The following is a 72,089-nucleotide window of genomic DNA, read 5'->3' on the forward strand; positions in this document are numbered from 1 at the left end:
ACCTTGCTCAATGCATGTTTAAGTTTCATGCCATGAGATTCTCCCATCACCCTCGGAGGCAGATGTTTCCAGATTCATTGCATAGTTGAGATTCCATGGCAAGATGCCCATCCCACTAACAGAGAGGCTGCAACCCACACCCAGCATCTTGACTCTTCAGCCTTGGGTTGCACCACAGCTTTACAGCTTCCTCACTACACAGAGCAGGTATACTTATCCATCCCCATCTCTTAAAGATAGCTGCTCAAAGACCACTCATAGTCACCCCAGAGGTCTTAGATTTATTTCTTGTTTCTGTGGTTAAAAAAAAAAGAAAAAACCACTCAGGCAGATATAACCTTAAAAAGGGTTTATTGTAACTCACAGTTTGTCTTGGTTTCATTTTTGTTGCTGTGATAACAACCATGACCAAAATCAAAGTGGAAGGGTTGGTTTGGTCCACACCTCCTGATTATAGTCCATCCTTGGGTGAAGTCAGGACAGGAGCTCAAGCACAAACAGAGTCAGGACCCATAGAGGAAAGCTGCTTACTGGCTTGTTCTACACGGCTTGCTCACCTGTCTTTGTTATGCAACCCAGGATGATGTACCCAGAGTAGGCTCTCCACACCAGTCATTAATCAAGAAAAATGTCCCGCAGGTTTGCCTACAGGCCAATCTAATGGAAGCATTTTCTCAGCTGAAGCTTCCTCTCCTCAGATGACTTTGGCTTGTGTCAGGTTGATAAAAAGCAAATAAAAAAGCCAACATATAGTTCAAGATGCAGTGCTTTGTGGAAGGGAAGCTGAGGCAACGGGAGCATTAAGCTGCTAGTCACATTGCACCCCGAGTCTAGAAGCAGAGAGAGATGCATCCTCAGCTCCATTTCTCTACCTCATACAGTTCAGAATATCTTGCCCAGGGAATGGTTTCATTCACAGTAAACGTAGCACTTCGTACATTAATTAACTCAACCAAAATAATATCTCAGAGGCACATCTCCCCAGGTGACTCTGGATTAATTGTTAAATTGAGAGCTAAGGCTAGCCATCATGTGGAGGGAAATTTCCTTTTCATATTTAAGATGTAGCTTGAATATTCTTTTCAGTCTGAGGAGGCAGGTGCATACTTGGAAAAAAGCACGGGAGTATCATTTTATACCTAGCTAAACTGACACTATGAATATACAGATATGCAAGAACTCAGGAAATTGGTTAATGTAAGAGTTTTAGCCAACTCAAGGATGAAAGACAAGAATCAGCTTCAAACACTGAATCCATAGAACTGTAAGGTTAAAACATATTGTGAAGGAAACTTTCCAGTGAAGGGAGAAAGTGGACTGTGCAGGGCAGAAAGAGAGAATGGCCACAGCAAAACCCGTCAGGGAGGAAAGCTATTTCTGTGCTACCAGTAGAGTAACTCCTACTTTGGGTCATGCAATCCTGTTGCCAGCATGAGAACAAAGGTGTGCGTGCAGAGTTGTGTGTCACACAGGTGGTTGTAAGGGTATATAAGCTCATGTGACCTCTCTTCTAGTCAGTGTCATTCCTCAGTTGAAGTCCTGGTTGGGAGGAAGGTGCTAGACTGTCAGAAAGAAGAAGAAGAGGAGGAGGAGGAGGAGGAGGAGGAGGAGGAGGAGGAGGAGGAGGAAGAAGAAGAAGAAGAAGAAGAAGAAGAAGAAGAAGAAGAAGAAGAAGAAGAAGAAGAAGAGATGAAGCGGCCTTTTGGCTAGCAGATTCAAACCTATTGTTGGTTTTCCCATCAAGTTAATTATTTCCAAAATTAGCTCTTTGGTTTCTAAGTTCCCCTTGGCACATTTTTAGTTATGTGTACTCATCCCGTGTAGACACTCTTGTTTGATTATTTTTTAGAAGTCCATGTTTTCTTTAATGTTATTCACAGCTATATTCGTATTCTGCCTTGGCTAATTCTGCTGCCATGAGATTTTAGGTCTAAACTCTGTTTTGTTTTTCTACTGATGCCTGCCCCCACCCCACCCCCTGCATAGTGACCAACCTGTATAAACCCATCTCTTCAGCTCTTAGAGAAATGTAGGGTTTCTGCAGCCTAGGCTGGGAAGGGTTTTCTTGTTTTCAAGGGTCCTAACTACAGCAGTTCTAGGTTCATCTTTCCTGAATCTGGTGGCTCAGTGTCTATGCTTCAGGGCTGTCCCTGTGTGTGTGTGTGTGTGTGTGTGTGTGTGTGTGTGTGTCTTTCTGATTTTGTTTGTAGTTCATCATTGTTGCCTTTCTGTGATGTCTGAATAAACTCTTCTGGCTGTTATCAATTCTGGGATCTCAGCTCAAAGTCTTACCTATCTATCTAACCATCTATCTATCTATCTATCTATCTATCTATCTATCATCTATCTATTATGTGTCTGTGTGTGTCCATGTGTCTGTGTAAAGTAGAAAGAAGATGGTGTCAGCCCTTGGCATTCCAGTATTGGTCCCATGTTAGTGCTCTGATCCAAACTCTGGTCTCCATGACAGAGTGACAAGAGTTCCTAACCACCCCACCATCTTTCCATCCCCTTTACTCTTCTCCCAGGTTCCTATCTCTTTGCTTTGCATATTCTGATTCTGACAATGGGGAGGGAAACAGCTTAGTTTTCTCTGTGTAGCTTTTGGCACCTTAGCATCCTTGACCAAAGCTCCTGGTACTTTACCTTTTGATGTCAACAAAGAAAGCAGGTTCCTGTCCAGAGACCACTGTCCATCAGTTAGTAAGTAATGCATTTCTGCTACTCTCATCTCTGTGCAGACTGAGGTCAAGGATCTTCCTCAGGCCCTCCCCTAGCACCTGTCACCTTTCTGTGTCCCTGCCTCATTCACCACAGTTTCTTTTCTTGAAACTTGCCTGTCTAGTCTCTGTCCTGACCAATCCCTTGCTCCTTAGTGGGTCAGCTTCTGGCAGCCTGGCAGCTGCTCTCTGCTTCCCTGGCATAGCTCTTGAGATGTCCACTTAGTCCAGGATCCCACTGAAGACTATTAAAAGGTTTGGATATCTTTGGGACAACTGAGCTCAGAGTGACTAAGAGAGTTTCCAGTCCCCCTTCAGTCCCCCCTACCTAATCTGCCTTTTGACATTCTCAGAAGGAGCCACAGCTGATTACAGAGGCTGTTCCTTGGAACTGCAAGCAGGCCAGGATGGAGAAGGCCTGGAGATGTGGGTAGGGTGTTGGCCAGTGGTCGAGGCAGGATTCCTCAGAGGGTTCATGGAGATGCTGCTCCAAGAAGGGATGGAAATGTGGGGGAGAGAAAAGAATGCTAGTTTAGGAATGAACTGTGGTTTCTGGGGGGCAAGGTCAGACAGAGCCACCCTCTGCTTTTCTGGAAGTCACCAAGGAACTTGTCCAAAGAGAAGAGACTGTGCGTGTCAGCATCGTCTCGTCTGGAACTGAATGGCGTGGACTTCAGACTCCTTTTTGGCATCTTGGGAATAAACAGTGTTACTCCATCATGGCTGGCCCCTTTCCTGTCACTGTACGTTTCTGCTTTCTTATGAAGGCTGGGGGCTCAGGTGGGTCCCCAGAAGGCTAGATGGCCAAAGACACAGTGCTGGTTAATTTTGTGTCAAATTGACATAAACTAGAGTTATCTGAAAGGGAGGAACTTTAGTTGAGAAAATGTCTTCATAAGATCAGGGTGTAAGACATTTTCTTAATTAGTGATTAATGGAAGAGGGCCTATTATAGATGGTCATATCCCTGAGCTGATAGTCCTGGGATGTATAAGAAAGGAGGCTGAGAAAGCCATGGGGAGCTAGCCAGTAAACAGCACACCTCCATGGCCTATGCTTCAGCTTCTGCCTCCAGGTTCGTTCCAGCCCTGTTTGTGTTCCTGTCTTGACTTCCTTTGGTGATGAACAGTGATGTGGAAGTGTAAGTCAAAAAACCTTTTCCTCCTCAACTTGCTTTTGGTCATGGGGTTTCATTACATTGTTAGAAAATCTAAGACAATGCTTCCTTGTGCTTCCCTGCCACCATCTTTTCTGTGCAGCAGGAGGATGACATAAACTGTGCTTCATAGCTTCTAGAATTCGCTGATCTGGTATCTTCTGGAAGGATATCAGCCTTTGCCTTTGTCTGAGGCCTATTGCATCCTGTAATGGTCATAGCAATCTCATCTTTGGGGTCAGGTGTTGTCTTGAGAATTGGGCCTATCCCTCTAAGCAGCTACAGGATTCCAGGGTGACTGAAAGAGTCATCTCTTTTAGACCAGTCTAATGGACAATGGGTGAATATGATCCCAGGGTCCCAGGAAGATGTTAAGGAGGAGATCATTTTGAGATGTGTTTTCTTGAACCAACAGCAGTTAGCTCAGTGTACAGTGGCAGTAGGCAAACAGGGCATTAAAATTGATTAAATGCCTTTTGGCATCTAAACACTCCATGGAAGTCACTCTTCAAGACCTCCAACTATACCAGTCCAGCTCAGGGCCACCCGTGTGCCTGTGGGTTTGTAGCTAGACATTGGGGTCTGGTTCAGTAGCAGGAGCAGCAGTGAAGACAATGACTATTGCTCTCTAAGAGTCAGCGGGGGGGAGGGGCTATGCCCTTCTAAGCTCCATGCTTGACAGCTTTCAAATCTGTTCTGCAGGCTCAGTGCAGGCAACTGTAGCTCCAGTGACATCAAGATTGTAATGTCTGTGCCATGCCCAGGAAACGGAACTTCCTAATCCCTACTGTGCAGCTTTCTTTCCAACTCTTCTTTTGAGACTTTCCTTGCCCCTTAGAAGAGGCAGCATAAATGTCTCTTTAGGGCTGAGCTTTCAGCTGTGACTGATCTTAGTTGTGGGTGTCCTGTATCGGGCTGAGGAGGTTTCGTCTAACTTCAATTTGTGAGAGCAGTTTTAAGAAATGAGATGTCAGGTCTTGCCTGAGGAGTCCCCAGCATGTGTGGAGATGACCCTCTGTTTCCCCCCCCCCTTTTTTTTCTGTCAATACGTCTAATTGCATTCTTTGGTCCTCAAATGTAAACTCAACCTTGTGCTCCTTTAAAAAAGAAACGCACTTGTCCAGGGCACAAGGAGAGCTTGTCTGGTCCATGTTGGGCATGTCTGAGGGGCAGGGTGTAGAACTGTCTTGGCTATGTTAACTGGTGTGGGAAGACCCAGCCCACTATGGGTGGACCATTCCCTGGGCTTGGGTCCTAGGCTGTGTGTAAGACTGGAAAGAATGAGCCAACCAGTAGTATGGACTCATTTAGTCTCTCTTTACACTTGTGGTGTGACTAGCTGCCTCAAGTTCCTGCCTTCATTCCTTGCTTTTACAGACTGGAACCTGAACTTGCAGACTAAGACAAACCATTTCTCCCTCAAGAAGCTTGTTGTTGGGCTGTTTTTTTTATCTCATCAGCACAAACAAAATCAGGACAGCAGGGCCTGGCTTCAGCCTCCACGCTGGCTTTAAGGGTCAGACTGCCGCTATACTCCCTCTTCAGATGTCTAGAAAAACTTGGGCGGGGGAGGGAGGGGTACTGGTTTTGTTTCTTTCACAAGGATTGATGGAATTGTCCAGTTAAGTATTTAGGCTTGGGATTGTTTCCGTGAGATGTTTTTTAAAGTACAAATTCAATTTCAATAGACATAAAGTTAGGCTGCTCTTATAATCTGTCCATTTTTCTGTTCAAAGGTTTATCTTTATTTTTTGTGTGTGTTTCTCTGGACATGTGTATGTTCCCCCACCTGTGTGCATTACCCGAAGAGGCCAGAAGAGGGCATCAGATTCCCCTGAAACTAGAGTTACAGGTGTTAGCCACCATGTGGATGCTGGGAATTAAACCTGGATTCTCAATCTGTTTATCCTTGCATGCATGTGATGTTTTGCATCTGTCATTGTCCCCATGTTATAAAGTTGCTCCTGATTGTCTCTAACCCTCTTGACACCAATGCCCCTCTCTATCTTTGAGTCGGGTGAGTTACTCCTTCTCTTCTTTCCCAGATCGCTCCAGCAAGGAGTTTACATTTTATTCATCTTTTTAAACATCTCTGCTCTGTTTTCAATGACCATTCCTACCATCCCTTCCTCTCTCTGATTTATTAGTAACTATCTGAGTTCCCACCTTTTTGATGAGGTTAGTATTGACATTTTCCCTCCTTCTCTCTTTCTAGAGAGGAAGTGAGTGAGGGTCTGGTTTTTGATTAAGTAGTTGTGCTCTATATTTCATTCAGGTACAGTTTTTGCTGGCATTTTATTTTCATTTATTGCAAAGTCCATTCTAATATTGGATTTCCCCACCTTTCCTTTTGGCCCATAAGTTATATTAAAAGTTTGTTATTTGGTTTCCAGATATTTGAGGAATTTTCAGATATCTTTAAGTATTCTTTTATTTTTTCTTTATTTCTTTTTAACTTTCATTTTGCTTCTAGATGGGATCTCACAGTGTAACCTTGGCTGGCTCGGAACTCTAGAGCTCATTTTATAAGCCAGTTGACCTTAAACTCAAAGAGATCTATTTAGCCCTATCTCCTGGATTTGGTGATTAAAAACATGTGTCACCATGCCTGCTATCACATTCATTTTCAATTTAGTATTACAGTGCTTGAAACAAATCCTTTGTGTCATTTGAGTCCAGGTAAATTGTATCTGATGTATTGCCCATAGAATAAGCCTTTTATTCATGATGTTTTCATGAAGCTGCAAACAGAAATGTTATGCAGGTTAGCTCTAACTATCAACTTGACACTATCTAGAATCACGTGGAAAGGGAGTTTCAATGAGAAATAACCTAGATCAGGTTGGCCTATGGGCATGTCTGTGGAGGGGTTATCTTGATGGTTGATTGGTGTAGAAAGATTCAGCCCATTGTGGGTAGCACCATTCCCTAGACAGGGTGTGCTGGTTTGAGTAGGAATGGCCCCCATAGAGTTGTGTGTTTGAATGTTTGGCTCATAAAAAGTGACATGATTAGGAGGTGTGACCTTGTTGGAGGAAATATGTCACTGTGCAGGTGGTCTTTGAGGTCTCCTAGGATCATGCTACAGCTAGTGTAGCACACAGTCTCCTTCTGCTGCCTGTGGATCAAGATGTAGAACTCTTGTCTCCTCCAGCACCATGTCTGCCTTCACATCACCATGCTTATTTCTTAAGCAACCAAGCTTAATTGTAAAACTATAACTATCTAGTCTTCAATCCCATCAAAGACTTGAGAAGTGATTAAGTTAATTACTTGAGTAAACAAGAAGCATAGGTTAGCAGCTTCCAAAAAATAAAAAATGACAGAGACAGTTCACTGCCTGGATAGGCAGCCAAAAACTCTGTGGCTGGAACATCGTCTTCAGCCTTCTGGCCCAGTATTTCTGACAGACGTGTTTGTGAAGTAGGAACTATTGAGGACCTGCTTACCCTGTCTTGGCAGAGCACAGCAGACGACTCAGCCTGCATCCAAGCTTGCATCTTTTAGGCAGAATTCTGTCTATGGTAGAAATAAGGACATTTCTTTGACTAGTGGTTCACTTGCCACATTCCAAGCCATCTCCATGTGTTGATTTCATCAGGATATTTTATCACAGGACCAAAATGAAACTGGAAGGATATTTTGCTGTAGGTAGCAGATTTAGAAATCTCAATTCAGGCCAAGCTAATGGTATCTTTACCAATTTTGCTCCCATATCTTCCATTGTTTTAAGAGAGCTGAAGTCTCATCTCCAATCATGGGCTAATCTACTTGTTTCCAGTCTATGCCAGATATGTCACACTTCTTTTATTAGTGGTGTGAGCAATTCTGGTCCACCTATCTCTTCTTGACAAGATGAGTGGTTTACCATTGCTAAATGACTCTTTGCTCTGAATCTACATTGTCTGCTGATGTAGCTTCTTTAGCTTTCCTCTTGTTGCAGCCAGCTCCACATACTGTTTCAGTCCCTTCATTCCTACTGTTTCCAGGTTTTATCATTTTATTGTGTTTTTGAGATGAGGTCTTATTTTTGTAGCCTAGGCTGCCCTTGAATTATCTGTCCTCTTACTTCAGCCTCCTGGTACTAGAATTTCATTTCATAAAGGCTACCATGGCTGTGTCTATGTCTTCATTTCCTCCAACATAATATTTTTTATTAATTATTTGAGAATTTAATACAGGGCACCCTGATAACACTAGCTTCCCATTCCTCCCAGGTCCTCCCTTTAATGCTTGTGCCTTTCCAAGAAAAATACACCAACTCCAATTTGTATTGCCCATATACTCATTGGAGCATGTCAAACTCCCAATGACTGGTCCCTTAAAGAAAACGGAGTCTTTCCCACCCCCACTCCCCAGAAGCCATGAAGTGTGAAGAGCTATATTTCAGCATCTTTATCACAATTTTTATTGACTCTCTTCAGTAGCTTCCTGTCTGGACTGTTCCTTTTGTGGAAGGACACAGAAGCCTTCAGTGTCTCTCATTCTCAGCTATGAGTCTGCAGTCATCAATACTACTGCAAAAGAAGCTTCCTTGCCCCTAGCAAGTGGTGGCAGCACAGGTCATGGACTTCCACATGGTTTCCATCAGCAGATGTACCAAGGACATCCATGCAGGATCAGGAGGCAGCATGGAACATAGACTACAACAGGACTTGTGACCATGGACATCAGCATGGCTTCCAGATGCAGCCCTGATCACACACATCATCATGGTCTCCTGAGACAGTATGGGCCATGGACATCAACACTGTCTGTGGTGGCAGCACAGACCGTGGATGCCAACATGGCCTCTGCTGGCAAGCATGAACAATAGAGGTCTTTTGAGGAGGATTAATCCAGAGAATGAACCATTTTTTCATCTCATATATCTTGTTGTTGCTCAGGGACAGGATGATCATGCAGTTGGGCAGCATGTTAGGGGCTGGGCCTGTGCAAGCTCTAAGCTGATGTACACTACCCTGACCTCTGCACTGGCTGCTCTGCCCTTGGCACAACCATCCTGTTTTCAGCCCACTGGCAGTGCCACTGCTCCATGTTCTCCTTCCCTGAGCAAGGTAAGCATCAGCAGTGGTAATTCCACGCAGCAAAGGGGCGAGGATGTCCTGGTAGTGGCTTGACCCTCCCAGTGGCCCAAGAACTGGCCCTATTCAGCAACAACATGCACCTTTGTCCAACATAGCCATGCTCCCATATCTGTCACTGCTGTGGAGCCCATGTCCTCATTTTTAAAAAAGGATTTATTGTCTCCATGTAAGTGAGTATATACCATTTAACTCTTTTTGCTTCTGGGTGAACTCACTCATTATGATAATTTCTAGTTCAATCCATTTGTCCACAAATTTTGGAAATTCCTTGTTTTTAATAGCTGAGTAGTATTCCATAGTGTAAATGTACCACAGTTTCTTTATTCATTCTTCTACTGAGGGACATGTAGGCTGTTTCCATGTTCTGGCTATTATGAATAAAGCAGCTATGAACATGGTTGAGCATATGTAGTTGTTGTGTGGTAGTGCATCTTCTGGGTATATTCCAAGGAGTGGAATAGCTGAATCTTGAGGAAGCCCTATTCCCATTTTTCTGAGAAAGCGCCAGATAGATTTCCAAAGTGGTTGTACTAGTTTGCATTCCTACCAGCAATGAAGGAGTGTCCATCTTTCACCATTTAGCCATTCTGATGGGTGTAAGATGGAATCTCAGTGTCGTTTTGATTTGCATTTCTCTGATGACTAAGGAGGTCGAGAATTTCTTTAAGTGTTTCTCAGCCATTTGATATTTCTCTGTTGAGAATTCTCTGTTTAGTTCTGAGCCCCATTTCTCTATTGCGTTATTTGGTTTGGTGGTGTTTAATTTCTTGAGTTCTTTATATATTTTGGATATTAGACCTTTGTCAGATGAAGGGTTGGTGAAGATCTTTTCCCAGTCTGTAGGCTGTCGCTTTGTTCTGTTGATAGTGTCACCTGCCTTACAGAAGCTTCTCAGCCTCATGAGGTCCCATTTATTAATTGTTGACGTTAAGGCCTGGGCTGTTGGTGTTCTGTGCAGGAAGTTGTCTCCTGTGCCTATGTGTTCCAGACTCTTCTCCACTTTTTCCTCTAACTGGATTAATGTCTCTGGTTTTAGGTTGAGGTCTTTAATCCACTTGGACTTGAGTTTTGTGCATGGTGACAAATAGGGGCCTAATTGCATTTTTCTACATGTAGACATCCAGTTAGACCAGCACCATTTGTTGAAGATGCTGTCGTTTTTCCATTGAATGGATTTGGCTTCTTTGTCAAAAATCAAGTGACCAAATGTGTGTGGATTCGTCTCTGGGTCTTCAGTTCGATTCCATTGATCCACTAGCCTATTGCTGTGCTAGTACCATGCTGTTTTAATTACTGTTGCTCTATAGTACAGCTTGAGATCAGGTATGGAGATTCCTCTAGAGGATCTTTTATTGTATAGGATTGTTTTTGCTATTCTGGGCTTTTTGTTTCTCCATATGAAGTTGAGAATTGTTTTTTCGATATCTTCAAAATATTTTGTAGGTATTCTGATAGGGATTGCATTGAATCTGTAAATTGCTTTTGGTAAGATGGCCATTTTAAACATACATCCCCATGAAACACTTTACCTACCAGGAAAGTGGGTCAGAGGGGAGGACATCCTATTGAGACTTTAGGTGTGAGAAACCTGGGAGAATGAGGAAATAGAAGGATCCAGAGGGTCCTGGAAAACTACAGGTGGGTCTGGGCCCTGGGGTCCACCTCGAACTATGGCACCAGCCAAGGAAAATATAGGCAGTAAACTTCGAAACCCTACCCAGACTAAGGATGGACAGGACATTCTCCACCGTTAAGTGGAGAAGGAGACCTGATTTTCACACAAACTCTGGTGCCCCATATTTGACCATGTCCCTTGGGTGGGGACGCCTGGTGGCACTCAGAGGAAGGATAATAGGTCACCAAGAAGAGACTCGATACCCTATGAGCATATACAGGGGGAGGAGGTCCTCCTTATTCACAGACATAGGGGAGGGGAGTAGGGGGGAAGCGGGAGGGAGGGAGGAACGGGAGGATACAAGGGATGAACTAACAACTGAGATATAATATGAATAAATTAATAATAATAAAAAAGGATTTATTTGTGTTTATTTTATGTGTGTGAGTATTTTTCCTGCATGTATTCATATACATCATGTGAGTGCCCGGTGCCCAAGGAAAGCAGAAAAGAGTGCCAGATCCCATGAAACTGGAGTTACAGAAACATGTGGGTCACTATTTGGGTATTCTGTATTTAACCACTGAGCCATCTCTCTAGCCCTTGTCTATGTCTTGTTTAGACAGCACATAGCTTGCTCTCGTTATATCACTTCATGTGATGGGCTCTGTTCTTAATTTAAGGTATTTGAAACATTTACACTTAATAGGAATATTGATATAACTATATTTAAATCTACCACTTTGTATGCGCCTTAAAAAATTCCTATATTCTTTGTTCCTCTTCTCCTGATGTCTTTTGGATAACTTAGACAGTTTCTGTTGTTTTACTTTATGGTATTGGTTGTCTTTTCAAAACCAAAGGATTATTTAGAGTTTTTGATGCGTGTCTTGAATTTACCAAATGATTTTACTCAACATTTCTTACAGTGTGTGATAGGCTCACCAATCTGTATTTCCATTTCTCTCTTCCAAGCTTTTTATTTCTATCCTGTTTTGTTGTTGTTTTAGTTCTTTGAGATTCTCATGTGATGTGTTTTTTATCATATTCACCCTCCTCCTTCTTCTATTCCCAGATCCACCCCCTTCCCTATCCACCCTACGCTTCATCTCTTTGATTTAGTTCTTCATGACCAGTTTGTCTTACCCACATATTCTTGGCTGTGGTCTTCCACTAGAGTGTGGTTGACTTACCAGGGCCTCCCCCTCTCCCAGCAGCTAGCAACTGCCAATAACCCCACGGTTAGGAGTGGGATTGTATTCCCAACCCCCTTTCTCCGTTCTGGGACTTGGTCTGGTGCATGCTGTTGTAACTGCTGTGAGTTTGTATGTGCAACTTCCTGCTAGGTCTAGAAGATAAAGTTAAAGTTTCCTTGTACTCATCCACTGTCTCTAGCTCTTAAGCTCTTCCTGCCTTCTCTTCAGCCATTATCTCTGAGCTTTGGATGTAATGTATGTATTCCATCGAGGACTGAGAATTTTGAAGTTCTACCTATGATATTTTAAATACTTAGTTTTTTTCATTGACAATTTCATGCATGCATATAATGCATACTGATTGCTTTTACCTCCATTCTTTAAAAAAAATATCTTTCTTCTACCTCTGTTTAATCCCTCTTCTTCTCCCTTCCAACCTCCTCTCACACATGTCTTTTCTTTTGTTATGTGACCCACTGAGTGTAAGCAGGCTTAGTTCTGTCCTTCTGGGCACAACATGGTCATGGCAGGACTGAATTCACAGCAGTTGTGCTTGCTTGTTCTGGGTCTACACAAGAACGGCTTTGTCAACAATTTGCCCATGCATCAACACACATTACATTGCTATTATACTTGCTTGACATGATCAAGTCTTAAAGATGTATGGATGTCAGAGGACAGCCCATGGGAGAGGCTTCTCATTTGTACCATGTGGGTCCCAGGAATTGGACAAAGGTTGTTAGCCTTGGCAGTGAGCATCTTTATTACTGAGCCATTTCATCAATCCTTAAAGATTTTTTTTGCATAAGGTAACAGTACCCGTTATATTTACCATTTGTTCTCCTCATCATTTTTTTTCATGCACAACCAACTTTTGTCTGCTATTTACCTTCTGCTCAAATAAATAACTTTATCTATCACTTTTTCCCTCTGAAGGTTCTGCTGCTGATACATCTTTCCAGCTCTTTCTTATCTGGAAAGTCTCATTTTTAACCTTTATTTTAGAATATGATTTTCTCTGTAACAGTAATCCTGGAGTGGTAGTGTTGCACTTTCAGACACTGCAGTACTGTCTTCGGTGTGTGTCATTTCTGGTGAGAAGTCGGTGCTCATCTTACATTTCTTCCTCTATCTCTAATGTGTCTCTCCTTTCTCCTTGGTGTCTGCCTTTAGTTAAATGTCTTCTTAACCATCATGTTGGAGAAATTTTGTCATGATATACCTTGGTTTGCCTTCTACATATTTCTGCTGTTTTGGAACTTCTTGTACCTGTGGTTTTTATTTTTCACCAAATTCAGAAACATTTCAACTGTGATTTCTTCAAATATTCCTATCTTCATTTATTTCTTATTCAGGGACTTTAAAGTCATGTCAAGAGACCATGTCTGTAGAGGAAGTTTTGGGTTCTTTAAAGACTCGGTTATGTTATGTAGGCAGATTTTTGTTTTAATCCCAAGTGTGGGATAAAATGTTTTCATTTTATCCACTGCAGATAATTGTCCTGTGAGGGATGTGGTCTTGGGCAGCTTCAGATAGTTTCATTCTGAGGACTCCTAGGGGTATAAATATCAGACCCTGGAGAGAGGAAGGATGCCTTGATGAGATAGAAATAGAAAGAAGAAGGCTGCTGGTTCTGCTGGATTGCTGGATATCCTGATGACTAAGATAGATATTTTCCCAAAGAACCCGGCAGCCCTAATCAGCTGGAACTAAGTCTAAAGAGTTCTAAATTCCCTCTCCTTCCTAACCTTCTTTCTCTCTTATCTAGGCCCAGGGGGTTGGAAGGAAGGTAGAGGGATTAAGGAACCCCAAAATAAAATAGTTTAAAAACTAGCACCTCCACATTTCAGTGTGTTCCTCTGCTCACTAGTGACTTCCTCAGCCTCCTTCCATATTTCATTCACTCTGTTATTTGTTGCTTTATCTATGGGTGGCCTTTTTGTAATGCTGTAATATGTAGTATGATGCTAAGCCTATACCTTAAAAAAATCTACTGCGCTGTCTGGAGAGACACCTTAGTGGTTAAGAGTGAACATTTTGGTCTTGCAGTAAATACAAATTCATTTTCCAGTACCATGTCCTCCAGCTCACATGCTGTAACTCCAGGGACTCTAAAATGCATGTGCACAGACCCTTCTACACACACACACACACACACACACACACACACACACACACACACACACATGCACACACTTCAAAAGTAAGATATATCTTTAAAAAGGTCTCTACCAATTAATGTCCTAGTCTCATTTCAACATCCTTGTATTTTCTACCTTGACATACACAGTGTACTCATTTCAATATCTCTGCCTATTAAACATTTTTTCCTGGTTATGGGCCATTTTTTCCTCTGCTTTGAATATTTTCCTAAGGCTTTAAAAAAAACTAGATGCCAGACTTGTACATTTTAATTTTGATATTTCATGTTCCTGTGCATATTTATGGCCTTTGATCCCAGAAGTCTCCTGTTAGCTACGAACAATTTGATCTTTCTGAGGCTTGTTTTTAACCTGGACCATGTGGGTTCATACATACACACATACACAAAAGAAATTCTACATATGCATTTTTTAAAATCATGACAAGATTTAAATGCTGCTAACCTATCCATTTAACTTTTTTTGGTGTGTGAACATATGTATGCCAGGTTATATGTGTGCAGGTGCCCATGTCATGCACAGAGACCAGAGGAGGATGTTGAGTGTCCTTATCTAGTGCTTTCCACCTGCTCCTTTGAGGAAGAGCCACTTTTTGACGTGGGGTATGAGTTTTCTTGGCTAGACTGGCAGCAGAGAGCTCCATCTCCCCGCCTCCACCCTACTCAGTGCTGGGGTTACAGACGTGAGCAGGACCGTGCCCAGCTCTTACAAAGGTGCTGGAAACTAGACTTCAGTACTCATGCTTGTGAAAGAAGCACTCTAGCTCACTAAGCCTTTTCTCCAGCCCCCGCAGCAGTTTTAAGGGTCCAGCTCAGTTACATTTTTCACATTTACGTTCTTGGGCAACCATCACTGCCATCCTCTTGATAACTCTTTTCATTTTCCCAGATCTGGATTAACAAAAGCCTTCCCTCTCCAGGTCCTCCAGCCTCCCCTAAGTACCACTGTTCTGCATGAGTTGGATGTTTATAGTTTGAGTAATCACCACACTCTTTTCTGTGGTGGCTGCACCCTTTTATGTTCCCATCCAGCAGTGAGTACGTATTCTAGCTTCTCTGTCCTTGGCCATGGTTTATTTATTGGTTTTTGATAACAGTCATCCTCACACTCAATAGTTAAACTTTCTTTTATATTTAATGGTGAAACTTCCTCTGTAAAGCTTAAAGGTATGGCTTCCCAGTCTAGCAGGGTAGGCAGGGGGTGGTCAGGACACTTTGCCATGGTCAGGTGACAAGATCTGAATTCAACACTTAGAACATTACTTCCGGCTCATTGAACTGACACCTCTGACCATCTCTAGACCCAAAACCCATTGCAGTGCCCAAGAGGCCCCAAGTGTTCCACACAGGTGCTTGCTTGGGAGGTATGTTGTGAGGTATGTGAAGACAGACAGCTTCAAGGTCTATATGGTTCAGAGTGGCCACAGTAACAGAACTAGGAAGGCCAGGGTGGTAATAAGTCTGGAACGTCTCCATGGGCCAGACTCCCCAGCACTCTGAGCATGAAGCGCAGGAATTTAATTTTGATACCATAAGTTATGGGAAATACAGCAAGAACTTCGTGCTCTAAAGTCCATTGTATCAATAAGGAGTACCAGAACTTATAGAAATCTATCTATCTATCTATCTATCTATCTATCTATCTATCTATCATCTTCATCATCATCATCATCTATGTATCTATATCTGTCTATTATCATCTATCATCATCTATGAATTTATATCTAGCAATCTATCTATTGTCTATCTATCTATTGTCATCTATGTATCAATATTTATCTATCATTTCTATCTATCTCTATATTTCATCTCTATCTCTATCTGTTACCTATTTATCGTATGTATGTATGTATGTATGTATGTATGTATGTATGTATGTATGGGGATCACTTATAGGATATAGTGAAGCTAATCCAACAATGGCTGGCTGTGAACAGAAAGACCAGAAATTCAGTAGTTGCTCTGTCAACAAGGCTATATGTCTCAACTCATCTTCAGTATATTCTAAAATCCCAAAGAAGTAGGTTCCAATGTCAGTGAAAGAATGGATGTTCTAGCAAGATGAAGGCAGGCAGGTTATGAGCAAAAGATTCCTTCTTCCATGCCCAGTGTGACACAGATTAAAGGGTTATCTTCTTGCCTCAAAATCTGGATCAAAGGCATGTGTCTTCCTACCTCAAAGGTCTGGACTAGAAGTGGACTCACCCACTTCAAACCAAGGGGAAAAACTCTCTTATAGATGTATTCTCCATTTCTGGATTGTAGTTCATTCCAGATGTAGTCAAGTCAACAACCAAAAACAGCCATCACAACCATGCTAACCACAGTAGGCATGGAAGCACTTGTAGAGAAGACACCTAGGGGCCTAAGGAAGACATGATGGATGGAAGATCAGGTGGGCAAAGTGGGGAGGCAAGAGCCAGGGCTCCCAGAGAAGCCCAATGCCAGGGGATGTAGATGTCTGTATATAAATATTGGAGAATTAGGTGAGAAATTGGCTCGTGCACTGGCAGGAGCTAAAAGCCCCATGCTCTGCCATCTGCACGGTGGGTATCTAGGAGAACAGGGCCCTTGGAACCAGGGAACATCTGGAGGCATCTGCACGTGTGAGGGTCAGCGGAGAGAGGCTGTACAGCTCAAGCAGGCAATGAGAAGGCAGCAGGGGTGCGCATTTGCTCTCCCTCTAGCTTTTGTTCTGTTGGGACCCTCAGGGAATTAAACGATGATGCTCACACTGGGAAGACGTGGACCCAGGTGCTGACCTCACCTTGACTCATTTTCAGAAATACAACCAGAGGGCAATGTCTAAACCGGGTCACAAAGTGGCCCACTCCCGTTGGTACAGGTCATTAACTGTCATGGGGAGCTTGGGTCAATGCCCAGTCTCACCTCAGTCTTGTGATAATGGTAAGCCTCAGCCTAGGAAACCAGCTAGCACATGAACTTCAGCAGCCTCCTCCTCAGATGCAGGTGTAAGAAATCCACTCCAGGTTAGAAAAACCCCACAATCTGTGGGAACATCATGCCTGGGGAAGGAGGAAGGAGTGGGTCTCAGTCCGGCAAGACGTCCATGTCTAGAGCTTATGAAGGTGGTCTGAGAAGTCACAGAGGAAGTGTGAGTTCATCATCCAGAATCTCCATGAGGTGAGGGTGAGCCTGACCTCCCTGTTCCTGATGGCATGGGGGGGGGTGAGGCTGCCCTCTCTGTTCCTGATGGCATGCTCTGTGCCTCCAGTTCTCCTCGCCCTTTTCCATCTTGGTGTCCTGTATGAAACCGACAACCCCTTGCTGGCTCGGCATTGTGGAAACTACCAAGTCAAAAGTGCAGAGATGCATTTGTTAGTCTCTGGCATGCCCATGGCTTCTTCTGTTCTCAGATGTGCACCCACCTCTTGGTAACTGGCTGTCACAAAAACAAAGAACATTCGAGTTCTGAATGTGTGGCCACTATCTGAGGAAGCAAGGCGTCATCAGCTGGTAGTTTGGATGTGTATGAATGAAGCCATGTGCATATCTTTTTCAGGCTCAGAGACTTTTGGAAATAGTATCTCTGCTCAGCTGAAAAAGATAAGGTTGAGCCAGTGATAAATTGTGTGGCCTGCCCGTCTGCCTGTGCCCTCTCATTGCTTTCAGAACCTAGGGACATTGCAAGTTATTAAAAAAGGATCTCTGTGGTACATTGGACCATCCACAGTCCCCTTCAATGGCCTGTGAGCTTCTCTGAGTGTGGCTTTGCGTCCAGCTATGTATGTCTGACCTCCCTTATCACTGTGCATCACTGTGCAGCCTTTGTTCCACTCTCTGGTCTACTCTTCACCCTCTACTTTTCCCTCATTCTGGAGTGTGTGTGTGTGTGTGTGTGTGTGTGTACATGTGTGCACGGGCACCGGCATTCGCATATATGTCTGCATGTTTCTCTGTGTGCATGTGTGTCAGTGAGACCATTGGCCTAGAGGTCATCAAGAAGGCCAGACTGGCTGGTCCAAGTCCTAAGGTCTCTCTTCTCCCTGCCTTCCCAGCTCCAAGATTACACATGCCACCACGCCCAGCTTTTTACATGGGTTCTGGAGCTTGCACTTGGATCACACATGCTCATGTGCCAAGGCCTTTGTTGATGGAGCCATCTCCTCAGCCCCTCAGTCTGTTTTTAAGAGTGCTGTCACTTGCATTTAGCCTCAGAGAGATTGCCTTGTACATGGAGATGAGTAGCCTTGTTGGAGATGCCACAACGGATGGCCAAGTGACTTCTTCCTTAGAGAACTGGCCTGTTTGGGAAAAGGCTTTGGGATGTTTGATAAATTCAGCAGGAGTGGGGTGGGTTCAGGGAAGAGCCCAGCACCTCTGTTTCTTGTGATATTTTATGATGTTTCCCCCTGGGTTGTGGAGAATTCTATTGAGAGAGAAAAAAAGTCAAAAGCGTATAAACAATGAGGCTGATGGTGATGGGGCCTTTCTTTGTAACTGAATAAGCAGTCTTAATTCAATAAAGTGCAATCACAAAAGGCTTAGATTGGAAGTCTCTTGTGTATTTCAAAGCCTGGCTGAAGTATAATGAACCAAATTGATTCCTTCCAAACAAGTGAAATCCGTGAAGTAATGAGGGGAAAAAAAAATCTTCCCATGAAGAAATATGAGACATTGAAAAAAGTACAAGTGAACTTGCTATTTTCATCAGAGAAAGGGCTAGCCTGTGCAGGAGGAGGCATGGTGGGAAAGGCTAAGGGGAGCAAGCCACCCTGACTCTGCTGAGCCCCTGTGGCTCTCTTTCCTTTTTTTTTTTTTTAGATATTGAAGAGACCCTGTGTGGGTGACATGGCCTCTAGTTGCCAACGGCTGTAGACATGGAAGAATTCAGCCATAGTGAGAAGCGTAAGCCTACATGACCTAATGTGGGCAGCGTTTCCTGACTGGGACCACTAAGCCCATAGCTCCACTCTGGTTTCTTTGACATTCTGTCTCATTGAGGAGGCAGTGGTGAACCTGCTGCCCCATAGCTTATGGCCAGCCATTGGGACATATGCCCCATATAACAGTAAACAGTAATGTATAATTTAATCTTATCATTCATTATTATTAATTTTATCTTGACCAACAGCGGCCTGCAGGAGAAGGCTGGGAAGAGTGGACCTTAGGGACCCGTGCGATGAGGGTAAGGAGGGAGGACTTCCCTGATGAAGTGTGTGTGTGTGTGTGTGTGTGTGTGTGTGTGTGTGTGTGTGTGTGTATGTGTGTGTTGGGAATAGGTGTCTTGGTAGCTAGCTCAGTATGTGGAGGACCCAGAAGCAGGAAGGAACAGACTGTGGTGAAAGAAAGGCCCGGCCAGGGAGAAGGAGGGCAGTGCATGAAGCCAGCCTCCAAGGCAAGTTGTCTGCTCGAACAATCCCAACTAACGTCTCGTGGGAGCAGTATTTTCCCACCTTCTCCCAGGCGCCATATCCTTGAAACCACCCAGAGTCACTGCCGGTAAGGTCTGGAAGTGACCTGGAATGTCATCACTACCTAGGAGCCGAAGTTCTTCCTTTGGTCAGCAGCAGCCCAGTTGGGCCGTCTCCTCCAGCTGCTCCATGCCCATCCTCTGTAGCCTGGAGGTCCTCGGAGAGGCAATGGCAGCGGACGGGAGCTGAGGAGCGCCTTCCGCATGCCTGGCAACTGTTCCCGATACGCCATCTGCCCTAGACAACAAGCCCACCTCTTCCTTCTTCCCTCTCCACTTCTTGTTTAGACCGAGAGAGAATAAAGGAAGTCATTACCACTGGTGTGCAACGAGCCACCAGCCTCCTAGGCTGCTGCAGAGAGGGAACCCCACTTACGACTTCCTCTCTGGGTTCCCGCCACGCATCCTGGTCATGCCCTTCTTGATTCCGGGCTCAGCTCTCCACGGGCTGGGGCGGCTTGGTGGGGGCTCAGATTCTGCAGGTGGAAACTGGCCCAGCGGGCTGAAAACCTAGTGTGTTGTGTTTGCCCTTATGGTCACCTTGACGTCATCTAACTTTCAAAGAACACAATAAGCAACTAGGAGAGAGTCATGAAGCCTGGAGCGATGCTAGGAAACCTGTTTTCTTCCCGAGGCGTTATCAGCAGCACGCCATATGGTTTTGGCCCAGCCATTCGGTTGCTCTTAGTTGTTTTATTCCCAATTGAACCACTGAGCTAATAGAGTTTGCTACCTCACCGGGGTATCACAGCAATGCTTAGAGTATCTACAAATGCCCTTGAACTCCTTAGGAAAGAACATGCCATCACAATACCACGTGGAATTTACATAAATGCCATCCTAACTCCAAAGCTTCCATCTGAGATGGGGTTTCCGGCTTGTGTGGGCCTGATCATTATGGTTAACATGGAGGGTACGTGGGTGTCCTGAAGCTCTGGGTTCGAATTCTTTTTTTAAAAAGACTGTACTATATGCCGTGTTGAGATGCTAAGGATTTTCTTGAGTGGTCTTCTTGAATGGTTTTTCTTCTCCTTTATAAAGATTAATTTGGAGCTGGAGAGGTGAGATGACTCAGTGGTTAAGAGCATGTTCTGCCCTTGTAGAGGACTTGAGTTCTGTTCCCAGCTCCCACATCAGGTGACTCACAACTTCCTGTAACTCCAGCTCCAAGAGAGCCAGGGCCTTTGACCTCCACAAGTACCTACATATTACAGACAGACCAACTGACGGACAGCACACCCGCATACATGTGCGCTCGCTCTCTCTCTCTCTCTCTCTCTCTCTCTCTCTCTCTCTCTCTCTCTCTCTGCCTCTCTCTGTCTCTCTCTCTCTCTCTGCCTCTCTCTGTCTCTGTCTCTCTGTCTCTCTCTCTCTGTCTCTCTCTGCGTCTCTGTGTGTGTGTCTCTCTCTCACACACACACACTTTACAAATAAAATTAAATCTTTTTTAATGCAGTTTGCTCATGGGAGTGTTTCCTCGCACACATCAGTAGAGCCTGCACAGCATAGCTGCTGAGCTTAGGGCGTTCGCGGGGTTCCTTGTAGGGAAGGCAAGAGCAGATGGTATTTATCGCCCAGTTTTCAGGCTGTGCTTCCATGTTGCCGCTTAATGATCACATACTGCTTTGCCTTTCTGTGGGGGAACCGAGACTCTGCTTCTCTGGGCAGAGCTGTGAGAGTCCATCCTTCTGAAAGCCCCGTGACTGTTTACTTGACTCCCTGATGCAACTGAATTATACTTAAGTCTGTGTGTTTACTGCAGAGATTTTTCAAAAAGAAGTAAAAAGATCTAGCGACCCTAAATTAGTTTAGGAACCAGCGTGTCCCTTGCTTTAAGGAACACGATAAACATTTCAAAAGAGCATGCCAGCTCACTGACTCTCTGCAGCAACTTCAGGGAAAACAGCAGCAGTTAAGCAATGCGTGCCAAGAGCAGATCTGGGGACCGTGTTGATTTGCAAAAAAAGAAGGAAGGGGGCTGGCTGCTTACTGCACTTCTCCTGCCTCCACAGTTGCTGCACGAAGGCCAAGGTCCACTTCTTAGGGTGTCTCCCTGCTCTGCTGAGGGCCTGCCTCCGCATCCCTGCTGTCAGAGGTCCGTGATAGTTGAATGAGTTGAGAAATGATTCATTCACGTGGTTTCTCCCTAAGGGATGGGAAATGGCTCCCCAGATATGGAGGCTGAAGAATTAATGGGGGAAAACCTCCAGTTGCCTGGGGTCAGTCCTTGCCCTAGTGTCTAGACATTGGCTTGGGGTTCACAGGAGAGAATTAGGCTTGTAGGGAAGGAGAATAAGGGCGTTTTCACAAGACATCAAGGACCTTCCCACAGCCCGCCCTTTCAGTGTCTTTAATTTTTCTGGCTAAACATAATTAACATGTCCCAGAGCTGTTGGGGATTTGGGTTTGTTTATAAAGAACCGGCTTGCTGGCACTCAGAGCCCAACAGAAAGGGGCTTGCTCATTTGTCACATATATCTGGGCATCTGGGGAAAAAAAACCTTGAGTGTCAGCCCCCACCCTTGGCCCTCAGCTCTCCAAAGCCCGAGCTGAAAGGCCATACAACAGCTGCTGGAAGCTTGTGTCACTTGTTCTCAGGGCTCCAAACGTGTTGTCTCCACGCTGGGGAGCTGGGGTATTAGGGCAGCTGGCCCGCCACACACACATACCTCCTGGTGAGGTTGGAAAAAAAATCTTAATTTTGTTTTATAGGTCACAGGTCAGCCCATCTGTGCCAGTTCTTGTAATTGGGCAGGACGTGCTCTGTGTGGCTCAATTATGTCTTTTCTTTCAGACCCAACGGGAGCCGTCAATTAGGACCATGCTGGTGCCTACAGCTGACCTGAACTGTTTGAAGCCAGAGCGTCCACGAAACGCCCTGGGATTACTTTATTCCCAAGAATCTTAATTACAAGGAGTCTTCATGACAGAAATAGTAAGTGGCCTCCATTCCCTTAGGCCTATAGCTCCTGGGCAGCCTTCTTCCCATGTGTTCTGCCCTCTCTCACCTCGGTGTGAGCGTGCTCTGAAGGCTTCATAGCAAATGCACACTGAGGAGAGCATGCGGTTACAAGCTGCTCCCAAGCCAGGGACCTTTCCACAACTGCGTTCTGTCTGGCTGACCTTTTGCTGAACAGGTAAAGAAGAACGGGCTCAACAGTGCCCTGCATCTCCTTCAACTTGCCGTTCTCAGGTCCAGGGTAACAAATCTCTTGGACTCAGTGTGCCTCAGTTTCCCAGACTGGAAGGCAGGTATCTGGGTACTGTACTTAACCCTCCAAGCAGAACTTGGCATTGCTTCCGGGCGTTGGTGCCGAGTGTTCCTTAGGTGCCTGTAGAGAAGGTTGCTTAGGACACTTTGGAGTGGACACCCTTGGTCTTCACTGATCTCTCCTGTCAAGGCCTTCTTAGTGACTACCAGTGTGTTATGTTACTAAGGTTCCTGTTCTGGGGGAGGGCACCCAGGGCCCTTCTGGCATTTCACGGCTCCCCCCCCCTCCCCACTAGGCTAGCTAGCTCACAGAGAGGGAGCTCTGGGCAGAGGTGGCACATTTGCATAGGCGCCAAGAAGGCCCTTCTCTGGAAAGGGGTCAAGACCAGACCCTCTTCCCTTTTGTAGTTTGGTGAGGAACAGGCAGGGCACAGTGCTGACTTGGAGCTGTTGGCAGGGACAGGCACCAGCGTTGCCAACGGAGAGCCAGCTCACCGTGAGAGAAATGCGGCGACAGTGTCCGTGGCCGCGTGGGATGATGGTTCCCTGCCGTGTGTGCTGGACAGCAGTGGGGCTGTGAGACTCAGTAGAAATGATGGCTGCTGAGGGGATGAAACAAAAGTCGACTTTTTCAGTGTTAGTGGAGCGTCCTTCAATCCCCCTACGGAATCTCCTTGTGGCTGTGGGCCATAGCTTCTTAAAGATGAACTGGACCTCCTTACCAGCACCCACTCTTACCCATTGTAACAGCCCAGCCACACTGTGTGTGCATGTTTGTGTGCATGCTAGGAGTGATCTTGTGTGTGCATGTGTGTGCACATGTGTGAGTGTGCATGCATGCGTGTGTGAGTGTATACACATGTGTTTCCATTTTGTGTGGAAATCCTTGTCAAAGACTCCCTTCTCAATATTCAGGGCTCAGTGGCTTCAGGAACCCTTTCCTTTACTGTCCCTTAACAGGCTCCCAAGCACTGGGGTGATATTGGTTTATGTGTGGAGATGCACCCACTCTTTGCCTGAGAGAGGCTAGGTGATGAAGATGCAGGCATCCGAGCTTTCTGAGCACGTATGTGGCCACAGGCCTTCGATAGATGCATGCTGGTAATTCATGAGGATCTAAGAAGCCAATGCCACCTTCTCACAGACAGAGCAGGAGGCTGGACTTCCGATCAGTGTGTGGAGGTATTCCCGCTCCCAGATGTATCTGTTAAAGTTCTAATCCCTGGGTCTTCAGAATATGACACCCCCCTTTTTTTGGTGGGGCAGTAGTGCTGTATATGTGGCTAGTTAAGGTTAGTCAAGTGGCTCTGCTCTGGAGTGACTGTGCCCATATCTATGGAGAGACTCAGAAGCAGACATGTGACAAGAGAGTTCTGTGCCAGGCTGCAGCTGGAGAAGAGCCTTCTCTCACCAGCCAAAGATGTCCAGAGATGATGGGCAGCCACTGGGAGCCAGAAGAAGGGCCTGGCTTCCCCTCTGGTCTCAGGGTTGGTCTCAGCTCTGGCCCCCAGAATACATGACAGTGGTTCCTGGGCCCTTCCTGTCTGTGGTGCTTTCTTTATACAACCATGGAAAATAGACACAGACAGCAGGCCACAGCGTGTCTCTACATTCCTTGGACAGTGGTGAGGTTACAGATGTTCCTTTCCAAGGTGTCTTTAGGTCCCATGGGCGGTCAGAACAAATAGCTTCTGTGTTGGTGGCCAATGCTTTTCAGAAGGGCACAGGCCCACGCAGTGTCCAGTTCCCTTCACTTGATTGACCTCTTCTCACAGCCTCCCTTGGGGCTGCCCCTCAGCCAGAGAGGCCATGTGGAGGGTGGGTGGAGCTAGAACACTGTAAAGCCCACCCAGCTCCAAGGACCCTTGAAAATGTTGGGAGGTCAGCGTGGTTCATTTTGATCATCAACTTGTCAGGGTCTCAAGGACTTCTGACCTTGGTGGGCATTTCTCTCACGGTGAGCTGGCTCTCCATTGGCAATGCTGGTGCCTGCCCGTGCCAACAGCTCCAAGTCAGCACTATGCCCTGCCTGTCCCTCACCTTCCCTAACTGACCCCAAGTCCAGGAACCTAAGCTCTGCCTACTTATCTTCTGCCCAGTTACAGGCTTCTAGCTATTTTTATTAACCAACTGACTTTAAATTGGGGAGCAATTTACTGAACATCACTTGGTGTAGGTGAGAATGTGCTCACCTGGGTGGCCACCAGATCCTGGGGTCCAGTGTTTAGCATTTGAATACGTAGCACCAGATCAACGCCAACCTTCCCTCCTTCCCTAAGTTGCTGTACTCAGGTGTTTTGCCATAGCAATAAGAAAGAGACTAAAGGGGATATCAGCCTTTTTTTTTTCTCCAAGAAATGTGTCTCCTTTGGAGCCAAACCAAAGAGAGTTACCCTCAGACTCAGGCCTCCTGGAAAGCTCTAGAGACTCTCCGAGGGAGGAGGTGGCCAGGGGTGCTGACAGCTGGCTCCCTGGGGCTCCTGAGGTCTGCAGGCTGGGCAGTCTGCAGGCTCTGCCATAGCTGCCCCTCCCAGTGCTGCTATCAGGTATGGCCCTGCAGGCCACGGTGGGGAGTACTCAGGAAACTGTGATTGGGCAGGGAGCTGGCCATCCAGGGAGGAGGGTGACATAGGTGGCTGCGTGAGCCTGAGTGAGCCAGAGGTGGCCTTGGCGGCACAGCCTGGTTAGTCACACCTCATGACCACCTACCTGCCCCAGGGCTTTGTGAAGTCCAATGGGGCGCTTCTCGCTTTTCCTCTCTCCCATCTCCTCAGAAGCCCCTCCTAAAGTGACCCCTGAGATCTCTTTCAGCTCCAGGAAGTCACGGAAGTACCCTCTGAAGTGGAAAAGGTACTGTGGCCTTTGACCCTAACCTCCTCCACTCCCATGTGTCCGTAAAAGCCTAAGCAGAAGCAAGGGTGTGTGTGTGTCTGTGTGTATATGTGTGTATGTGTGCACATATGTGTGTATGTATGTATGTCTATGTAGGTTGTGGTATGTGTGTAGGCATGTACCTATGTACATAGACCCTGTGAATGGATGTGGATGTGCATACATGCATGCCTTGTCTGTGTAGATGTGTGTACACACTTCAGCACCATATGGAAGGATAATGGTCTCCATTGTAATGGTTTATGGCGTGGACTTTGGAGAGTTCAGTGTGTAAGGCTGTGACAGGGCATGTCAGGTTGGGCAAGGCGCTGGCAAGTGCCAAGAGCCCTGCACCAGGGACCTTCATCTCCAGTGGGGTGTGCTGTACCTGGGATGGGCCTGTAGGGGTGATGCCATATATGCTCACTGATGACAAACATGGGATTTCTTTTTATTAAAACAGCTAAGAATGTGGGTATCATCACGGCTCCATAACGACAGCTTTTGACATGACCTCTGACGTGGACTCTCCCGGGTGATTTGACCTCTAAAGCCGACCTCCCACCCCCACTTCCGTGGTGTGATTGCTGTAATCGTCAGGTTTTCATTACTCTGATAGGACATCTGTTGGGAACAACTTGGACACAGACGTGTTGATTTGGATCACAGCTTCCAAAGGTTCAGTCCGTCACGGAGCGGACAGCATGTCAGAACCCTTTACATCATTCTGGGCCAGGAGAGCTAACATTTTCTGGCTTTTTACCATTTATCTATCTATCTATCTATCTATCTATCTATCTATCTATCTATCTAATCACTTTACACCCTGATCCCAGCCCCCTACGCCCTCTCTTCCCAGGCCACTCCCATCCTGCTCCTTCCACTCCCTCCTCCTGTTCTTCCCAGAGAAGAGTAAGCCCCAAACTGGTACCAGTCCACCCTGGTATCTCAAGTCACTGCAGGACTAAGCACATCCTCTCCTGCCTGGGAGTGACAAGGCAGCCCAGCTAGGGGAAAGTGACCCAGGGGTAGGCAGCAGATTCAGAGACAGCCCTTACCGTTGTTAGTGGACCCACATGATGACCAAGCTGCACATCTGCTGCCTATCCACAGGGGGTCTAGCTTCTGCCCAATACAAGCTCTTTGGTTGGTGGTTCAGTCTCTGTGAGCCGCTTCTTGTGCTGCCCTTGACCCCTCTGGCTCCCTCTGTCCTTCCCCCTCTCTTCCACAGCACTCCCTGAGCTTGGCCCATTGCTTGGCCTTGGCATCTCTCTCCATCAGCTGCCAGATGAAGCTTCTCAGAAGACAGTTATGCTAGACTCCTGTCTGCAAGCATAGCAGAGCATCATTACTAGTGACAGTGGTCGGCCCTCTCCTGTGGAGTGGGTCTCAAGCTGGGCCAGTCGTTGGTTTGCTATTCTCTTAATCTCTGTTCCATCTTTGCCTCTAATGGAGGGAAGCGGGGAGGAAGGAATGAAGGAAGAAGGAAAGGTGGGCCCCTCCCTCCTTCTTTCCCCCTCTCTCTCCTTTCCTTTCTTCCTTTCCCCCCTTTCTTCCCTGGCAAGATTATAAGCTCACAGTCCATCCTCCTGTCTTACCAACTCCTCCTTTATCGACCCGAAATGAGGGCCTGTGGGTAGGCTCTGACTATGGGCCAGGCAGGTAGTACAGAGTAGGACGATTTTGTGGACACAGGACTGCTGCCTCCCTTTCATTTCTATTTCGGAATAGAAGGTTCACGGGTGTGTGTGGCTTGATGAATTCCATGGACCAAGCAGAGCACTTAGCCATCACCCATCAAGACTGCACGTCCTGCAGTTTCACGTGCTCCCCACTTCCTGCCAATGTAAGCCCCACACTCATCTCCAGGTCAGCCAGTCCTGGTGCACACGCACTTCCTGTCAGTGGCTTCTCACCACAGACCCACGCTCCTGTCTTGCCTCTCCTGTTCCAACAACCCCCATGTGGGAGGTCTTCCCACATCTCTGCACGCTGATTGACAGCTGTTCTCACTGCTACACTCACTGCAGTCGGCTGTGCGACGTGACTGCCACTGATGTAGTTTACCAAACATGAGCAGCTAATGGTTTCAAACTTGGGCTCCTACAGTGATCCAGAGAATGTTCCGGGCTGTGGTTCCTGTGGGATGTCTGTGATCAGCTATGCTGGAGAGTGCCTGGGAGTGAAACATGAAGGCCAGAGGCTATTTGCCTTCAAATGATCCAGCTGGAGGTACCATGTTTTCCTACCTCACCGCAGCAGGGTGTGGGCTGCTAGCTGGGCAGAAACTTTGGCAACATTTGAGACTTTACTTTATACATTTTTATTGTGTTTTAATTTTCTTCTTATCTGGAAAGGAGGACATTTGTCTTTGTAAAATCTACTACTATTGTTATTGTTGTTGTTGTTATTATTATTATTATTATTATTACTATTATTATTATTATTATTACTACTACTATTATTACTATTATTAGTGTGTGTGTGTGTGTGTGTGTGTGTGTGTGTGTTAGCTTTTGCACATGTGCTGTAGCATGACTGTGGATGTCCAAGGATAACTTTTGAGACTGGATCTTGCCTTCCGCCTTGTTGAGGCAAGGGCTTTGCTACCATGCTGAATGTTGCAGGCTAGCTGGCCTGAGAGCTTCCAGGGGATTCTATCTCTGCCTTCTGTCTGACCGCGGGAACTACAGATGCATAGCATGGCATCTGGGTGTTTTTAATGTGGATTCCAGGGACTGAACTCAGGTTTTCAGGTCTATGCAGGAAGTGTCTTTAGCTGCTGAGCCATCGCTGGCTCTCATGTGGGTTTTGATCTATGGAGCAGTGGAGGCAGAGTTGCCTCATAAATAGTATTATTGGACATGGGTATGCAAACACCGATCTCCATGTTCTAGGCCTGTGGCTCCATAGTCCCTATAGGTTCCTCTCAAATACTAATGGGATGCTCACAAAAAGTATATTAGGAAAAAAGAAATCTCAGTCGAGTCCTTGAAGCAGAATATTATTGACACAACTTCTCTGACATTAAACAAACAAGCTTATCTCAGAAACAAGTATAAAAAAATGTTGGCCCTGGGAGGCAGAGGTGTTTTGTTGGCCATGGCAGAATCCCCAGAGTCTGGAATAGCGGCTGACACCAGCTCTTGAATAACTGCAGAATATAATGAGACCCCCAAAAGGCATCTCCTGAGCACTGGGTTGATGACCTCAGTGAGGATCTTCAGTGGTACCTTAGGGTCTAGAATGAGTTCCCAAGGTCGGCTTGACGTCCTTATTGCAGTCCAATCTCTATCCCTCCTCAGTATCTGTGTTCTCAGTGTCTGTCACTCTCCAAAGTGACAGTGACTATAGTAGCAGTGATTAGTGCTGTTTGCACTTCCGCCATTGGAGCTAACCCCCGAGATAAACTAACCTCAGTGGAAGCAGGGCACACTTTGATCACGGTCCATGGTCCCCTTGGTGCTGCAGTATGTTCTGGGCCTGTACAGGATGCTACACAGGGTGTTCTGGGATTATAGTGGCACCATGGAGGGGAGTCACATGGGGAAGTGGGGTCACTAAGAAGCAGAAAGAAGAACAGAGTGGGGGCAGGGTCCCAGTGTCTCCTCACAGGCACCCTCACTGACTAGCCCTGCCTCCCACATGCTCTCTCATTTCCCACTAATGGCATAGGCTGGGACAAAGCATTTGACTCACAAGCCTTTCAGGGACCATCACAATCCAAACTAAAGCAGTATTTATTTATTTATTGGCGTTATTATTGTAAGGATACACTTTATCAACTATTGTTCTGAGCGCTTTACACATTTCATTCACCACATGCTACTAATATCCCTTATTTGCATATGGAGAAACTGAGGCAGATAGCATAACTTATCCAAATTTACAGCTACTAGCTGGTATCGCAGGTCCTAATCCTGGCACAGCCTGTCACCTATACTGACCTTTTAAGCTATAAGTTTCCTCCAGGGGTTTTTATTCCCAGCTAGAGAAAGAAAGGTTGTGGATACTGTCACATAGCTACCCCGGTCATAGGGAGAATGGGGGGCGGAGTGAGGAAGTGGGTTTCTAGAGACACTTTAGACAAGCCATGCCTCAGGTGAACTGGATTCCAAACATTGGTCAGCACAGAGGGGAGACACGGTCAGCGCAGAGAAACCACTTCGTTGCCCCACTGGAAAGCAGTCCATCCCTTTGCAGATGAAGAAGCAGTTTTCTGTACTACTTGGATTCAAAGAAAATTAGCAATGCTATCGAGCTAACTGGGAATGAATAAACTAGAGATTACCCCCAAGGGAGAACTCCAAAGAGGGTGATGAGCCCTAGAGACCCCAAGAAAGGAGGGCAGAAGGACCCCACCCGGGCTCTTCGTGGCCTCCACACTTGCATGAACTGAGTTCGAGCCATGGTGTTCCTCGATGGATAGAAAAGAGACCCTGAGACGGAACACAAGGAGGATAAAGACAAGCCAGACAGGTCGTCCTGCTTGTGAAGGTGCAGCAGGGGCCCCATAAAAAACGGTTGCGAATAAATTATACTTGTCTATGAGAAAACTGTTTCCTGGAAGTGAAATAATGGTTCAGGTTTGGGGGATCTGTTAAGATAATTTTCCATACTAACTGCTAAGGGAGAGAGCTCTTATCAGACGCGCCGGGTGCGGTGCCATGCTCAGCCATCTGGCCTACCCTGGTCTCTCCTAGACACCTCTGTGGCAGGATCCAGCTTTCTGTCCACCCATGGGAGGAGCTCGTGGGTGAAAGAGGAGGAGGGCTGGATGGAACAGTGCGTCCTGCTGAGTGGATGGTTGACTGCCTGGGCCCTGGTGCTCTGCTTCTTTGAGATCACAGTGCAGGTGCTCTCTAAGAATTGTGTTACAGGGAGGCCCTGCCTGGAAGGCTCTGCAACATCAGAGTAGACGCGAGTGACCGCCATCATCTGTTCCAAAGTATTAGGTATGGAAAGACCCCTCAACTCTCCCTCCTAGGGACCAAAGAAGACATGGAAAGAAACTTTTTCTTCTTTTCAAAGTTTTAAAATGTAGTGTGTGTGTGTGTGTGTGTGTGTGTTCAGGTGTGTGTGTGTGTTCAGGTGTGTGTGTGTGTGTGTGTGTGTGTGTGTGTGTGTGTGTGTTCAAGTGTGTGGTTAGATACATATATGTGTGCCATGGCATTTCTATAGACAAGGACCACCTCAGTGGTTAGGCCTCATCTTCCATCTTGTTTGAGACAGTGTCCCTTGGTTGGCTCTGCTTTAAAAAGGCTAGGTGGCCTGTGACTGCACAGGAATCCTCCTGTCCCTGCCCTCCACCTTCCCACAGGGGTGTGGGATTACAGACATGTTCTACCATAGTCAGCTTTTATGTGGTTTCTGGGGATTTGAACTTAGGTCCTCACTCTTGCACACCAATATTTTGCCCACTGAAGCATCTCCAGAGTGTAAGAAATCCTTTTTCCAAAGAATTATAGTTCAGCTACGTGTGTGTGTGTGTGTGTGTGTGTGTGTGTGTAGGTGTGTGTGCGCGCGTGTGTGTAAAACAATCCTTGTATTTTTGTACAACAGTTGGTATGATCTATAGAGGCTCATAAATCATACGTTGGGAGAGCTGTTTCATTTGCCTAAACTAGGTTAGTGACTGGTTGGAGCTCCTAGCTCTGCCTTCATTGCTCCTGGGTTAGCTCATTGAAGAGCGACGAGAGAGATGGCAGCTCCAGCATTCTACAGGGGCGAGCAGACAGCATTGTTCATTGACGCTGAGCATGTTTCTGACAGGCATTGTTCAAGCTGCTTACAGACAACATCTAATTTAGTCTTCACTGTTTATTGATCTATTCAACAGAATTCCAAGGAGGAACTGACCTGTAAAAATGCTGAGTTCAGTTAGGCGCACAAGTGACCGAGAAGCCAGACCCTGGATCTGCTCTCCCGGAGAGTCAGCTATTGAAGGAGCAACGAGCTTGTTTTCTCCTTAGCATCCGGTGTCTCACACTTTGGGACCCCACAGCCAGTGAGCACTCAGGTGACACCCAGCTCTGCTCCTGGTCTCTTTTCTTGGTCCATCTTCTATTACTCTGATAAACACTGGGTGATTTACTGAGAACAGGGCTTCCTTTAGCTTCTAGTCTGGTGAAAGCTCCATGCTGCATTGTAATGGGGTGAAAGGTGTCACCTGAAAACATACAACAAGCTGCCATCGGGTTCTCTTCTTTTCTTTTTAATTGAAAGAATTATTATTTTGTGTGGGTATGCCTGCACGTGTGCATGTATGTGGGGGCACACATGTGCCACAGTACACATGTAGAGGTCATAGGACAATTTTGTTGAGAATTGGTTCTCTCATTCTAAGTTCACATGGCTTCTGGGAGTTGAACTCTGGTCGCCAGGCTTGGTGGCAGTGCTTTTAGCCTCCAAGATCTCACTGGTCCTCTTCCTCCACCTGTCATGAGGACCCCACCTCAGTGACCTTATCAAAGACATAATTACCTCCCATAGGCCCCAACTCTAAATGTCATTGACTTATGGCTTTGAGGATGAATCTTACTTAGTGTTTGGGGGCTACATTCGCACCATGCCTGTTCCCTCTTCTTGCCTTTGAGAGCAGTGACTCTGGTTTGTCCCATAGAAACAACTGGAAACGGCAGTGGCAGAATAATCTTTAGTCCCTGTCAGCACAGAACAGTGCAGCCACTGAGATTCTCTCAGGTAGGCAAAAAAACTGTCATTCTTTGTGGTGTGACAAGTTCTTCCTGGGGAGGCACAATACTCACGCCTGCTCACCTCATCTAGGGAGCCTATGACAGATCAAAGTTAAGGGTGCCACTGCTGTAGTAAATAAAAATAGCTAATAAACTTTATTATCGATAGCCCATAACTATTATGACAGTTTTATTTAACCCGCTATCAAATAATAAAAGACACAGATACCTGATAGATTTTAGACAAGTCTTATTTTGGGGGGGCTGGACAGATATAAACCCTCTAAGGTACCTTGTAATCATCCCAGGCCCATTTCCCATGCCAATTGCTCTAATAATTTCTATCTGAGCTATTTTCCATCCATAATTCCACAAATGCTTGCTATGTTTTCCATCTGGACTTTCCTCTCTCCATGCTGAACCCCAGGGGTAACTCCCGGCCCTGCCTTTCTTTTCTTATCCTGTGATGACTCTGACCACCAAAGTCCAATTTGGTGAGCCAATGTGTTTTATTGGGGTCACTTACCGGAGAAGACATGACTCTGAAGCCCACCCCCAGCGTGGGTGACAAGCAGTTCACAAGGTTGGGAACCTGGACCACAATGTGCAGCCTGCAGGTAGCTGAACAGGTTGGAGAGCATCCTTCTGCAATGCCTCCATTGGTCTAGGCCCCTCCCATGTGGCTCAGCTGGTTTCTGCTTCTTCCAGGAGGATGGTCTGATCTGAGGAATCTTCTTTCTGTTCAGCCTCCTTCCCCCTCTGAGTGGGAACTTTTAGGTTTTAGTTTTCACTCTGGCAGGGAGAAGCCTAGAGAGGTGCTGGTCAGTTCCAGGGGACTTCCTGTAGCAATTTTGAATTCTTTACCCTCCTGTTTAAAGAATTCCCCTAAAGCACAGAACGTGCCGGTCTTGCAGAAACTGTTACCCAACATTCACAAACGAAAGTACCTAGCATGGCCTTCCCCACAGACCTACCTGCTCAATTCAGCTCCCACGCCTCCCTTTAACCTCAGTCAGCACAATCTGTTCCTGTCATGTCGGGGCAGCGTTTGATTCTACCTGTGCTGTTAGAATGCAACATGGCATCTCTGAGGCTCAGAAGTTGAGAGGTGATTATGAGGCAGCCTGGACACACTCAGCTGAGGCTACACTTCTGGCAGGTGACAGGGTGGGGTGAGGACTTGGCTGTTCAAACTTAGCTCATCAGGGATGCTCCCTGACATACAGGTGGTGCAGGTGCTAGCCCACCACACTCCCATGTCTTTTCCGACAGACATTTATCTTCTGTATGAGCAATTCCAAACTAATGTAATAGGTAACTGTACTTTTGGCTGCTTGTACAACTTGCCTCTCTTCTAGAACATCCTGTGTGAAAGGCACACCTGCAAACATAATCATCTCTGCATATTAGAAGTAGGTTATTTACTCCTTTTAGGGACACTTTTTTCGCAACCAGTGTATGCATTAAACCTTTTTTTAAAAAGAACTTAACTGACACAGTTTGAGGAGGCCACAGCAGCCAAAAAAACAAAACAAAACAAAAACTCAAAACTCTACTTTATTTGGGATATTTAGGCCTCAACCTCCCAACCTTATGAAAGAGAGAGAAGGTTAGTGGGGGAAGGGGGCCTTTCTCTCTGCTGCCTAGGGTCAAAGGGTCTTTGGGTCTATATCAATCTTCGTCAACAGCAGACACAGCCAGCAGTTTCCTCCACGCCACTGTGCCACGAAGTGTTCCTCTCTGTGTGCTCCAAACTGTCGCACTGTCTGTCTCTGGTCTTTTCACACTGCTACACGCCACACGCCAAGACCGCACACCACACCACACTCTCTGAGCTCTCTGAGTTTATACCCTTCAGAGTCCTCGACCACGCCCCTCTCCATGCCTTACCAGCTGGCAAAAGCCATGCCCTGCACGCGACAGTTAACAACTGTGGACAAAAACTCAAGCTCAAACTGAAATCTCGCACTTGGGGATTAAAACAAAAACATATTTACGTAACACAACTGAGTTTACAAAGAAACCTACTTCCACTACAGCCACGGGCAGGCTCTCGTGTGAGAGGGAACTGCACGCGCCCTTTTGGGCCTGCATGTGCTCTGCCCTGTACTTTGGCAGGCCCATTCCTGATGCTCACCCGCGTTGCTGTGATAGGACTTTGCTGCCCAGCCAGGCTCTCGTTCTGTGCCCACTTGCCTGGCAGCAGGCACTTGCACCCCTGCCCCCTCACCATGCAGGGCTCTATGAACATTTGGGTAAGTTCTGTAGATATGCGCTGTTCTATAAAAGTAGGATCCATGGAGCATAGGGCACATGTTTGTTAGGAAATGATTGGTTTCTCCTCCGACTGGACCATGTCACATATCTACCAGCAACACTGCACTGAGCCTTCCGTGCCTTCACCCACACAGGCGCAAGGCTGTGGGCTCTCGCTGGGGTTGAACACAGGCTTCTTGGCCCTATGTTTATCTGTTCCTAACTATTTTAAACACGAGGCTACTGTCTTTTTGGTTTTTATGTTATGCTGCTTGAGGAAATAGAGGCAAGGCCCAGTGAGGTCACCCCAGCCGACTTAGGACACCGGTGCACCCCATGATGTGGGTTCCAGAGAAGGAGCCACATCTCGGGGTCCACGACCCTCACAAGGAGGGGCATGTGCGTGTGCAGAGAGACAGAATGCATGCATGTTCAGACAACCTTCAAGTACATGTGGCCTTGTAAGGAAGGACTTGCTGCTGTGAGAGTGTCCCCTGTTTTCCACATCCTGGGTCCACACAATCTGTACCTGCAAGGCTCACCTCTGCTGCCACGGAAGTAAGAAGTAAGGAGGCTGGTGGAGGATACAGTGAGCTCAAATCCCGGCTTCTAATAGTTCTGTGAAAGTAGCCCCGAAGAGCGCCCTCTGCCCTGTGGTTTCTCACTGGGATCTGGAAACCCCTGTGCAGTTCCTGAAGTCAGGGAGGGGCAGGAGCAGGGGCAGGGGACGGAATGGCAGAGAATAGCTCAGTCCTGAGAGCTGCCAGGGATGAGGGTCCAGCGGGGACCTCGCAGCCCCCCAGGGGGCTTCCCCACAGCACAGTGGTGTCCTGAGCCAAAGTTTGGTGCTGCAGGACACGGCATCGACAGTGCTGTTCAGAGGTGACTGATGTTTCTACTCTGTCAGTGATGAGAATTCTACTTTGCGCAAACACGTAGTACAAAATGGCGGACGCATGTTGAAGGCCGTGTCAGACACTGTTGGAAAGTCTGTCTTAATCCCAAGGCAGAATTTATTTATCTACTTTTGATTTCTTTTTTATGAAACTCATACCCGCAACTCAAACAGCAATTTTGAAAATCAAACATTTTAACACAACCCAATCCAAAGACACTCTAATTTGATAACACCTCGAGGAATGATGGCAGGAAAATACTGGAAGTCTATGTCTCCTGTACTGAACCACTGTGTTCGTGTTCCTAGAATAGCAAAATCTTCTGTTTGTGCAGCTCAAACTCCACAGCTCACACAGACAACACTCTAGGACAGTGCTTCCTAACCTTCCTTTAATACAGTCATGGTGTGGTGTCCTCCAACTATAAAATCATTTTCACTGTTGCTTCATAACTGTAACTTTGCAACTGTTGTAATGCATTGTGATGCAATCGTAACACAAATATCTGTGTTTTCCAATGGTCTTAGGTGACCCCTGTGAGAGCGTTATTCGACCCTCAAAGAGATGACAGCCCAGCAACTGAGAACCACTGGTTTAGAATCTGAAATGAATTCTTTGAGATCACGTTGGCTGGCCTATGGTGTTATGATGTGTCCTGTGCAAAGTGCACCAGGTGTGTATTCAGACCAAACCTGCAGTGACATCACGGGATACAACACAGGCCGGCACTGCCAGGAACACCTCAGATTTGTTATGCACTTGGCTTTGAATTAGTTTTTGCTCTTTATTTTCCATAATTAGCCATTGTGCCTCTACAAGAGCAGAAAACTGTACAAATAGTGAAAGCACTGCACATCATCACGTGTAAAACTGCAATCAGAGCCAGTGTGTCCAAGTGGCATTTAGTCAGCATTGTGGGGCATGACTCATGCACAATGAAAAGTTTACATGCTATGTGTTTAGGAAGAACCCACAGGAAAAGACTTTCTCATAGTGTAGACATTAAGACCAACAATTAGTACATGAACCTTCATGAAGCTACAAAGTTTTTGTACAGCAGTTGATGACACCATCATTTGAGGAAAGTGGCAACCTACAGAATTGGAAAAATCTTTACACACACACACACACACACACACACACACACACACACACACACACACGAGGCATAGTATCTATAATATATAAACAACAACAACAACAACAACAAAAATCAGCTGGACATCAGGAAAACAAATAACCCAGTTAGAAATGAGGCACAGAATTTAAATTGAGAGTTTTCAAAAGATGAAACACTTAAAGAAATGTTCAACATTTTTAGCCATCAGGGAAATGCAAATCAAAACTACAGTGAGATTTCATCTTGTCCCAGCCGGAATAGCCAATATTAACAAAAACCAATTTCAGCTTAGTTCGGGAAGGATGTGGGGAAAGGGGAACACTTATTTATTGCTGACAGAGCCACTATGGAAGGCAGTGTGGGGGTCCTTCACAGAGCTGGAAATAAGTCTACCACAAGGCCCAGCTGTGCCACTCATGGGCCTGTACCCAAAGGACTCTCTATATCGCTCCAGAGACACATGCTCATGGGAGCTCACTGCTGCTCTATTCATAATAGCCAGAAACTGGCAACAGCCTACATGTCTATCAACTGATGAATGAATAATAAAAATATGGTCCATGTATAGAATGGGATATTATTCAGATGTTAAGAAAAACAAAATTATAAAATTTGAAGATAAATGGATGGAGCTAGAAGTAGCCATCCCTAGTGAGGTAACCCAGACCCGGAAAGACAAGCATCAGATGTTTGTTTCCTTTTATAAGTGGATTGTAGCTTCTAAGCTTTAGGTCAGTGTTTCATTTGATATGGTTGAGCTATTTTTCTTCTTCGGTATTTTGATGCGTTGGATTACATTAATCAGTCTTCAGATATTGAGCCATCCTTGCACTCTTGGGATGAATCTCAGTTGCTCATGGTATATAATTCTGTACATTGTTGATATTATTTGCCAGTCTTTCCTTGGAGGCTTTGATGTTTCCCTGTCTTGTATCTGTCTTGTTTGCCTTGCAGAATGTGTTAGAAGGCACTCCTGTTGCTTGTGTATCTGAGAGAGATTGTAGACCGCTACTGTCATAGCATCCTTGTTTGGTGGAACTCATCAGTGAAGCTGTCTGGACCAGGTTTTTGTTTGGACTTCTTTAATGTGAGCATGCCCACTGAGATGGATGACTTCTTGTTGTGTGAATTCTGCTACACCAGACTTCAGTTTTATCTGGTTATCTGAATGTACAGCAAAGCATAGCATTGCTTAAAGTGTATTTGTTCTAATCTAATCTGTGCCCAAGTAATCAGCAGTAGTGGTGGGCACTTTGGGACTGGTGAGTGAGCGCGGGCAATCAGGACCGGATAGAGTAATGCATGCTAATCCTATATGACAATGTCACAATGAAACCTACTATTTTTATAGTAAATACAGGCTAATAAACATTAAACATGTCTCAGTCAGTAAAAGCTTGCCTTGCAAATACAAAGATCTGAGCTTTATCTCCAGAACCTATATTAAAATGCTGGGCACAGGGTAGGGGGTGCCTCAGATCTTAGTACTGGGGAGATAGAGGCAGGAAGCTCTCTGGGGCTTGTGGCCAGTAAATCTAGCTTAAGTTATGAGCTTTAGGCCAAGAAAAGACTCTGTGGATGCCTTTCATGGTGGATGGCATTTTGTCTTTGAGGTGGATGTATTCCTGATAGTGACATCTAACATTCTTTGGCTGGTCTTCTCCCCCCCCCTCTGTCTCTCTCTGTTTCTCTGTCTTCTCTCTGTCTCTGTCTCTGTCTCTGTCTCTCTCTCTCTCTCTCTCACACACACAATATTAATGAATACATATTTTCTGTTCTTGCAGCAGGACAGGACAGGGGGGAAAACCCTTTAACTGTAGCTGTGTTCATATTTGCAATACACCTACTACACCTACTAATCAAACGATGTCATGTTCAATGACACCCAGCAGTGTGTGGGGTGTGCAGTTCTGTCGTGAAAGCACACTCAGGTCTCCTATGCTGTCCCTGCCACACAGACATTTCTCATCCAACTTGCCCTTCACTGAAGATATTGTTCTACCTGGTTTGAACCAACTGTTATTTGTTCGATCACTGAAGAAATGAAATACTTGGAAATGGCTGCTCTTCCGGAGGACTTGTGTTCAATTTCTAGCAACCACCAACAGCTCCCAGATGTCTGCAACGCCAGCTCCAAGGGATCTGTCGCCCTCTTCTGGCTTCTTCAGGCACTGCGTGCACATGGTTCTCATACATACATAGAGGCAAACACATACAATTAAAATAAAATTAAATACAAAGTTTCAAGCATTTTTAAAAACACGAAAATACTGCACATTTTAAAATGTTTCATGTCTCTTCTCTAACACTTGTCCCATGTATAGGCTTGAATTTCCAATTCTAATTGTTTCCTTTCTTTGAAGAACTTTTTAGGCAAATCTGTTGGTGGGAAATGTTTTCTTTCTTTCTTTCTATTTTTTTTTTTAATTTGGGAAAGGATTTCCTCTTGGCATTTGGAGGATAACTTCAATAGATAAAGAATGCTATGCTGGTGGATTACTACTTTTCTCTTAACAGTTTGAAGGTTTCATTTTGTTGTCTTGTTGCTTTTGTGGTTTCTCTGCTCTTCGTAGAATTTTATTTAATTTTCTCAGTATTGAACCCAGGGCCTCCAACATGCCAGGCAAGCACGCTGTCGCTGAGTTACAGCTCAGCACAGTGTGTGTAGCTCCTGAAGAAAAGAGCAACGTGCCTCTCTCTCACCCTTGGTCCTGGCTGACGTCTGTGCAGTTGTTCTATTTCACCTGATGTGTTTTTCTCCTGAAGTTACAGGTCATCTTTTCCTGGTCACTCAAGTGTGGCACCTTTTCACTGGACACTGGACCTCATGCAGATTACATCATCGTCATGCTTAGGTTTTTTTTTTCAAAGTACTGAAGTTTATCAGGCAGCAAAGTTGCTGGAAGAGCAGATCTTTTCAAGGTTACTTGTGGGATTTTTTTTTTCATGAAAGTTTAAATATTTTTTCTGCTAGGCATGGTGACCTATATCTGTAATTCTAGCACTTGGGAGGCTGACACAGGGGGGTTTTGAGTTTGAGGACAGTCCAGGCTACATAGGGAGATCCCATCTCCAGAAGAAGTGGGAGGAAGAAAAGAAGGAAGAGGAGCAGGAGGAAGGGAGGGAGGGGGAGGGGAGGCATTGTTGCCTACAGTTAGCTTAGCCTGACCCTGTAGCCATTACTTTCTGATGTCCCAGGGGCCCTTGAGGTCCCTCTACTCTGATGGAACTGAATTCAGATTTATCGTAGCCCTGCACGAACTCTGGGAATCCTTTAGTTTGCAGCACTCATGTGGTTTCCTGCTTGGGTCTACCGAGTCTCCCTCACCTCTGTGCAGTTCAGTGTGCTGTGGGTGGCTAAAGGGAACCAGCCCTGTGCGGAGCCCGCAGCCTGCTTGCATCTCTCTCCTTCCTCCCAGACACACAGATGCCTCCTTAGTGGCAGCCTGAGTCCTCTCCTTGCCTCAGGCCCCAACATGTCTCTGTCAGGCAGCTGCACCCCTTGTCGCTCATTTTCCTAGGCAGGTGCTGTTTCCTGTGCTCCGCCCAATTGTCCAGTTGTCGCCCCAAAAGAGCCAGTTCAGGGCTGCCTCAGGCTCAGAAGCAAATGCTTCAGAGTTCAGGACACAAGACAAACAACGACATTAGTTTTGCTTTCTTACTTTAATTTAAAAAGATTTTCTGCATGTATGTGTGCCTGCGTGTACGCATGTGCACCGCCTGCATGCAGTTGAATGTGGCAACCAGAAGAGGGGGCATCAGAATGCTTGAGACTGGACTAGAGTCACAGGTAATTGTAAGGCACAAGATGTGGGTTCTAGGAACCAAATCCTGGGTCCTATGTAAGAGCAGCAGGTACCCTTCTTTGCTGAGCCATCTTTCCGACCCCAGCATTAGTTTTACTTAGGGAATTTAATAATAAGTAATAATCAATCCATTTATATGAAAATTTGTGTAATAAATAAACAAATATTTAAATAATATTTAATTTACTATTAAATTATGAATTTAATAAGAAATGGGAAATGGTCTAGTTGGTAAAGCATTTGAAGTGCAAGACTGAGAATCTGAGTTCAATCCTAAAATCCATATGAAAAAGCCAGGCAAGGTGTTCACATCTGTAACCCTAGGGAGTTAGAGACAGGTAACTCTATGGGGCTCCCTGTCCAGCCCCTCCAGCCTGATCAGCTAGTCCTGGGTGTCAGTGAATGATCCCGCCTCAACAAACAAGGTGGGTGGCTCCTAAGACACACATGGGCACACACCCGCCTGCTTGTGTGCACACATACATGCTCTGAAGATAACGGAACGTCACAGGTGGATGATTTTCTTTCCCCCCACAGGAAATAAGCATTAGACCACAACACTGGAAGAGTAGAAGCTTGGCATGTCTGGAGCGTGGTAGTTGCTGAGAGGGGAACCAGTTCAGAGAGGCTGTCGGTGTCCAGAGCTCATGTCGGAACACAGAGAAAAGAGCCAGCAGACAGACCGTTTTCTGTTGAAAGCCACAGAGTGCCTGTGGCAGGCTCTGAGGCGTCTGTGGCAATGGAAGCCACAGCACCACACCGCCGTCGCCGGCGGAAGCTCCAGGGCTCTCTCTTGTGGACCTGCGGTGGGATTAGGAGATCTTGACCCTGTAGGAAAAGAACCCAGCACAAGTCATTCAAGAGCAGAGTGGGCTTAGGTTTGTCAAGTAAAGATACGAAAAAACCTTAGTGCTTGCTGTTGGCGAGGCACAGGCACCCAGAGAGGGGGCTACTCAGGAAGGGGACATACAATAGGCTCCTCAAGTGGAAGGTCCGCGGCGGCAGCAGCTGTGCTTGACGTTTAGTCACACTTGGAGGGTATCAGGCAAAGCCGGGCTCAAAGATGAAGAGAAGTTTAACACTTAAGCAAATGAGTATGGGCTGGTGGTGAATTTCTCTTATCTTACAGAATTACCTTTTATAATCGAGATGCTGAGGTGGTTTACAAGTGCCCCTTTCAAGTTTAGGGATGAGAGAAGCATACCTCAAACGTTAAACTCAAAGATGGCCAAGGATTTTGGTTTGGCACTAGTGTCTGAGCTGGTCTCTGCAGACGATCTGCCCCGATTATGTCAGTTGTATTGAGGCTCTTGACGCTCAACCAATGAGACATGTACATCAGATTTAGGGTAAGGAACTCTGTTCTCCTGATCTCTCCGTTCTCTCTGCTCTCCACCCTGACTTGATAGGACTCACACGTCCTCTGGTATTTTTTATTTTATTTTTTAATCATGACCTTTTGTAAATGCCTAGCTCACATCCCCAAACCAACTGAAAGTTGGCAGGCCCTCAGGGTGCCCCTCGCTAGCCCCTCCATGGAGTAGCAGAATAATCAATTCACTGAGGAAAATTAAAATGATTAGTGCACATAAGAAGAGTGCTCAGACGCCCAAATAATCATATAAACACCATTTACAGCTTCCAGAAGAACATTTCACACCAATCTGATGGGTAAAAATTCAAAGGACTGACACTATCGAGAGGGACGGTAAGAGGGAGCTGCAGTTCACACCACTGCTGGTTGGGGTGTGAATTAATTCGGGCACTTTGGAAAGCAATTTGTCCATATCCAAAGCAGAATTGGAATTGAAAATGCATGTTCACAGAGACTCCGCGATGCCACTTCCACATCTATTATCCAGAGAGAATTGCTCGTAATTGCAGCATTGTTTGTAATAGGAAAGTAAATTGGAAACAACTTCCGTCTGCACGCACACGTACGGGCAGGGTTACATCTCGGGAAACATACTGCCGGAGTGGGGAAGCAAGCCTAGTGCAGGATCATTTATGAAAAATGTTTCAAAACACACTGCTAACAACACTATGAATTATTCATGCTACCTCTTTCTGTAGGTGTAAACATGAGAGAAGAAGCTGGGAAAGGAACCCCGATTTTAAGGGGGGGAGCTTAACACAGCCAGCGCTGACAGCCGTGTCTTAGGGATGGGGACAAGATGGAAGCTTCGTCTGCCATGTTCTCTTTCTCCTATGACACTAATACCCATCACATCTAGGTGGTGGCTGAGTAAGGGCCACGATATGCCCCTCTCCTGGCATCTCAGAGTCTTACAAAGGAGTGGCTCACACCACACAGTGCTGGCTGCATATATAAAGGTGTGTCTTAAGTACTGTGTTCTTTTAAGAGGGAGACTGGCGTCAAGCAAGTGGCCTTGCCACCCCTGTTGGCTCCTGGTTGTCTGATCAGAGGCGGGATCCTCTTCCTCTGGGCTTTGGCTTAGGTGGCTGTTGAGGAAAGGCCACAAAGTTTCCTGATGAGTGTCACTGGCCTTTGTTCAGTGGGTCACTTTGTAGGGGTCAGGTGCCGGGGGATGGCAGGCAGCGTTCAGTAGGTGCATGGCGTCTGTTTGGGATGGCAAAGTTCTGGGGACGGACAGCGCAGATGTTGGCCAATGTGAGTGGGCTGGGTGAGTTGACGGTCAGCTGGCAACTGGTTGCGATGGCAAGTCTTACGGTCCGTAAGTTTTAGCATAGTTCGAAATGCATGTTGCTGACGAAGGCACCTCCCCACTCCACACACCTTCCTCTCCTGTGTTTGAAGCTCTGGGTGAGACAGGGACTCATGAGCTGGCTTTGTGGCCATAGGGCTGTGGAGACAGGGAGACAGGCTCTCACAACTTTTGCCCCCCGATTACCTGATTGTGTGTGTTTGTGTGCATGTGTTCACTGCTGTGTGCCTGTGTGCACATGCATGCGCACATACATGTGCCTGTGTGTAGAGGCCAGAGACTGGCATTAGGTGTCTTCTTTAGTTACCATTCCACTTTATTTTTTTTTGAGACAGGGTCTCTCGCTGAATGTGGAGCTTGCCTGTCTGGCTAGACTGGGCAGCTGCCGAGTGCTGGGGGCCCTGTGGTCCATACACATCCTCCTCTGTGTTGGTATTACAAGCATGTGCCACCACTGATGCTTACACAGGTGGTGGGGATCCAAACACAAAGCCTCGTGCTTGGAGTGCATGCACTTCACATTCTGAGCCATTTTCCAAACTGTTCTAGCCTGTTCCACAGTCCCTGGGACCTGGCCTGCCAGGCTGTGTGCCCTGCTCAGGACAGCAGTAGGATAATACATCTCATTCTCCTGAGAAGCCAGGTTCTGTTCAGGGCAGCAGCAGCAGCAGCAGCAGTGTTAAGTGCTTGCCTAATGATTACAGCCATTAGGCTACCAAGCTCTCAGTAGAAAAAGAGAGGAAAGTGTGGAGGGGGGGGCAGCATATTATCCAATTTCAGTGGTATAAGATGGGGGATGGCTGACACCCTCTTGCCCCAGAAAGCAAAGATGCATTAATATAAATTAAGAAGACTCTCTAGGGGCAGAAGTGGTGGGGGTGGGGGCAGGGGGGGGCTCCCGGCAGGCTTCTCGCTCTCAATTGCCACTTTGTCAGGGTCCATCAGAGAGAAAAATCAGCCCGGGGCTTTCAATGTGCAGTTTGGAGAATTAGTTTCAATTAGCAGAGGGACATTTTAAATCTCGGGAAATAGTCAGCCTCCGTGGGCTCCATTTAGCATGTAAAAGCCATTCTCAACATTAATAGAATCATAGCATGTAAAATGAGAAAAGACCCGAGAGGTGACCCTGGGCCTCCCTCTACTGTGCGCTGGGTACTGAGTGACTTTGTCTACATGGCAAATCTGCTGAGAATCTCTCCATTCAGACGCTCCAGCCTCCTTCCTGTGCTATGGAGTTGAGGCAGAGAAGCTCATATTTCCAGTCGTGTGCATGGTTGTGAAAGTGTGGTTACCAATGGCAGTGTAACAAAATGTTCATATGCCAACAAAGAAAAAAAAACACAGCCAGGATACCAAAATGCAGGGGAAAAACCCTTATTACATGTGCCAGGTAATGAACACTGGGGCCATTTTCAGAGCTATGTCCTTCCCAAAGGATGGTGACACTGTGCCTGCATGTGCATGCTTGTGTGCGTGTGCGTGTATACGTGCATGCCTGGAGGTCTGAGGTCAGTTCCAGGTACCTTCTTCTATGACACCTCACTTTTCTTTTGTTTTGGGGACAGTTTCTCTGTGTAGCCTTGGCTGTCCTGGACTCCCTTCGTCGACCGGGCTAGCCTTGAACTCACAGAGATCAGCCCGCCTCTGCTTTCCTGAATGCTGGGATTACAGGTGTTTGCCACCACACCTGGCTACCTTAATCTTAATTTTCAAGAAAAAAAAATCTCACTAACCTTGGAACTCCCTGGCTCAGCTAGACTGGCTGACTATGGAGGCCTGGGATCTGTTTTGTCTTCACCATGCCCAACTGCAGTACTGGGCTTACAGCATATGCCACTATAGCTAACTTTTAAAAATGGACCTGAACACAGATCCTCATATGTGTGCTGCATTGGCCAGGAGCCACTGACAGAGTTCACCCAGCAGCAGCCTGGGTGCACGAGGGCTCTCTGCTCCCCCCGCCCGCAGGAGCAAGCCTGTGTGGACCCCTGAGGCTCTGCCCCATGGAGCTGCAAGATGAGGTCATGCTACCTACCACCTTGTGGGGCATTTGCTCCAATGGGAAATTAGGTAAACTGTCCATCTCTGTGTAAGAAGTCATCAAGGGCAGCCTGAGATGGAATGTGGTCCTGGCTCCATGTTACGTTGTGCAACATCTGGAATTGGTCCTGCAGTAGAAAAGCTGGGGCTGGGAAGGTGACACTAAAGTGCTTGCCGAGCAACTATGAGTCCCAGAGTTCAGTCCCTATGTGAAGAGGACCGGCATAAGGCACATGCTTATCACCCAAAGCTGGAGAGGTGGAGGCAAGAATGTTCCTTGGAGTTTACTGGGAAGTCAGGACAACCTAACTGGGGGGGCTCAGAGAGAGAGAGAGAGAGAGAGAGAGAGAGAGAGAGAGAGAGAGAGAGAGAGAGAGAAAAGAAGAGAAGAGAAAAGAGAGAGAGAGAAAAGAGAGAGGAGAGAGGAGAGGAGAGAGAAGAGAAGGGGGGAGAGAAAGGAGAGAGGGGGAGAGAGAGAGAGAGAGAGAGAGAGAGAAGAGGAAAGAGAGAGAGGACAGAGAGAAGAGGAGAGGAGAGAGAGAGAAGAGAAGAGGGGGGAGAGAGAGGAAAGAGGAGAGAGGAGAGAGAGAGAGAGAGAGAGAGAGAGAGAGAGAGAGAGAGAGGGAGGGAGAGGGGGAGAGAGGGAGAGAGGGAGAGAGAGAGAGGGAGAGAGGGGGGGGGAAGAGACCCTACTTCATACAACAAGCTGGAAGGTAACTGAGGAAGGCACCCAAGGCTTGCTCGCTTCCACACACATGTACACATGCATTCTGCATTCATGCACATATACATGAACAGAGAGAGAGAGGGCCCTGCTTGTTCAGTCCCTCGCTCTACCACCCCCTTTTGAAACTGGCCTCAGGATTTATCTTTTTTACTGCTCAGCGGCAGGGACCCGTTGTCTTTAATCAATGCAAGGTAATTTAGTACCCCTCCCTACCAGTCAGCCAGGAGAAACCAAGCCACTCATTTCTTGGAGGCGCCACGAAAATGTTTTATTTGTTGTTCTACAGACATATTGAGATGGCTACCCTAGGGGAAAAATATGCTCAACCATGCTAACTCCCTTGTTTACCACAGTGGCTTGGTAAAAATGAACTGCTGTGGTCAAGGTTATCTGTCCTTTGTGGCTCCACTAATGGGCTAAGGTGTAATTGGGAGAACAAAGTGCAAACATGTTTACCAGTGACATGTCTGTCAAAGGGTGTGTTTCAACTGTACATTTGATGGGGTAGGTTGTGCAACCTGAGGCCTGGGAACCACATAGGGAAATAAAAAACAATGCTTGGTGGAGCTTTGGGTTTTATTCTGCTTATGGATGGCTTTGGTTCCCTTAGTTGCCTGGCTCTGTCTCTCTGTCTCTCTGTCTCTCTGTCTCTGTCTCTGTCTCTGTCTCTGTCTCTCTCTCTCTCTCTCTCTCTCTCTCTCTCTCTCTCTCTCTCTCTCTCTGTGTGTGTGTGTGTGTGTGTGTGTGTGTGTGTGTGCCTATGCCCCTCTCCCCTTGGGAAGGCATCCTATGCGCAGTATCCTGACCCTTGTGATAACAGCTGTCCACAGGACAGTCCCTAATCTTTCCTTTAGAGGCATGTTAAGTGGCCCACAGTCCATGGGTGACCTGGGGTTGCCATGTCACCAAGAGGCACCAGTGCCAGAAATTTCCTTTGCTCCCTGAGAGGAATTCCTGCCTCCTTGAAGAATGTATTTTTTTCGGGGGCTAAAACCTCTAAGAAAAAGGAACGGGAGATGTCACTGTCTAGTTCAGGGAGCGGCTGCTTGACTCTGAGGTAGAGAACACAAAAAAGCCCAGGGGAGGTTGGAAGGCCAGAGTCTGCCTTCTGCATGAGTGATTTTGGGGCTGGATGGGATCTGCATAACCATGGACACAGTTTTCCTGCCACTGAGGTGCCTGGCTGATGGTCATGAGCTGGTCAGCCTCTGCTGGTGACTCCAGACAGTGAGGGACCTGGAAAAAAGAGCAGGATCCGGCAGCTAGCAGTTGTGCAGTTACTGGCTAAATATTGACCTCCAGCAGTGGGGTCCTGGGAACCCCCCCTCACTGGCCACACTCTGGGAGGAAGCTGTTCTGTTGTCTCCTGTTCACTGACCCATTGTGACTTCTTTTGCAGGTGTGTGTGTGTGTGTGTGTGTGTGTGTGTGTGTGTGTGTGTGTGCACTCTAGCTCTATTTTTTAAAAGATGCCACCAGGAGACTAGTGTGCCTCCTCCCCGTGGGGGCAGTAGAGGCCACAGTTGGGACTCAGTGGGTCACTGGAGACTCCTGAATTCTCCTTCCCACCGTCACTTCTGTGGGCGCCATGTCCTCGGCAGCTTTGAGGGAGGCAGGTTATAGAATCTCATTCCTCTGCAGTTTGTTCCATTAGAGAAGTGAGCACCGGGCACGCATGCTCCTCATGAGCTCCGGGATGAGCTTAATAGCACCGCAAGCCCCCGTCCCCTCAGAGTGTTGCCAGTGACAGGGCATGTCCCTGCCTCAGGCAACAGGGCTCTACAGATCTTCTGGGGCCTCCTTTTGAACTGCATGAAGGGACCTAGATGTTGAGACTTGAGATGACAATCATGGGGAGGGGGGGAGCGGAATCAAGTCACCCTGAGACATGCTAAGGACACCCTGGGAGCAGGTAAGGTGCCAGGAATGCTGTGCATAGCAGAACTGGGAAGTAGGGAAGCCAGTCACAAAGGGGCCGCGTGTCAGGGAGAGAGAGGCCAGGAGGCTAAGAATTTCTCCACCTGGAAAGTGAGCAAATTCTCTGAAAAACATCTCTTTTATTTGGAGATGGCAGTTGTTGCTGGTTTGGGGTTTCTTCTTTGTTGTTTTGGTGAGTGTCTTAAGATTGCTATTGCTGTGTTGAAAGACCACGCCAGAGGCAACCGGTGGGAGGGGGAGGGTGTACTCGGCTTACACCTCCACATCACTGTTCATCACCAAGAGAAGTTGGGGCAGGAACTCAGAGGCCATGGAAGGATGCTGCTCACTGGCTTGCTCCCCATGGCTTGCTCAGCCTGCTTTCTTCTAGAACCCAAGACCACTAGGCCAGGGATGGCCCCACCCACAATGGGCTGGGCCCTCCCCCGTCAATCACTAATTAAGAAAACATCTTACAGGTTTGTCTGCAGCCCCATCTTATGGAAGCATTTTCTTAACTGAAGTTCCTTCATCTAGCCTGTGTCAAGTGGACACAAAACTATCTGGCACAGTGGGTTTTTGTTGATGTCTGTTTGTTTTAATTTTTGAGACTAGGCCTCAGATACCCCAGGCCGACCTCCACCTCCATATGCCTCCTCACCAGCCAAGTGCTGGGGTTTATGAGGTGCAAGGAATTGTGCCCAGGGGTCCCGTGGAGTCATTTCTCCCCTCCTTAAGCACAACGCCCCCCTGTGTGCTAGTAACACAGTGACCAGCCACCAGCCCCGACCTTGGCTGAGGACCTCTTCTCTCATCCAGGGACAGAGAGTTCAGTCTCTCTTTCACTCCTACTTCTTTCTTTCCCACTGAAGGGTCTCAGGATAACAGGCAGACAAGCCCCCTTATGCCTCCTCCCACCCGGGCTAACCAAGAATAATCCATCTTAAGGCAACTGATTAGGTTAACTTTGGGACACTTTGGTAGGTCCCAGAGATTCTGATTTAGGCATTTTTATAGTGGGTTATTAATCTCTCCACAATGATTGCTTCCTTAACTGGGTCTTGAAGAGTGGTAAGCCCTTCTCTGGGCTGGGGTGCCCTCAGACTGCCCAGGCTTCACAGAAACAAATCTCTTCAGTTTTCCCTTGGAAGGGCAGGGCAGCGGCGGTGGCTGTTGCTGGAAATAAGGAGTCTCTTCGCAAAGAAGACAAGACCTAGCAGAGCTCGATCTGAAGGGTCAGCGTTGAGGGTCCCTTTCCCACTGTGCCCTAGAGTCAGGGCAGTACCAGCCAGTGGTATGAGCCCAGGAAGGCTTTAGGGGAGCAGGCTGTAGGGGCAGAGAGAACTCACAGCTGCCTTTGGGAGCAAGAGAGGATGCTGGTGGGAAAGCCTGCCAGACATGGGACTGATGTAGAGCTCGCACATAATAAAGCCGGCAGGGCGGCCCAAAGGCACGCACTGTGCTCTCAAGCCATCTTAAATTTTGCCAAAACTCCAGGGTTTGAGCCAGGATGAAGACCTCGAGTTGGAGACGGAGGCAGGGGCGGGGTGAGGGCAGTGGGTATTGTTGTTTCATAACATGCTAAGCTAATTTATTTGTTTTGACTTGCGCCTTTTAAACAGTGTTTCATCATTTAATGTGTTTTCCATCTTATCCTGTTACACGGGCAGGAACCTTTGTATTTGTTTACTCATGGGAGGCTTCCCATCCCCAAAGTCCCATTTAGTCAGCTGGGCAGGGAGATGGTATTTTGATAGCCTGTGCTTGCCTGTGCCACGCTGCCGTCTCCACTTTCACTCCCCTTGGTGATTTGAACCGCCGCCACCACATTTCTGTTACTTCTACTCCGGCGTGAATTCCAGGCCAGAGCACAGACGGACCTTGTTGCTCAGCCCTGTCTCTACCCTGCCACTCTGCTGCGTGTGACTCCCAGTGGTGGAGGGGTCTCCTTTGCCCTTAAGAAAGGACTGACTGGCCTTGGGCTCCTGCTGGATGCCCCCTCAGTGAGGCTGTCTCATCACTCAGCAGAAAGGATGTTAGCCCAATGAGATGCTAAAAAAGACGTGAGAGTGAACTGATTTAGCAAGACTTACTGTGGTCCAAGTCGCCATCTTGGTGTGGTCATGCCTTACCAGACTGAAAGCAAGCCTGGGAGAGCCCACAGGTAAAACTCGAAATGATGCCCGTGTGATTCTGGGAGGAGGGATTGTGGGGGGCTGCAGACATGCTTAAGCAATGACGCCACTATCATTAAAAGAAAAATAAATCGTTTAACTCCTTTTTAAAAGACGTTTTTATTTTATAAGTACGGTGTTCTGCCTGTCTGTGCGCCATGCACCTGTAGTGCCCATTGAGACCAAAAGAGGTCGCTGGATCCCCCGGAAGTGGAACAACATATAACTGTGAGCTGTCATGGGGTGCTGGGAATAGAACCCGGGTCCTCCAAAAGAGCCGCCTGTGCACTTAGCTCCCGAGCCATCTCTCCAGCTCAATAAGACATGTAACTTTCAACCATCTGAAAACAGCTCGATCTTCTAATGGAGACTAGAAAAGAACAAAAACAAATGTTACAGAGAAAATAATGGATCAGAACAACCGAAGTAAATCTGATTGTAACAGCAATTACAAGAAATGTAAATTGGTTGAATCAATTAAAAGAAAGCCTTTCACTTCAGATTTAAAGAGGGCATCAGTAATAAATTGTTTCAGGAGATGGGCTTATAATAAAAGGATTTAAAAACTGCAGGCATATAGGAGTCAAAATACATTTAAGTCTTTTTTTTGGGGGGGTGATTCTTTTAAGTATAATTATATGTTTCCTCGCTTCCCTTTTCTCCCTCCAACCTCTCCCATACCGCCCCCCAACCCTACTGCCTTTAAAATTCATGGCCTCTTTTTCTTTAGTTGCTGTTGTTACACACACACACACACACACACACACACACACACACACACACACACACCCTGCAGAGTCCATTTAGTGTTGAGTAACCAATAACCAGTTAGGGAGCTCTTCCCTCGTGAAGACTGATTCTGCTCCTAGCATCCCTTAGTTGCCTGCAGTTATTGGTGTGTGTGTGTGTGTGTGTGTGTGTGTGTGTGTGTGTGTGTGTTGGGGGGAGGGCTCTGTGAGATTCCTCCTTCTACGATAGCACATCCAGCAGTGTTGTCCTTGGTCGGGTCTGGTTTAGGCAGCTCTACTGTTAAGGTACCCTGGGTGAAATTTTTCCATTGTTTCTAGGGCACACAGTCTCATAGCTGACTTCCCAGCCCTTTCAGTCTTTCCACTTCTTCTGAGATGTTCCCTGAGCCTTAGGCATAGGACTTACATCCACTGGGGCTGGGTTCCCCCAGGTAACCAGTTGTGGGTTTCTGTTAACAGTCTGTGTCTGCTGTAAAGGCAAGCTTCTTTAACGAGGGCGAGGGCTATACTTATCGGTGGATGCAAGGGTAAGTACTTAGAACAGGGGGATTTTGTTGGTTTCCGGGAAGTGCTGATAGGAGTTCTGCCTCTAGGATCCATGGCCTCCTTACTGAACCCTCAGGAGCTGGCTAGGCTTCCAGGACCAGGCTTGATTTACCCTCTGTTGAGTGGGCTTTAAGTCCAATTAAAGAGCTGCTGGTTACTGCCAAGATATGAGTGCCACTGTTGCTCCTTTTGGTGTAAACCTTGCTGGTCATTGTCGCTCTAGGCTTGTTACAGCCGGATAGGACTTTGGGTTGTTTCTCTCTCTTGGCAGCTTGCACAGTACTCTCTGGTACTCTGTATGCTAGTCCTCAGCGGGGAGGCTTTCAGGTTAGAGCCAACTCAAGGCATCTGAGTCCTGTGCTCACAGTGCATGCGTCTTTAGCAATAAGGACTCATCTTCAACTTCCGGGAGGCAGCCAAGGGCAACCGCAATGGCCTATTCTGTTCTGGGCGGTCTCTTGGACGCCCCTGAATAATGGCTTAAGTAGGGGTTCCTCGTGCTTGGTATTGGGGTTTTGTTAGTCAGTGACTCTTAGGGAGAGCACTGTAAACCCAAATGGCATAACGTGTGTATGCGTGTGTGTGTGTGTGTGTGTGTGTGTGTGTGTGTGTGTGTGTGTACATTTTATGTGTAATTTTAGGTAGATAAAATAATACGATTCCTTGTGACTTTTCAAACATCCTGAGTGTTATTTGCCCTCCTCCCCTTTTCCCCTTCTGTACTGAGCTCCCTCCTTTCTCCTCTCTCCCCAGCTAAAGCTGCCTTACCCCCGCTGTTCCCACTTCTTCTATCACCTGCATCCTGCTATTATTTTGTCTGGAGCTTCTCCTTTTTTCATGGTCCCTTCTTTACTCACCTGGTTCTGCAGCTGCTCCGGATAACGTAATCACATTTGAAGACTTGGTACTAGGGTCGCAGAGGAGCGAGAGCAACAACGCAACAATTGTCTTCACTCACTCGGTACAATATTTTCCAGCTCCAACCATTTATCTGCAAATTTCCTTACTTCATTTTCCTTTGCAGCTGAATAGTATTCCTTTTCTGTATGTGTGCCACATTTTCATTATTCATTTGTCTGTTAAAGGACGTTTACGTTGTTTTAAAGTAACAGTTTTTAACGGTCTCCCAAAATAAACTTTAAAGATGAAAATAGCTTGAGAGCTAAAAAGGAGACACTTTGTGGTAGTGGACAGGGACAGTCAACGTAAAATCACAGCAGGAAGTTAACCCAGAGCTGCACCCGAGGATGATGACAGGGCCTTCTGAACTGACCTGGAAGGCAGCCCATGAAGCACCTGTTATAGACAACAAGCAGAAAAGCTGCAGTGGAGGGGGGGGAACGGTGGATGGGGGGAGCCAGGGCCCAGGTGGGGGGGAGGCTTTCACCTCTGAGAAGAGGGAAATGGGAGTGGCTTGACAGCCACAGCCCCAAATGTAACTCTGCCCTTTCCCCATGGAACAGGAGGATATACTTCCCCCCAAAAGATGAGCACCATTGGGCTGAAATTTTTAGTTGAAAAATCGAGGCCATAAGAAGGTAGAAATTAATTTTCTGTTGTCTATTTTAGGTCTTCATTTCAGGTGTGTGTGTTACACATGTGTGTGTTGCATGTGTGCATGTGTGATGTATGTGTACAACTTTAATGTGTGTTGCACATAGACGTGTGTGTGTGTGTGTGTGTGTGTGTGTGTGTGTGTGCGCGCACACGCGCGCGCGCCCGCGCGTGCTCACAGAGGCCTCAGGTTGATGGGGGAATTTTCTTCAATTGCCCTTGGACTTTATTGAGAGGTTTGATATGGGTCTCAACTAAACCCTGAGCTCTCAGATACAGGCAGTAGCTTTTTAAATTATGTGCACACATGTGTGTTTGCGTGCGGGTTTGGGCACATGAGTGTAGGTGACCATGGAGGCCAGAGGTGCTGGGCACTCTGCAGCTGGAGCTACAGGGGATTATGAGGTGCCTGGTGTGGTGCTCAGAGTCAAACTTGGGTCTCCAGAAGAGCAGCAAAAACAGGAAGCCATCTCTCCGCCCCAGAGATCAGCAGTCTTCGTAGCCTGCGTGTTCCCTGTCTTCACTTCTGAGGCTGGGGTTACAAGCAGGCTGCACGTCCACATGACATGTCCTGGTCTCTGTGTATCTAGACTCCAGCCGCCATGTTTTCATGCCATGTGCTTTAACCAAGAAGCTGTTTCTCCAGCCCTAGTTGTCTTTCTCACAGAACCATCGTGCTTGTGAAGAAGTTCTCTGTTTGCAGAGATATAATCTGATGATTTCTGAAACACGCAAACCCCACCACAGTTGTGACAACTTCATACCATCTCCTCATTCTTGGAGGCAGTCCACTCCTGAACCACCTGGACCCTGGCCACTGGGCATCTGCGTTTGTTTGCATAGCTTTTGTAGAACCTCATATAATTGGAATCATAAAGAGCATGGTATTTTCGGTCTGGCTGCTTTCTCTTCGAATACTGATCGTGCCCTTCGTTGTTACATGCACTCAGAATGAGTTAATGCTCCTATCGGGGTGGACCAATGTCTGTGACACACTGATGGTTTTATCTGCCATGTGTGTGGCAAAGGCTTAAGTAGTCTCAGGGTTTTGTTGACTTTAAAGAATGCTGCTGTGAAGAAAGAGTCTTGTGGGAGTCTTTGTGTGGACACAGATAAAAACCCAGGAGTGGAGCTGATGGGCCTATGGTAAGTGCACGTTTAACTTCCAAAGGAAGAACAGAGCCATTTTCCAAACCACTTGCATAGTCTTGGCTTCTCCCAGCACTGTATGGGGGCTGCGTCCCTCTCAATGTCCTCATGGATGCTTAGTGTTGCAGATGTTTTGCTCTGACCTTTCTGAACAACAATGACTGTTAGCAACTTCTCACGTGCTTCTCGGCCACCTGGATTCCTTCTCGGCCACCTGGATTCCCTCTCGGCCACCTGTATTCCTTCTTGGCCATCTGTATTCCTTCTTGGCCACCTGTATTCCTTCTTCACCACCTGTATTCCTTCTTGGCCACCTGTATTCCTTCTCGGCCACCTGGATTCCTTCTCGGCCACCTGTATTCCTTCTTGGCCACCTGGATTCCTTCTCGGCCACCTGTATTCCTTCTTGGCCACCTGGATTCCCTCTCGGCCACCTGGATTCCTTCTTGGCCACCTGGATTCCTTCTGCGAAGCATCTTCTCAAGTGTTTAGTCTAGGTTTTGTTTGTTTGTTTGCTTGTTTGTTTTTGGTCAAGCAATGAGATTGGTTTATAGTTGGACTATAAAAATTGTTTATTTTTATGGTCTAAATAGAAGCCTTATTTTTGCAAATATATGTTTTACAGACCCCTTTTCTTAGTCTATAGTTTCTGTTTTCTTTTTTTTTTTTATGGTGAAACTCAGTTTACCTTGTTCTTTATACATTTTTGATAACCATAAGGACATCTATCTGGAGGTAATTCTTTTCATCTGATAGCTTTTTAAATGTTTTTTCCCTCAGTCTCAGTACACACTGTTTTGTGAGTGTGTGTGTGTGTGTGTGTGTGTGTGTGTGTGTGTGTGTGTATGTGTGTCCTGTTGAGTAAATCTGTCTTAACCTAAGGCTGTGACAATCGACTTTGTTACTCATAGACCTTTAACAGCTTAGATGTTTCATTTAGTCCGTGTGACACATTTGAAATAACAAGGCACAGGTAAAGGTTAAGCTGTCTATATTTCTTGCTGCACATGGATGTCTCATTCTTTAAGCGTCTGTTAAAGACATTACCTAACCCCCATGGAACTGCCTTGGAAACCTCATTAAAAGTCAGTTGGCTGGGCCTGAAGGGATGGTTCAGTGGTTAAAAAATACTTGCTGCCTTTGTAGAAAACCCGGGTTCAATTCCCAGTACCCAAGTTAGGTGGCCCACAGCTGCCTGCAACTCCACAGGGGATCCGATGCCCTCTTCTGCTCTCTATGGTCACAAACCCTCATGTAACACATATACACATACCTAAGAACACACACATACTCATAAAATAAAATAAATAAGCCAGTAAAAAGTCAATTGGCCAGTCAACTGCAGATGTGTTTAAATTTTTTCTTTTTTTCTTTTATTAATTTATATTACATCTCAATTGTTATCCCATCCTTTGTATCCTCCCATTCCTCCCTCCCTCCCTCCTTCCCTCCCTCCCTCCCTCTCATTTTCTCCTTACTCCCCCCCTATGACTGTGACTGAGGGGGACTTCCTCCCTCTTTATATGCTCATAGGGTATCAAGTCTCTTCTTGGTAGCCTGCTATCCTTCCTCTGACTGCCACCAGGCCTCCCCATCCAGGAGACATGGTCAAATATGAGGCACCATAGTACGTGTGAAAGTCATACCCCGCTCTCCACTCAACTGTGGAGAATGTCCTGTCCATTGGCTAGATCTGGGTAGTGGTTTGAAGTTTACTGCCTATATTGTCCTTGGCTGGTGCCATAGTTTGAGCAGGACCCCTGGGCCCAAATCTGTCTATCATAATGTTCTTCTTGTAGGTTTCTAGGACCCTCTGGATCCTTCTACTTTGCCATTCTCCCATGCTTCTCTCATCTCGAGTCCCAATAGGATGTCCTCCCCTCTGTCCCAGTTTCCTGGTAAGTGAAGACTTTCATGGGACATGCTAATTTTTTTACTCATGTCATGCTATTTCTTCTGTCCATCTTTATGCCAACAGGACGGTGTCTTGTTTATGTATCTTTACAATTATAGATTATTTTTTAAAAGTTTGTGTGTGTGTGTGTGTGTGTGTGTGTGTGTATGTGAATGTGGGTGCTTACATAGGTCCTCTGCAGAAACAGGAAGCGCTCTTAATCACTGAAGCATCTCTCCAGTTCCTTTGGCAACTATTGAAACCAAATGACATAGGGCAAAGATGGTTTTCCCTTTAAATGCTATTTAACTTCTCCAAACAGAGTGTTTTGTATTTGCATTGTGACTTCACTGACTCTTTTTGTCAATGGGGGGGGGGGGGAGAGAAAACATCTCAGTGACAGTAAGCCTCCCATCGGTCAACACAGCACATCATTTTGATGAGAAGTTTTGTAGTCCTTGGTATGTGGTAAGTTTATCTCTAGTGTGTCATACCTTTTGTGCTATTTTAAGAGATTTGTTTTTTAATTTTATGAATATGTTTTGACTGAATGTATGTCGGTGCGCCAATTGTATGTAGTGCCCACAGAGGCCAGAGCAGCGTTTGATCTCCTGGAACTGGACTTATAGATGTTTGTGAGCCGCCATGTGGGTGTTGGGAACTAAGCCTGAGTGCTCTGGAGGAGCACTCTTAACTTTTGAGCTATTTCTTCAACTCCATTATATGCTATTTTAAATAGTTTTTTTTTAAATTAAAGAGGTCTTCTTTAGCTCAGGCTGTCCTGAGTCTTGCTATGTAGCTGATGTTGCCTTTGAATTCTTAATCCTGCTGTGTCCATATCCTTGACACTGAAAGTATATGCCCACACCAACACACCCATAAAAGCCTAAATTTTCCATTTTGTTAATGGTATGTGCAGGTATGTATAAATGATTTTGTAGCTTGGACCCTTGCTGCATTTCTTACAGTGCGGTTACTGTAGTTTATAAAGTATGTTTTATAGATTTCTTAACTGTTGTGTAGGACTCAAATAAAGACAAATTGGTTGTCATTCTTTTTACTTACTGAATTTCTTTTTTTTTTTTTTTAACTTGGGCCTCCAGTGAATAGGCATGTTGAATGCCCAGGGTAAGAGAGAACGTGGCCTCATTCACGGTGCAGCACTATACCAGCTTCTCTGTAGTAGTGGCGTCTCATGGTGACTATGTTGCTTAGTTCTTCAACAGCCTGACACAAGCTGGAGTCAAGTGAGGAGAGGGGGCCTCAACTGGAAAAAAATGCCTCCGTCAGATTGGAGTGTAGGGAAGTCCATGGGACATTTTCCTGGTTCGTGACTGGTATAGCAGGTCCCAGCTCACTGTGTGTGGTCATGGGTTGTACAAAGGAGTAAGCTGATGAGGATGGGGAAATGGCCCAGTGGTTAAGAAAACTGGCTGTTCTGGCAGAGGCTTGGAGTTCAGTTCCCAGCACCCATATGGCTGCTATGTGTAGCTCTAGCTCCAGGGGATCTGGCGCCCTCTTCTGGCCTGTGTGGTGTACACACATGGTGTACACACATAGACACAAGCAAAATGCACAGCACTATAATCCTAAAAGTTAAAAAGCAAATTCTAAGCAAGTTGAACAAGCCCTGTAGAACACGCTAGTAAGTAGGACTTTTCCATGGCCTCTGCTTCAGTTCCTGCCTCCGGGTTCCTGCCTTGGCTTCCCTCCATGCTGGACTGTGCCTGAGAAGTGTAAGCCCAATAAACCGTTTTCTCCCCAGGTTGCTTTTATTCGTGGTGTTTATCACAGAGACAAAAAGAAAGCTAGAACAGCTACTGTAACTAAATTTAAACCCGATGACCAGTGATGATGAGCATTTCCCATGTAATTAACCCCTCGTGTGCCTCCTAAGTGCCTTCAAGCATGTAGTTACTTCTCCCCCACCCCATGGGGATCACCATTTGGCTAGTCTTCTAATCTTATTATTACAAACATGCTTCCAAAATTTTCCATGTGCATACTTGTGCAAACACATCTATTCATGTCCCAGTACTAAACCACTTTATTTCTAGTGGCTTTATAATGTATTTTAACATTTGGCTGGGCTAGTTTGCCATCATTTTTTTTTTTAATTCTCCTGGCTATTTTAAATTTATTGATTTATTCACTTTAACTTCCTAATCATAGCCCTCTCTCTCCTCTCCTCCCCGTCCCACCCTCCCTCCCTCTTCTCCCCTCCTGACTCCCCTCTGCCTCAGAAAAGAGGAGCCCCACCCCCACCAACCCACCCCAGCACATCAAGTCACACCAGGACTGAGCACATTCTCTTCCTCAGTGGCCTGGCAAGGCAGCCCCACCAGGAGGAGTAATAGAAAAGCATGCAACTGAGGCCTTCTCAAAGACAGGACCCCCATCCCCTTACTAGGGGACCCACACAAAGACCAAGCTGCCCATTGGGTACATAAGTGTAGAGGGCCTGGGTCCAGTCCATGCATGGTCCTTGGTTGCTCCTTCAGTCTCCACAGAACCCCTGGGCCCTGGTTAGTTGGCTCTGTTGGTCTTCTTGTAGAGTTCCTGTCTGTCCCCTCCAAGTCCTTCTATTCTTCCCCTGGCTCTTCCACAAGGCCCCCTGTGCTCTGGCCAACGTTTGGCTGTGAGTCTCAGCATCTATTTTGATCCAGTTGCTGGGCGGAGCCTCTCAGAGGACAGCTATGCTCCTGTCTGTGGGCATGGCAGAGTGTCATTGATATTACCAGCATCGGCTGTCCTGCATGATGTGGCCCACGCATTAGTGGGACAGTCCCTCAATCTCGGCTCTTTCTTTATCCCTGCACATCTTGTAGACAGCATAGATTTTTGGGTCGAAGTTTTTGAGGGTGGGTTGGAGCTCCCCTCTCTCCACTAGATGTCCTGTCTGGTTAAGGGGTGGCCTCTTCAGTCTCCGTGACCCCTGCTCCTGGGGGGGGGTTTCCGTGACCCCTGCTCCTGGGGGGGGTCTCCGTGACCCCTGCTCCTGGGGGGGCAGGTCTCAGCTAAAGTCATATCCGTATTCTCCTCGGAGCCTACCTTGTCCTAGGTCTCCAGCTTGGTCTCAGAGATGCCCCCGCACACGGCTTCCCAGATCTCTGGGATGTTTTATTTCAGAAACTTTTTATATTTAACTTTGTCTTTGACTGATGTATCAATTTCTTCATTCGTATCTCCTACACCTGAGATTCTCTTTTCCATCTCTTGTATTCTCTTGGAGATGCTTGTGTCTGTAGCTCCTGTCCTCTTCCTTAGGTTTTCCATCTCTAGAATTTCCCTCGTATTGCATTTTCTTTATTGCTTCTATTTCCATTTTCAGGTTTCAGACAGTTTTATTCATTTCCTTCACCTGCTTCATTGAATTTTCTGACAGGACTCTTTGAGGAGGCAGGCAGGCAGCACTGTGGGCCTGACAGTGAGACTCGGGTAATAGCAGACAGCTCACTAACACTGTTGGGTGTTCCTGGGCACATGCAGGCCTGGATGGTCCTGGAGCTGGTAGGCCTCCTCCAGAGGTGAGGTTATGGAGCTCTGCCGGCTATGTCCCTTGGCAGACAGGAGAAATCTGGGCAGGCTCTTACCTGGCTCTTCCTGGGGCAGGCAAGCCAGCTCCAGAGCTGTAGGTTCTTCTTAAAAATTAATTTTATATCCTGATTGTTTCATGGTTCTTCTTGCTGTATATAGTTGATTGTATATATGTTTAATAATACAAATGTGCATGTAAAAAAAGAAAAAGAAAAAAGAAAAAGAAAAACAAAACATTCATTTTATAAGCTTTTTAAATTAAGCTCCATGGCATATATATACAATTGGCTGCTATGTATATATATATTCTGGGGGGGGGGGTTGACCACTGGTATTGGAAACTTCTCTTCTAGGATTTCTAGGATCCAGGACCTTACTAGCACCAGGTAGTTGTCTAGGTTTATAGTTCCAAGCATCATCTTCCTTTTATTGAGTGGGCCTTAAGTCCAATTAGACAGCCATTGGTTACCACCAAGATATAAATGTCACTATTGCACCTTTCAGAATATCTTGTCATGCTGGTCATTGTTGTATTCCATAGGCATCACATCTGGGTAGGGCTATTGATTACCTTTCTCCTTTGGTGACTTGTATAGCAATATTCTGGTACTATGAAAGCACAGAGAGGAGACTTTCAGGTCAGATCCACCTCAGTTCATCTGAGTCCTGTGTCTGAAGTGCATCCTGTTTTCAGCATTAGGGACTTAACCTTCAACTTTTCTGTATTGCTCTTCTTCTCAATTAATACATCTGACAATGAACCAGAATATTTTTTTCCATTTCTTTTTTAAAAATACTTATTTATCTATTATTATGTGTACAGTGTTATGCCTGCATGTACACCTGCAGGTCAGAAGAGGGCATCAGATATAATTATAGATAGTTGTGAGCCATCATGGGTTGCTGGGAATTGAACTCAGGACCTCTGTAAGAGCAGACACTATCCTTAATCTCTGAGCCATGTCTCCAGCCTTTTTATCATTTCTAATTGGGGGGTAAACATTTACATTTTGAATAACTTGAATTTATCAAAGTTTGATTTTTTTATGTTGTGGTTTAGCTTTTCTACCTTCATATAACAACATAAGTGTCTTACTATACCACCTTGGGGCATTTGTTAAGTCAATTAGCCATCAGTGCATAGGTAATTGTGTGGCTAATTCTTCTTCTTTGATGTGTATATCTGTAATTAAGCCAATATCTAGCTGCTGCCATGCTTTACTGTGGCCTTTGTAGTAAAATGATAGGCTCCTGAGTGAGGTTTGCAAGTATTTTGTTAAGAATTTTTGCCTCAGAGTTTAACAGGGAAACTGATCTGTGGTCTCTGCCCGTATTTTTGGCTGTCTTTGTTTGCTGTTGAAGTCCAGACAGAGATAACTTCGTACAAAGAGTTAGGTGCTGTTCCTCCCTTTTCTGTTTTATGGAATAGTTGGATAAGTGTTGGTGTTAGTTCTTAGAAGTTCTGGCAAAACTCACAGTGAACCCATCTAGGCCTAGAGTTTTTTAGTTGGGAGATTTTAAAAAAACTTTTTACTGCTTCTTTGTGAGTTTCATATTATGTGTCCCAGTCCCACTCATCCTCCCCACCCCCTTGTACCTGCCCTCTGCCCTTGCAACCTCCCTCCCTCAAAAAAAAACAAAAAACACAAATAACAAACAAACCAAAGCAAAGCATAGAAAGCATCTCTTCACGGAAGCTGTAGTGTGTTCCACAGCATATTCCTCTGTCCACACATCTTCTCTTGCAAATGTTCATTGGTTTTGTTCGAGGTCTGTGGCTTCTGTGACACCATCAATATCATCAATATTAGATCGTCACTAGGACTCCTCCCTGTTATCTTTTTGTTGTTCTGTGTCGTGGAGATCCTGGAACTTCAGATTGGCAGGACTGGCCTTTCATGCACCCTAAAAATTCACAGTGATTTAGATTTTGGGAGTGGACTAACTCAAAGCCCTGAGTCAGGGCCTGTGTGGCAGCTGAGCTCTCTCTTATCTGCGCCACCAGTGAGATCTCCAGTACTGCTCTGGCGATGCCACCCACTGCTGCCACCAGCAGGAGACAGGGACAGCTCTCTGCTCACACAGCTTCAGAGGGTGGAGCCTCACCTGCACCCAGGGGGAGCACCCATACCCCCAGAGCCACCTCCTCTGTGCTGCCCAGTCATGTGATCTTTTTTGTCTTTCTTCTGGTTAGTTTCTTTTGGTATATCAATCCCCTTTGTTTTATTTTTTCAAAAAGTCAACTCTTTATTTCATTGATTCTTTCCTAGTTTTTGTTGTTGTTGCTTGTCTCTACTTCCTTAATTTTTGCCCTGATATTAATTATATTTCCTTTTTGATTTCTTCAAGAGCCCATTCCTCATTCATTAGGGTGTTGCCTGCTCTCCTGGAGTGTGTGTGTGTGTGTGTGTGTGTGTGTGTGTGTGTGTGTGTGTGTGTGTGTGTGCTCTAGGGACTCTCTTGCTGTTGGTTTGTAGTCTGCCTCCATTATGATCAGATGGATGCAAGGGATTACTGCAACTTTCCTGTGTTTGTTGAGTCTTGCTTTGAGCCTTAATAAATCACCTATTTCACAGACTGTTGATTTCTGAGAGTGGAGTATTGAAATTACTCACCATTGTGTTAGTGTTAATCGGTGACTATACTGAAAATACTATTTGTTTTACGAAACTCAGTGCATCTGTATTCAGGGCGTTGTCCTCTTGATGATTTGTTCCCTTAGTATGAAGTGGGCTTCTCAGTTGCTTGTCACTTCTTTTGGTGTGAAATCTGTTGTGTCAGGTGTTAGATATGGACTCCCATTTCTTTCCAAGTGCCATTTGCTTTGAATACTCCTTTCTGTCCTTTCACTCCAAGGCAGCGTCTGTCTTTTGTGTTGAGGCTCATTTCTTGGAGGCGGCAAATACATGGCCCCTGCTTTATAATCCAACCTACTAGTTTGTATCTTTTGACAGGAGAGTTGAGATCAGTAATACCCACCTGTTATTAAAATGTTTCTATTTATTCCTGCCATTTTGTTTATTCTGTAGTGTTTGTCTTTCCCTCTTGTTTGACTATTATTCTGGCATAGCCTACTCTTTCCCGTGGCCTCATGGACTTGCTTTTCTCTCTAGTCTTAAAGATCCCTTCAGATGTTTTCTGTAGAGCTGGCTTACAGTCATAAATTCCTTTACCTTCTGAATCATGGAAAGTTTTTATTTTCCCTTTGATTTTTTTCTTTGACTATTATATTATTTTGGGTTAGCAGTTCTTGCCTTTCAGAACTGGAAATACAGCTGTCCAGGTCCTCCTGGCCTGTAAAGTTTCTGTTTAATTATGTGTTGTTGTTCTGTGTGGCTCGCTGCTTCTCCTGCTGGTTTCACCATGTTTGTTGTTCTTCTATAAGTTAGTGTTGTAATTACAGTGTGACAGGAGGACTCTCTTCTAGTCTTGTCTGCGTGTTGTCTTAAACACTTTCTCAGACTGGCATCTCTCTTCCTAACCCTGGGAAGTTTTATATTTTACAGTCAGAACTTAATCGGGTTTCCCTCTTATATTTAGAATAACAGTTGTCACACTTTTGTTTGAGCAGTTGTTCAGTCACATTTTATGTCATTAGTAATGATGTTGGTCTGAGCAGTAGGATTGTGCCTGAAGTTTGTGTGACTCAAAATATTTTTTATTTTGTTCCTCCTTTCCTACCCTATAGCAATTTTTCAACCGTGTTCCTTTTCTCTCTTTTATTTTCGAACTAAATAATTTCTTGTGGTTGCCCCACAAACCACACCATTCACCAAATTCATCTTTAACTTGTTGCCATTTCCTTCATAACAACTTAATTCTGGTAAAAACATAACAGCTTGGGGCTGGAGAGAGGTGTCTGTGGTTAAGAGCACAGGGTACTCTTCCAGAGGACTCCAGATCAGTTCCCAGCATCCACCCAGCTGCTCCGATCCTTTGTAATTCCAGTTCTAAGGAATCTGATGCCCTCTTCTGCCATCTTCAGGCACCAGGCAAACACGTGGTGTATAGATACACATGGAAGCCTTACTGAGTATAGCTCCTTTTTTCATTTGTTCTCAAATACACCCTAACCATATATATATTCTGACCAAAGGTTAATAATCTGCCTAAGAAACCCGAAAGCATTCAGTACAACCAAGGCCAGAGAAAAGTCACAGGTCACATGTAACACAATGGCAAAACTATTGATGGGGCTATTCAAGCTCACGGAAGCTCACACGAGGCCACCATGTGGCTTATTTCTGCTAGATTTTGGTCTTTTTTTTTTTTGGTCCGGTCTTTCCCTACTGTCTTGTTCCTCCCTTTGAAATGCAGATGCCTACTCCATGCCTTTGTATATTGGAAACACATAACTTAAAATTGGAGTTTAGAGAGGTTCATAGTTAAGACTTCTTCAGGACTAAGGAGAGACTGCACTTTGGTCTTTTGAACAGAATCATGACTGTTGAGACTTTGGGGGTTTTTGGAGTTGGACTAAATACATTTCTCATTATGAAATGGTCATGGACCATTGTGGGCCAGGTGTGGCTTGAATCTGAAGTGGCCTTTCCAGGCTCCTGTTTAGAATGCTTGGTCCACGCTAGGGCTGCTCTTTTGAAGGCCCAGGAGCTGTTTGGAGGTGGTGTGTGGAACACTGGCAGTGAGCCTCTGGGGGTTATAGTGCCAACCTCTGCCCCCCCCCCCCCCCCGATCTACTGGAGACTCACACCACTTGCTGCCACTACCACCCGTGATCTGTGCCCTCCACCACGCCTCCTTACAGGGACAGACTGAAATTCTTCTGAGACTGTCCAGGAACCTTCCCTGCTGCCTTGTATTACTAAATCAAGTATGTGATTGCAGAGGCACAAAAATAACGATGCCACCCAAGGACAGACCCCTGTTCCCTCGACAGTCTCTGGTGGCCATGGTGGAGCTGGGCTGAGGCCTCTTCTCCGTGTTTGGCAACCGCAGGGAGGTTTCTGCCTAAAGGTCTTTGTGTCACTAGGCTGTCTCATCCTATCTCCTTTGGTTAGGGAAAGTTTGATCTCATTGGAGCATGTTTCCAGCATGCCACTTTCTTAGGAGCTAGGTCTGAGGTACGTAAAGCAAAAGGAAAGCTCAGAGGCTCAACTCTCCAGTGCTCTTGGACCCTGGCACCCCTGGCTAACCTTCCTTCCTTTCCCCACATTTTCTAAGTTTTCTTATCTTTCATGTGTAACATCCAGGGCATTTAGTGGTGTTTATCAAGCAGGCGAGAGAAGCTCAGATCAGTTTTAGCTTTCAGATGTGGAAGTCTCCTATGTCTTTAACAAATTAAACAAGTCAGGCTACTAACTATTGTTCTAACTAATATTGAAGTGTGAAGGCATTTGAAAATGCATGAAAATGGGGCTGGAGAGATTGCTCACTTGTTGCTTTTTTTTTTAAATAATTTTTTATTTTATGTGTATGAGTGTTTTTGCTTGCATGTATGTCTGTGTACCATATATATGTGAAATACCCGTGTAGCCCAGAAAAGGCTATCAGATCCCTTGGAACTAGCACCATGTGGGCGCTGGGGACCAAGTTAAGTTTCCTCTGGAGGAGCAGCCAGTGATCTCTTAACATGAGTCACCCCTCCAGCCCTAACTCAGGGCCCTTGCAGAGGATCCAGGTGCAGTTCCCAACACCTACACTAGGTGGCTCACAGCCTCCCGTAACTCCAACTCAAGAACTCTGCTACCCTCTTCTGGACTCCACAGACACCTATACACCTGTGGATATGCACATACAGGTAGGCACGCACACGTAGACATTGAGTAAATAGTTAAAAAACAACACATGCCTGTATGTGAACTCAACCACTGGCACTGACTAGGGTTTACCATCTCTGTATGTCTGCTAGACACTCATTCAACTTTTTCAAAAATTAGGAGTGTGTTATTTCAAATTGAATCTTGAAGAACAGCTTTACTAGCTACAGTGGTGTTTCTCGACCTGTGGGTTGCAACTCCCTTGAGGTCCTGTATCAGATATCCTAGACACCAGATATTTACGTTACGACTCATAACAGGAGCAAAATTACAGTTATGAAATAGCAGTGGCCCAGAGTCATCACAACACCAGGAACTGTGTTAAAGGGTCGCAGCATTAAGAGAGTTGGGACAAACTCAGCTGCAGAGTCCTGGCAGGCGGTCTAGGTTTTGCACATGAAACATGCCACTTCTTGCTGTTTCTTCCAGTGGGAAGTCACTTGGTAACCATTCCCCCCTGTGTAAGACAAAGTAGTCATTACTTTCTACATACAGCCTTTGACTCAGTCTTTTTGGCTATGATGTCTGTAGGTATAGTTCTTCTCTTCATGGTTCAGTTTCTTTTATTTTTTAATTCTTATATGTCTATATTGTCATTTTCATTAAACCATAGATGTTTCCAGGCACTTCTTCAAATACATTTTTATGATTATGTGAACGTGTGTGCATGTGTATGCTTATGCGTGTATATATATGCATGTGCATGGCCAAGTGTATGTGTGTGTGCAGTGTGTATGTGCGTGTACATGTGTATGCATGTGTGTGCGCATGTGTATGCTTATGCATGTGCATGTGCATGGCCAAGTGTATGTGTCTGTGTGCAGTGTGTATGTGTATGTGCGAGTGCATGCATGTGTGTGTGCCTGCATGTGTGTGTGTGTGTGTGTGTGTGTGTGTGTATGTGTGTGTGTACTTGTGAGTGCATGTGTCTTGTGGTAGAGGTGGGATGTGACAGAAGTGCAGGTCCCTGTGAAGGCCAGGAGCTGGCACCGTGTTCCCTGGAGCTGGAGTTACACGTGCTTGTAGACTGCCTAACATGGGTGCCGGAAACTAAACTTGCATCCTCTGGAAGAGCGGTACGTGCCCTTCACTGCTGAGCCAGCTCTCCTGTGCCTCTTCAAGTGTTTTCTGCCACCTTTCCCCATCTCCTCTCATTCTTGATGCCAATAAGACAGTTTCTCTATTTTCTCCCATGGTTCACTGGCTCATGTGTCCCTCATTCAGGACCAGAAAACAATATCATCAATTTGTACCATTTTCTAGTTGAAGCAAGAGGGGAAAGTCTCAAAAGCTCCCTTTTCACAGTGGCCAGAGGCAGGGTGTTTCAAGAGTGCAGAAAGTACAGGGCAGAAGCCTCCAACATGAGGAAACCCCAGACAGGGCCACTCCAGACCCTGACTTCAAGCTGCCTGCAAGAGGTTTCCTGGGGAGAAATGGTAGAGTAGGAAGCTGTCTGTTTGGCACATAAAGGAGAAAGGAGACACATTAACAAAGGCAGAAAGGGGAGAGAAGGGCAACGGAAATCACAGCATGGTGTCTGCAGAGATGAAAGTAGGGGAGGCAAACAGGAAGGCTGCACAGGGGTAAGTGGGTGACAGCTCACAGCTCCATCACAGCATCTCCAGGGACAAGGAAAGGCTGAAGCTACAACCACAGAGTAAGCCAGGCCGACTTGGTGACAGCCCTACTTCTTAGGAGTTTAAAATACAAGCTAGTGTGGCAGACCAGGGTGAAAGAAGAAATCCATGTTTTTATCCCCCCTCCCCGTCTTAGAGTGATACTCACAGTGTTTATCTTAATAAGTTATCTACTGAGATGGGACAGATAGTTAGGTGGGTGAGAGAACTGGCTGCTCTTCCAGGACAACTTTATTTCTAGGGGATCTGAGACCCTTTTCTAGTCTCTGAGGATACCAGGCATGCATGTGGTACTTAGACGTACATGTAAGCCTAATGCTGATACACATAATATAAATTAATAAATTTAAAATGTAAGGAGGAGCCTATTACTTCACACTGAGGTACTCTGGGGACATGAGAATATCTCAGGGGTACCAGAGAAATGGCCTAGTTGTTAAGAGCACTAGATGTACTTCTAGAGGACCCAGGTTCAGTTCCCAGTACCTGCATGGCTGCTCACACCCATCAGTAGCTCTAGTTCCAAAAGATCTGATGCCCTCTTCTGGCCTCTGCAGGCACTAGGATTATATATAGCACACAGTCATACCTGCAGGCAAAACAGCAATTACATAAGAGAAAAGAATACATTTTAGAAATACTGTCTTAAAAAACAAGACAGAGTCTGATATGCTGAGGACACCCTGCCCCAGTGCCCCTGAGCCATTGTGAAGCCACAGCATGTGCTATACCAACCACTGAAAAGCTTAAGCAGCCAGAAACTTGTGCTGTGAGGGGGTGGTGGGCAGTGGCCATGTCCTGTGTGGTGGGCAGCAGGCATCCCTATTGTTGTAAAGGAGTGAGCCCTGGCACCTGAGAGTTACCACAGAGACCAGGCCGTGAGCCTGTGGACAGCAGATTGCTCCACCTCCAGAGCTGTCTCATACTGTGTGTTGTTCAGAACTGAGAGCTCTGAGCCCAGTTGTAACAGAGTCAAGATCCCTCTATCTCCTCAACTCTCTCTCTTTCTCCCTCTCTCCTCCCACCCACCCACCCACCCACCATTCATCCCAGGAGGTGGTAGGATCAGAAGGCACCAATACAAAAGACATCCTGCTGGCAGGATGATGGGTCCCCTGGGTTTGTCCCTTCCACTGCTGAGCTCAAGTGCTGTTTTGCTTCCCGAATACCCCAAAGCACATGAGCTTGGGAGTCTGCACCCTTGATTGCAAACACTCAGGGCCCTCTAGAGCAAAGGATACAAAGTGTATTGGCCAAAAGCAGCTCCTACTCTGCAGAGAGGGGAAACTTCTAAACAGAACTCAGACCTGCAGTTGACCTTTGACCTGCCCGAGCCTCATCCTGCAGGGAGCACCAGACTGAAGACTTACTGGTTCCTTTCTGAGAGCTGCTGAAAACTGAGCCCCTAAGTAAGAGCTGCTACCTAAGAAGAGCCCAGAAGGAACCGGAAAAGACAACCATCCCAATAGCTGCAGAGTGCTCTTCTCACAAAAGAAAGAAACTGAAAAAGCAGGACAGCACAGGGCTCACCAGGATGCCATGTGTACGAACAACTGAATCCAAACACCAAGCTGGTTGAAACACCTGATGGAAATATCCAGAAGTCCAGTTGTTAAAATGACCTCAATGAAGATTTAGATACTTAGATGATGAATGGAGTAAAGAAGTCAACTCAAGATATGAACAAGAAATCCGGCTACTTGGACAAGACAGCCAACAACCTGCTCGAAACGACAATGAGACAACTGAAGCCAAACCAGCAATCCAACAACTTGCCCCAAGAAATCCTGAGAACCCAAAGTTCAATACATCAAACTAAAAAGTCAATAAAAATGTTTACTGAGAGATTAAACCAGGCAGAAGAAAGAATAACAGAGATTAAAGACAAGACTGATGAATCATGACGTGAAAATGGCAATAAAGACAAGATACAACCATCACTGTGGCATCCCAGGCCTTTGTGACATGGTCAAGAGCCAAAGCTAAGGCTGAAGATGTGGCTCATGAGCTAAGAACACTTGCTGCTCTTACAGAGGACCTGTATTAAGTTCCCAGGCAGTTTATAGCTGCCTACAGCTCTAATTCCAGGGGATTTGACTATCACTTCTGTCCTCTTCAGGTGCACATGTCCCCCACGCACATAATTTAAAATGATATAAATGTATCTGGATTTGTGTTGTAGAAGAAGACAGAAAGACACAGACTAAAAAGCATAGAAATGCCACCAGTGACATCAGAGCAGAAAACTGCAAACCCAGGGAAACCAATGGACACTTGCCTGCTTGAATAGGCATGGCCAGAGATGACCCTGTGCACCGTAGTTAGGAAGTCAAGAGCACAGAACAAAGACAGAGGATTGAAAACTCATAGCGAGGAGTGCCGAGTTACTCACAAAGGCAAACCTATCAGAGAAACAGCAGGTCCTCTCAGCAGAAGCCTTCAGGATGGGAAAGCATGGACTGATGTGTTTCAAGCTCTGAAACGAAAGCAAAAAGATTGTCAGGCAAAATTGCTGCATCCAGCAAGGTTATCTTTCAAAGTGGGAGGGCAAGTCAAAACCTTCCCTGAGAAGCACAAGCTAAAGTGATTCGTGACCACGAAGCCAGCAGTGCAGAGGACACTGAAGGGATAGCTGTGCTTGCAGGAGAAAGAAAGCTATCCACAGCCTGGAAGCCCAGGAAACAATAAATTTCACTGGGGAACAGATAAACAAATGAGAAGTAAAGAGAGACAGGATTAACTCAGCAGACTGGTGAGTGGGCACAGTCAGTGCACACTCTCAATATGAGCTGGAAACATGATTGTCTGGACTCTAGAAGACCCAGACTGGCTGAGTAGACTGAAAGCAAGATTTGGTTCTTTCTGTCCACAGGAAACTTACTCCACTGGCAAAGACGTACACAGACTGAAAGCAGAAATATGGACAGTGATATTCTAATCAAAAACAGAATAAAAAAGTAACAGTAGCCATACCTATAAACCATTAAGGATTTATCAAGTCAAAACTGGCATGAATGGGTAAATAATGCCTCCACACATTAGTAAAGAGAATCAAGAATATATAACAATTACACACACACACACACACACACACACACACACACACACACACACACACGAGAGAGAGAGAGAGAGAGAGAGAGAGAGAGAGAGAGAGAGAGAAGGGGAGGGAGAGAAAGAGGGGCATACATTACATGTACACACAGAGTGAACATTGGTGTACCCATTTTATACACATATACTATAGGATGAAACTATATAAATAAACTCATATAAAATAAACATGGGGAAGATGGGAATGGTGGCTTATGGCTGTAATCCCAGCACTCTGGGAGACAAAGGCAGGCAGCTCTCTGTGAGTTCAAAGCCTGGCCTACAAAGCAAGTCCAGGATAGCCAAAGCTATACAGAGAAACTCTGTCTTGAAAAACCAATAAACAGACAAACAAATGAATAAATGTAGATGAGAGTAACTCTTATTAACAAAATAAATTATCCATAGAAAAGTTGAAAGTTAAACTGAGCCATGCATAAGTCAAGAATCAATAAACATCTATAGTAGATTCTAAAATTCATAGCAGCTGGTGAATTTTCTCCAAAATAGATCACATTTTAAGGCACAAAGCAAGCCTTACCAAATATAAACAATTGAAACTATTTTTATATCTTTTCCAGATAAAGTGGGATAAGGTAGAGACAGTTAGGAAACTACAGAGACACCCATAAATGCACAAAGCTCTAACAGAACACACTGAACGAACAATGGACCATTGAGGAAACAGGAACATTAAAATATTTTTCTAGAATCAAAGGGAAATAAAAGGAAAGTTTCTAGGACATTTTCAGATTTAGCAAAGGAAGTTCTAAGAGGTAAATCCAAAGTTATAGGGGACTATGTTAGAAAGTAATCATAGAAAGGAAAAAAAAAACCTGAGTGATGGGTGCATTGCAAGGGCCCAGAAAAACAGGAAGAGTCAAAGCTCAGATCAGTGGGAACAAAGAAACTAAAGATCTGGGCAGAGAACAATAGAGACCAAAAAGCAGGGTATAAAGACTCAACAAGAGGGAGAGCCAAGATGGCAGCACCACAACCACACTCTGGGTCTGGTCGGCAAGAAGGTGTCTGGAGGTCCAGCTGGGAACTACAGACCACAGGACCTGGAGAACCCTCAGTGAGAGGGGTCCACACAGTGCAGAGCACAGGTGGGTCTGGCCTTGTGCCATCCAACTGGTTCACGGAGGATGGGTGCCCAGTCCCCAGAGTCCGGATGCATACCGGCCTATGACCTGCATGTGCACTTTATATCTGGAACTCTGTATATGGGACTGAAATATGGGTGGTGAAGCGCCAGTGCCTGGATCTGCTGCCTCAGAGGAAAGTGGATGGATCTGACCTCAAACCACCCACCAGTCCACAGAAGGTCCCAGGTCTGGTGGCCATAGGCTGGCCATCGGCAAGGTCTCCAAAGCCAAGCCAAATGCAGGCTATTAGGCAGTACATGTGAGCTCTCTCTCTCTCTCTCTCTCTCTCTCTCTCTCTCTCTCTCTCTCTCTCTCTCTCCTCTCTCTTTCTGAACTGTGGGCTACAGAGCACCAGTATCAGTGTTTTCTGGTATAGGGAGGAGCCCAGAGTGTGGATCTCAGATAGATCTGACTTCTGATCAACCTGCCTGTCCACGGAGGGACCCAGGGCCCAGGTAGAGGGCCCAGGTGGTGGCGAACACGTTCTCTAAGGCCCAGCCAAACACCTCAGGCTAAGGTGTAGTACTCACACTCTCTGGTGGATGGAACCAAGGCCCCAGGGCCCCAGTGGCCACCTGCAGGATCTCCAAAGTCTAGCCAAATGAAAGATAGTAGGTTGTACCTACACTCTCTTGGATTGAACCTTGGGCTGCAGAGCACCACCATCAGTGTCTGCTGGACTAGTGGAGAGTCCAGGCTGTCCAACAAAGCATCACAGAGCTGAACCCAGGTCACCTGATCCAGAGAAGGGTTCCCTGATCCCCACACTCACCAGGGAACTGTTCTCAACAGCCAGAGAGGGATGCCAGAAGCTACTATGTGACATCAGAAACAGCAAAATGACTAAAAGCCAGCATAAGAACACAAACAACAAAATCCAAAATAATATGGTATCTCCAGAACCCAGTTACCCCAAAGAAATCAACCTTGAAAACTCAAACACAACTGAAGCACAAGAAAATGAACTCAAATCCTTCCTAATGAAGATGATAATGGAGGAAATAAATAAAGCCAGTAAACAAATACAGGGAGATGCAGCCAAACAGATTGTGCACCTTAGAGAGGTCATGACAGAAGCCTAGAGAAAGGAAATGAAGAAATCACTGGAAGAAATTCAGGAAAATGGAAACAATCAGGTGAAGGAAATCAATAAAATGGTCCAAGATCTGAAAATGAAAATGGAAACAATGATAAAAGCACAAACAGAGGAAAGCTGGGAAAGATAGAACTTAGAGAA

Source organism: Acomys minous (genome assembly GCF_964271855.1).
Source record: "Acomys minous genome assembly, chromosome: 8".
Lineage (NCBI taxonomy): Eukaryota > Metazoa > Chordata > Mammalia > Rodentia > Muridae > Acomys > Acomys minous.